Source organism: Triticum urartu, chromosome 3A (assembly GCF_056163025.1).
Source record: "Triticum urartu cultivar PI428250 chromosome 3A, HENAU_Tu73, whole genome shotgun sequence".
Taxonomy (NCBI): Eukaryota; Viridiplantae; Streptophyta; class Magnoliopsida; order Poales; family Poaceae; genus Triticum; species Triticum urartu.
The window spans coordinates 376,962,024-377,034,112 of record NC_141875.1 but is presented as its reverse complement, the minus strand read 5'-3'; the positions used below and the strand labels follow the sequence as shown (position 1 = coordinate 377,034,112).

Sequence of the window (72,089 nt, the reverse complement as noted above, 5' to 3'; positions counted from 1 at the left end):
TCCAACGCTCGATTTATGGGCTGGTGCAAGCATCTCGGAGTTGGAACATTCGCTTTGATGAGATGATCAAAGCGTTTGGGTTTATGCAGACTTATGGAGAAGCCTACGTTTACAAGAAAGTGAGTGGGAGCTCTGTAGCATTTCTCATATTATATGTGGATGACATACTTTTGATGGGAAATGATATAGAGCTTTTGGACAGCATTAAGGCCTACTTGAATAAGAGTTTTTCAATGAACTTGGAGAAGCTGCTTATATATTAGGCATCAAGATCTATAGAGACAGATCAAGACGCCTCATAGGTCTTTCACAAAGCACATACCTTGATAAGATATTGAAGAAGTTCAATATGGATCATCCTAAGAAGGGGTTCTTGCCTGTGTTGCAAGGTGTGAAATTGAGCTCAGCTCAATGTCCGACCACGGCAGAAGATATAGAAGAGATGAGTGTCATCCCCTATGCCTCAGCCATAGGTTCTATTATGTATGCCATGCTGTGTACCAGACCTGATGTAAACCTTGCCGTAAGTTTGGTAGGTAGGTACCAAAGTAATCCCGACAAGGAACACTGGACAGCGGTCAAGAATATCCTGAAGTACCTGAAAAGGACTAAGGAAATGTTTCTCGTTTATGCAAGTGACGAAGAGCTCGTCGTAAAGGGTTACGTCGAGGCTAGCTTCGACACAGATCCGGATGACTCTAAGTCACAAACCGGATACGTGTATATTTTGAATGGTGGAGCAGTAGGCTGGTGCAGTTGCAAGCAGAGCGTCGTGGCGGGATCTACATGTGAAGTGGAGTACATGGCAGCCTCGGAGGCAGCACATGAAGCAATTTGGGTGAAGGAGTTCATCACCGACCTAGGAGTCATACCCAATGCGTCGGGGCCGATCAAACTCTTCTGTGACAACACTGGAGCTATTGCACTTGCCAAGGAGCCCAGGTTTCACAAGAAGACCAGGCACATCAAGCGTCGCTTCAACTCCATCCGTGAAAATGTTCAAGATGGAGACATAGATATTTGTAAAGTACATACGGACCTGAATGTAGCAGATCCGTTGACTAAACCTCTCCCTAGAGCAAAACATGATCAACACCAGAATTCCATGGGTGTTCGATTCATCACAATGTAACTAGATTATTGACTCTAGTGCAAGTGCGAGACTGTTGGAAATATGCCCTAGAGGCAATAATAAAAGGATTATTATTATGTTTCCTTGTTCATGATAATTGTCTTTTATTCATGCTATAATTGTGCTATCCGGAAATCGTAATGCATGTGTGAATACATAGACACCAACATGTCCCTAGTAAGCCTCTAGTTGACTAGCTCGTTGATCAATAGATAGTCATGGTTTCCTGACTATGGACATTGAATGTCATTGATAACGAGATCACATCATTAGGAGAATGATGTGATGGACAAGACCCAATCCTAAACATAGCACAAGATCGTATAGTTCGTTTGCTAGAGTTTTTCCAATGTCAAGTATCTTTTCCTTAGACCATGAGATCGTGTAACTCCCGGATACCGTAGGAGTGCTTTGGGTGTACCAAACGTCACAACGTAACTGGGTGACTATAGAGGTATACTACGGGTATCTCCGAAAGTGTCTGTTGGGTTGACACGGATCAAGACTGGGATTTGTCACTCCGTATGACGGAGAGGTATCTCTGGGCCCACTCGGTAATGCATCATCACAATGAGCTCAAAGTGACCAAGTGTCTGGTCACGGGATCATGCATTACGGTACGAGTAAAGTGACTTGCCGGTAACGAGATTGAACGAGGTATTGGGATACCGACGATCGAATCTCGGGCAAGTAACGTACCGATTGACAAAGGGAATTGTATACGGGGTTGCTTGAATCCTCGACATCGTGGTTCATCCGATGAGATCATCGAGGAGCATGTGGGAGCCAACATGGGTATCCAGATCCCGTTGTTGGTTATTGACCGGAGAGCCATCTTGGTCATGTCTACATGTCTCCCGAACCCGTAGGGTCTACACACTTAAGGTTCGGTGACGCTAGGGTTGTAGAGATATGAATATGCAGTAACCCGAAAGTTGTTCGGAGTCCCGGATGAGATCCCGTACGTCACGAGGAATTCCAGAATGGTCCGGAGGTGAAGAATTATATATAGGAAGTGCAATTTCGGCCATCGGGAGAGTTTCGGGGGTCACCGGTATTGTACCGGGACCACCGGAAGGGTCCCGGGGGTCCACCGGGTGGGGCCACCCATCCTGGAGGGCCCCATGGGCTGAAGTGGGGAGGGGAACCAGCCCATAGTGGGCTGGTGCGCCCCCCTTGGCCCACCCCCTGCGCCTAGGGTTGGAAACCCTAGGGTGGGGGGGCGCCCCACTTGCCTTGGGGACTACTCCACCCTTGGCCGCCCCCCCTAGGAGATCCCATCTCCTAGGGCCGGCGCCCCCCTAGGGGAGCCTATATAAAGGGGGGAGGGAGGGGCAGCCTCACCCTTGAGTCTTGGCGCCTCCCTCTCCCCTGCTACACCTCTCCTTCTCGCAGTAGAACGGCGAAGCCCTGCTACGGTGACCCCTGCATCCACCACCACGCCGTCGTGCTGCTGGATCTTCATCAACCTCTCCTCCCCCCTTGCTGGATCAAGAAGGAGGAGACGTCACGCTGACCGTACGTGTGTTGAACGCGGAGGTGCCGTCCGTTCGGCGCTAGGATCTCCGGTGATTTGGATCACGTCGAGTATGACTTCCTCATCCCCGTTCTTTGAACGCTTCTGCGCGTGATCTACAAAGGTATGTAGATGCAATCCGATCACTCGTTGCTAGATGAACTCATAGATGGATCTTGGTGAAACCGTAGGAAAATTTTTGTTTTCTGCAACATTCCCCAACAAAAACAACTCCCCATCACTTGCTAGACTGCACCCTCGAGCCAGGCCAATGGTCCCCGCGAATGAGGAACATGCTCCCGCAGATGAGGAGGTGTCGCTAGTCCTCGTTGCCGAGCCCTAGGCTCCAACTTGGGCAAGGCACATAGTCCATTTCCTCCAAATTGGAGAACTTACCGATGAGCAAGATGAAGCTGGAAGAGTAGCTCGGAGGGCTAGTATGTATCAGTTTGTCGATGACACTCTATACAGAAGGAGGCCCAATGGTGTGAAATTGAAGTGCATCTTCCAGGAAGAAGGAAAGGAACTGCTAGCGGAGATACACAAAGGCATGTGCGGCTCCCACATTGGATCAAGGGCATTAGTTGGGAAACATTCCAGCAAGGATTCTATTGGCCCACAGCCCTCCAAGATGCGGTCGAGCTAGTCACCAAGTGTGAAGCCTGCCAGTTCCGTTCCAAGAACATCCACCTGCCTGCACAAGCTCTTCAGACAATCCCTTTGTCATGGCCATTTTTGGTCTGGGGGCTTGATATCCTCGGTCCTTTCCCCCGAGCTGCCAGGGGCTTTGAATTATTGTTAGTTGCTATCGACAAGTTTACAAAGTGGCCGGAAGTAGCTGCCGTGAGAAAGGTGACTGCTCAGTCGGCTATCAAGTTCTTGAAAGAATTGGTGTGTCACTTCGGAGTTCCTACAAGGATCATTACCGACAACGACACCCAGTTCACGAGCCGTGCCTTCATGCAATATGTTCATGCCCTCAGAAGCAAGATCTCATTTGCCTCTGTTGCACAACCCAGAAGCAATGGACAAGCTGAGAGGGCGAATGCTGAAGTGCTATGAGGACTCAAGACAAGAACATTTGATACGCTGCAGAAGCACGGCAGGCGGTGGATCGATGAGCTGTCGGTAGTCCTATGGTCCCTCAAAAGGACACCAAATTGACCTACCGGTCAGACTCCCTTCTCCCTAGTCTATGGGGCAGAAGCAGTTATCCCCATGGAACCCATTTACGAGTCGCCTTGAGTGCTTGCCTACGATGAAGTAGCGCAAGATCAGCACCTGCGTGACGACGCTGTGCTACTCAAGGAGAACCGTCTTCGGGCTGCTACGCGTGCTGCATGCTACCAGCAAGCCCTGTGTTGCTATCATAGTCGCAGGGTTCATGCCCGGTGTTTTGAGGAAGGCGACATTGTCCTTAGGCGCGTTCAGTCCGCCAAGGGTGCAAACAAGTTAACACCGAAGTGGGAAGGCCCTTACCGGGTAGTACGAGTCACCAGACCTGGCGCAGTTCGTCTAGAGACCGGAGATGGCATTCAATTGCAAAACTCATGGAATATTGATCATCTCCGCAAGTTCTACCCGTAAGGCGCGGCTGTCGGGCCCTGCCCGGCAGCCACCCTTTTGTACATGCCTTGCCTCAGTTGCATGTAACCCCTTGTACAAAGCCAGACGCAGAACCTGAGCAGCTGAGAAATAAACGAAGCGATGGGGCCCCCGACAAGTTGCATGCATAAGCATTTCATGAGCATTGCATGCATAAGCATTTCATAAGCATTACATATAGATAAGATCGCTTCTTGCATCATTTCCATCTGCGGTTCCTACCAAGATCTTGGCCTCTAAAGGGAGCTGGAAAGATGAACCAACACTGCGATCTCCGGCAAGCCAAACAGATAAGTTCTATCTCTTGTCCATACGTGTTCTGTAAGAAAAAGCTTGTGCATAAGAAAACCTTGTCGCTTTTTTGAAACTTAGGTGCTCCCATCCTTTCACTCGAGTGCTGCTTCATTCAGGATGTTCGTAGTGGCCTTTGATGAAAAAAGATTGGCGGGGGGCTAATCCCTCATTTATGCTTGGTAGGCTCGGTTCCCCGGCAACAAAATAGAGGGTACTGGCAGGATAGCCTGCAGGGGAAAACTCGCTTATCTAAAGATAAAGAGGCACTCCACCTCTGCATGGACAGATACATGCGCGAGTCCCCGGCAAGGTTTATCTTTTTCATTAATATGCTGATAAAACAAGTACATACCTTACAAAACACAGACATGGACTCGAGAGATTACATTATTTGAACTAAAATTTGGCAAGTTCCTACCGGTTTAAGACTGAAAAAAGATAAGTGCCTCGTAATCTCCTCTTTTAGTTTTCCCTCCACCAGGTATTGCGGTGGGAAGAGAAGAGGACTGGGAGCAGCACCTGAGCAGGAGCCCATCCCGTTCTCGTCATGGCTTGCCAGACGTGGCTTGACAAGGTCGGGAGTGGCGAGGCTGCGAAGGAGGGGCAAGGGGAGCAACTCGGCGGTCCCCTAGTCACCACCTCCAGGATCAGCAAGAAGCCCCGACTTGGGCACTGGTGGAGTCATCAACCAAAGCTCAGCCGAAAGACTGCTGGAGGAGAGGCAAAGGCACCAAGGGAACATCCCTCCCTGGCTACCACCCAAAGAGGCTAGTGATGGTGGTGTCGGGGAGGGAGGGGAAGAGCGGAAAGATGAAGCAACATGACGCCAATAGGAGGCGAAGGCATCAGCGCCATCGTACTCTGACCTGACGCCCTGCCACCCGCCTTCTCCGTCTTCCCTCGTGTTCTCTCCATCAGCACCACTCTAGAGAAGCAACGAGACCCAGCCCGGCGCTGTTCCCGAAGAAGCAGTCGAGGGCCAAGGCGGCCAGGGGGCGGGGCACGCCGCTCCCCACCTTGGCGGGCAGGAAGGTGCGCCCCCTTTGAACACCAACCCCAGGGCCTCCGGGTGGGCGTCGAGAGCTCCAAGAACCTGGTCACCGAGCTAACAAGCGGGGGCAGCTCAAAGCGAGATGCCACATTACCCAACGGTTGACTGACTGTGGCAGAGGAGACAAGCATTTCACCGCAATGGGAAAGCTTGATATCTCCCGTGCTACGGGCGACTCGTCCACCACGCCTCCTCCAGGCTTGGACCAGGCTCACTCCCCAAGCATCGGCACACGTGTTCAACACCGCCAGCCTCAAGCTACTGCCCGGGTCCTGGCCCCAGGCTCTCTTCTTCAACATGGCCAGCAGAAAACAAAGGATGGAGGAGAAAGGATGAATGACTTCGCTCTTCCCCTGCCCCTCTTTATATAGGCGGGTCGGAGGAGAGATCTGATAATTCAACAGGTGACTGCCGCCCTCCTCCACCAATTTGAGAAGACCGGGCCCATGCCTTGGTGCTCTCCCGCACCACGTGCCTCCATTACCTACCCCGCGCGAAGCATGCAACATACGTGGCTAAGGGATAAGGGCATGGTGGGAAGAGTGAATTGGCAGTTACCCCCCCCCCCCCCGTGCGTTAAAGTCATTCATGGGCCATTACAAGAGTGGCCCCACCATGATTGGCTTTACGCGGCGCGCGGGCAAACCGGAAACTAGTCCGGATCCTAGATTAATGAGGAGGAAAAGAAGATCTCAAGGGGCCAGCCACTTCCATGCCCGTGCCTGTGCACTTGTTAGGGCCTGCCCCGACGACGCCCGACAACACGTTCGGTACAAGCCCGGGGGCTTCTATCGGTGCAACAAACCCTGGGTCTGTTGCCCAGACTATGCACAGGAACGAGGGCAAGACCACAACTCCAAAGATCAGGTTGAAGCACAAGAGACCAGCCCTTTGGAGGATCCAGCATGTGGATCAAGAAGACCAAGAGGAGCCAGAGAAGCAAGACCCGGCAAGGGAAAAGACTCCCTTGCTGGGCAGGCAAGCCTGGCGAGAACAGGGTTTCCCCCGGAAGCAAGCTTTCGAGGTGTCCCGGCAGGCCTGCTGGGACTTACGGAGGTAGAACCGACCAACCGCACCACCTCATCATGACCCGAGTCATTGATCAATGCAGTGTCAAGCTCCAAGGTGACTAAGTGGCTGCTATCCACCACTTGGCAGCCACTTCCTACAGAAAACACCTACAAGTGGAACTCGTCCTGTGACGTGTCAAGCAAGCAGGTGCAAAGCTGGCAAAACAGCCCGGCGGCCCCTTGGCAGGCAAGTTGTGATGTGACGTTGAGCGACGCATTTAATGTGCTCTGTCAGCTTGCAGAGTTAGGTATGATAGCACTATTTGCTATCTAATCAGTACATAATGACTGATTTGCCACTGTGGCTACCCCTTCTATCTATAAAAAGAGGCCCAAGGCAACCATAGAAGGGGTTGGATGACTTAGACCTCCGCACACTCATACACGCGTAGCCGCTCTCACCCTAAGGCAACCCTGCCGGGCAAGCGAGTTGTGTCCACCGCCATTTTTTCCACCATCAATCCACCAAAGTAGGAGTAGGGTTTGACACCTCACAGCGGCCCAAACCTGGGTAAAATCACCCCTGTGATCTCTGCCGTGCCATTCCACACTTTTTCGCTCTACGTGCAACGTGCCATCCCCCTGCCGAACTAGAAAGGGGCTCTTGGTCCCATAGGTGGCCGTGGTTTCCCGCGACATCCTGTTTTGAGTTGCAAATATGAGCAACAGGACCAGTATGAAATACCCAGGCACTACTACGAGCATTAGTAAGGTACACATCAATAACATGTATATCAAATATACCTTTGTTCACTTTACCATTCGTCTTATCCGCCAAGTATTTGGAGCAGTTTCGTTTCCAGTGACCATTCCCTTTGCAGTAGAAGCACTCAGTTTCAGGCTTGGGTCTAGCTTTGGGATTCTTCACAGGAGCGGCACCTTGCTTGCCATTCTTCTTGAAGTTCCCTTTCTTTCCCTTGCCCTTTTTCTTGAAACTAGTGGTATTGTTAACCATCAACACTTAATGCTCCTTCTTGATTTCTACCTCCGCCGATTTCAGCATCGCGAAGAGATCGGGAATCATTTTCTTCAACCCTTGCATATTATAGTTCATCACGAAGCCTTTGTAGCTTGGTGGTAGGAACTTTGTCAATAACACTCTCAACTGGAAGATTAATTCCTAGCCGAGTCAAGTGGTTATGATACCCAGACATTTTGAGTATGTGTTCACTAACAAAACTATTCTCCTCCATCTTGCAGCTATAGAACTTGTTGGAGACTTCATATCTCTCAACCCGGGCATTAGCTTGAAATATCAACTTCAGCTCTTGGAACATCTCATATGCTCCGTGACATTCAAAACATCTTTGAAGTCCCGGTTCTAAGCCGTAAAGCGTGGCACACTGAACTATCGAGTAGTCATCAGATTGAGTCTGCCAGACATTCATAATATCTGCAGTAGCTCGTGTAGCAGGTTTGTCACCTAGCGGTGCATCAAGGACACAATTCTTCTGTGCAACAATCAGGATAATCCTCAAGTTACGGACCCAGTCCATGTAGTTGCTACCATCATCTTTCAACTTAGCTTTCTCTAGGAACACATTAAAATTCAAGGGAACGGTAGCACGTGCCATTGATCTACAACATAGATATGCAAAACTATTAAGACTAATTTCATGCTAAACTAAGTTCAATTAATCAAATTACTAATGAACTCCCACTTAAATAAACAACCCTCAAATTTTCTAAGTGATACATGATCCATATCAACTAACCCATGTCCGATCATCACGTGAGATGGGGTAGTCATCAATGGTGAACATCTCTATGTTGATCATATCTACTATATGACTCACATTCGACCTTTTGGTCTCTAGTGTTTCGAGACCATGTTTGTACATGCTAGGCTCATCAAGTTTAACCCAAGTATTCTACATGTGCAAAACTATCTTACACCCGTTGTATGTGAACGTATAGTCTATCACACACGATCATCACGAGGTGCTTCGAAACAGCGAACTTTGGCAACGGTGCATACTCGGGGAGAACACTTTTATCTTGAAATTTAGTGAATGGATCATCTTATAATGCTACCGCCGTTCTAAGCAAAATAAGATACATAAAGGATAAACATCACATGCAATCAAAATATGTGACATTATATGGCCATCATCATCTTGTGCTTTGGATCTCCATCTCCAAAGCATTGTCATGATCTCCATCGTCACCGGCTTGACACCTTGATCTCCATCATTGCGTCGGGGTCATCTCGCCAACTATTGCTTCTACAACTATTGCTAATGCATAGGAATAAAGTAAAGCAATTACATGGTGCTTGCACTTCATACAATAATTAAGAGACAACCCTAAGGCTCCTGCCGGTTGTTGATATTTAAAACATGACCATCTCATACAACAACGTATATCACATCACGTCTTGACCATATCACATCACAACATGCCCTGCAAAAACAAGTTAGACGTCCTCTACTTTGTTGTTGCAAGTTTTACGTGGTTGCTACGGGCTTCTAGCAAGAACCGTTCTGAACTACGCAAAAACCACAACGAGGATTATTATGTTTGTTATTTTAACCTTCTTTAAGGACCAGTCGTAGTCAAATCCGATTCAACTAAAGTAGGAGAAAGCGACACCCGCCAGCCACCTTTATGCAAAACAAGTTGCATGTCTGTCGGTGGAACCGGTCTCATGTACGTGGACATGTAAGGTTGGTCCGGGCCGCTTCATCCTACAATACCGCCGAATCAAAATAAGACATTGGTGGTAAGCAGTATGACCATCACCGCCCACAACTCCTTTGTGTTCTACTCGTGCATATCATCTACGCATAGACTTGGCTCGGATGCCACTGTAGGGGAACGTTGCATGGAAAATAAACAATTTCTATGCATATGCAAGATCTATCCATGGATATGCATAGCTACGGGAGGGGGGAGCATCTTCATACCCTTGAAGGTCGCTAAGAGGAAGTGTTCATCAACGTAGTTGATGTAGTCGTACACCTTCACGATCCGTCCCGATCAAGTACCGAACGTACATCACCTTGGCGTTCAGCACACTTCAGCTCGATGACGCCCTCGCCTTCTTGATCCAGCAAGAGGGGCGAAGTAGTAGATGAGCTCCAGCAGCACTACAGCATGGTGACGGTGTTGGTGAAGAACAATCTCCGCAGGGCTTCGCTAAGAACAACGAAAACTATGATGGAGGATAAACTAGAGGGACAGGGTTGCCGGCACACGTCTTGGTGTATCTTGATGTGTTCCGGCTGCTAGCCCCGCACCTCTATTTATATGTTGAGCCATGGGGTCGAAACTTGGAGAAAGAGCCTCCCCAAAGTCGGTTTTGCCTCCAAGGAAGAGTCCTCGGACTTCTAGGACCAGACGCCACAGTCCTCGGCATCTGGCCCAGGGCCAGACGCCAGGCTCTCTGGCGTTTGGACCCTGACCTCTGCAGAACATCCTTTTGCACTGACCTAAAACCCCGTGGGCCTTACCCCTTGGCCTAACCATATCATCCTATATAGCAACCTTTACCTCCACATCATTCCAGAGCTCCTCGTCATGTCCGTGATCTCATCCGCGACTCCGAACAACATTCGGTCACCAACATACATAACTCATATAATACTATATCGTCAACGAACGTTAAGCGTGCGGACCCTATGGGTTCGAGAATGATGTAGACATGACCGAGACTCCTCTCCGGTCAATAACCAATAGAGGAACCTGGATGCCCATATTGGTTCCTACATATTCTATGAAGATCTTTATCAGTCAAACCTTATGACAACATACAAAATTCTGTTTGTCTGTCGGTATGTTACTTTCCTGAGATTCGCTCGTCGGTATCTTCATACCTACTTCAATATCGTTATTGGAAAGTCTCTTCACTCATTCCGCAATACATCATCCCATAACTAAATCCTTAGTCACTTTGCTTGCAAGCTTCTTGTGATGCTATATTACCGAGAGGGCCCAGAAATACCTCTTCGTCATACGGAGTGACAATTCCCAATCTCAATTCACGCCAACTCAACAGACACCTTTGGAGATACCTGTAGAGCATCTTTATGATCACCTAGTTACGTTGTGACGTTTGATAGCACACAAGGTATTCTTCCGGTATCCGGGAGTTGCATGATCTCATAGTCGAAGGAATATGTATTTGACATTAAGAAAGCTATAGCAATAAGCCGAATGATCATATGCTATGCTAACGGATGGGTCTTGTTCATCATATCATTCTCCTAATGATGTGATCCCGTTATCAAATGACAACTCGTGTCTATGGTTAGGAAACCTTAACCATCTTTTGATCAACGAGCTAGTCTAGTAGAGGATCACTAGGGACACGGGATTTTGTTTATGTATCCACACATGTATTTAAGTTTCCGATCAATACAATTCTAGCATGAATAAGGAAACATAATAATAACAACTTTATTATTGCCTCTAGGGCATATTTCCATCACGGTCATGGGCGATAACTCAGGCACGTTCGTAGGACAAGCCGTGGGAGATCGTCTTGCCATCCCACACACTAATTAGGGAATAAACATTTGTGTTGGCTACCGCATCAGACACATTTTCCTGATAGGTTCGTCTGTGATAGGTGTAGTGATCACAGACGCTCTGCCTCAATTAAGCGTTTGCCTTATTTAAGTATATCACACACAATTCGGTGAAGAAAACTGTATGCCATTGGGCTATCCATCACACATGCTTTTACTACTAGAAACATTTGTAAAGTGCCATGACCCATTTAACAGGTTTATTAGATTACTATTAATACTCCTGGTATTAAGCAAATTCACATTTCATATCAAACAACTGTTTTCCACTTTCATATCAGGCACACAAATATATTTTAACATCACAGTACGATAGCTCGTCACAACAATACAATACACCATATAGCTAGTTCACCTTCATATAAGCACAAAGTATGTTGATCACAATATTAGAACAATATATTCATTAAATTTTCCTAATCGGCTGATGTATATTGGTAGATGCATGCATGATCATCCATATTCGTCTTCTCTAGCTTTGCTTTCAGTTCTTTAAGAGCCTGTTTTGCACTGCCCAACTGGGAAACTGCCTCCTCCTTCTCAAACACCATCTTAGCAAAGTCTAATTTAAAAAATATGAGATCATTCTCCATGTTCCTCTTTTCTTCCCTCTTTTTCCCCGTATCTTGAGATATTGTTCAGGGTTGACAACATTTTCTCTAAGCTTGTTTCTATTCTCTTCCTCATACATGCTCCAAAGCATTGCTAGGCACACCTTCAAAGACCGTGGCCACTCTTGATCAATCCACTCTAGGTAGGAACACTTCTGTTCACCCTATAGTATTTAAAACTAAATCCGTTACAATTGTAGGGAAAATGGGTTTCTAGCAACTTAGAAAATCACCCTATACATATTTTGAAAAACTGAAGAAACATGTTAATTATGACATATATTCAAAAAAGATCAATGTGCAAATGAATTAATTGCGACTGAGACAACAACCAAATTCAGGAACATCACAAGCTATAATTAAATGCAACAATGCAACACGTTTTTAGTCATGTATAATAACAAATTGACCATTATATGAGGAAGCTAAATATAACTCCAACAACACAGTGACAGTGTTTGAATGACGTCAAATTAATACTAACAGGTATGTACCTGCACAAATTTAATAACATAGAGATAATAGCAGTAAGGCCCTCCACTATGTAGGCCAAAACCGGTGCCAAATCAACTGTTGCTACATTTGGCACTAGTGCCCTGCACTGCTGAGCCGATGCCAGAGGAAAAAATCAGGGAACCGAAGCACCTAGTTGCTCTGATGCCAAGTTCCTTTGTGCCATAAAGTAATAGTATTTTACTGCTTGGTTGCTCAGATGTGTGGAGCAAAGTTGGCTGCACAAACTGCTGAAGCGGTGCCAAATAATTTTCTTAGGGAACCGTTGATGAAATGGTAACATTTTTAGATACTAGGTAGAACCGTGACAGTGTCTTCATCACATCCAGAACAACATAGCATGGTGACAGTGTCTGAATCACATCTAACAAATGATTTGTAACAACAAAAGTGGGGCTAACCTTCTCTGCACATGCGAGAAACTTCCTCCCATTGTCCAGAGATTCAAAAGCCACTAACTTCACACATGGAAATTGATGTTGACAACGAGTAGGCAGATCCTAAACTAAATCCAAAAAATGTATTATTGTGTCATTGTGATGTCAGCAAGTCAACTGGGGCAGTTCAGGTCAAACTGAGCAGTGGGACCTGCATGTCAATGTCATAACTAATTAACATCGTTAATTAGTGCTAAATAAAATGTAAACCTAATTAGTTAGGGCCTCAGGCCCACACATCAGTGACTCAAGGAAGTCAAACTTCTTGTCGGTTGGGTATAACTCGCCGGCGGCTCGACGTCGGTGATAGAAAATTTGTCAGTGGCCTTGGGAATCGCCCTCTGGCGACCAAATTGATGGCCGAGTCCATGTACGGGATGAGGGAGCTCGTTTGTATTGATTGGCGCTGTGGGTTTGGCCAGAGGCGGCCTAAATCGATGGCGGCGACCACTCCCGCGGTGGCCGGTATACAGGTGTGCATCAAGATGGCGCTACGAGGCACGCCAGGTCAAGTGGTTGTGTGTGTTAGGTTGCTGGGGTGCCCTGAGCTTGGTGAAGCGCTTGGTTTCGAGCTCGGGATGTTGTGGCCATAGCGGCGGCATGGCTGGCGGAGCCGAGCTCTTGGGTTCGATGGAGGAGATGACCAGAGGGGGAATCGAGGCAGGGAGAGAGGTTTCGATGTGGGGGCTCACGGTGAATGCAGAGGGCGTCGAAGTGGTCTTAGGGAAGAGTCAGAGCAGGCGGGGCGGCTAGGACGATCTTGGCGACCCGAGGTTCAAGAAGATGGTGGTGAGAGTGTTCAGGGGCATCTAGCGGTATGTGAATCGACAGAGAGGTGTAGGCGAAGGAGGTGAAGCTCGTGGACACGTTGGTGGGGCGAGGCAGTGGCTATGGCCATGGTAACGAGGAGCGGCGAGGGAGAGAGGGAGGGGGCGAGTGGCGAGTCAGGGTGATCTGGGCACAAGCGGCGAGGCCTATCGTCTTGTTACCCTGGCCGGAGGAGGCATGCATGCGAGGTGGTGGCGTGGCGCCTCGCACGCGCGTGCGCTGTCCTGCCTCTGCCTACTGGCAGGGGCCAGTTGGGCTAGGCCAGCACAAGTAAGGCCCAGGTGAGATACTCTCTCTCTCTTCTAATCCTTTTCTATTTTCTAATTTGTTTTTCTACTTTTGATTTAGCAAAAATACTAAACCATTTTATAAAATCCTGAAATAAATTGCGGGCACATTTTGAATTATTTCCAACGACCCTCAACTAGTTTCAAGATTATGTGAGCATTTAAAATAATTATAGCATATAAATGCCCAAATCAAATACAATATGATTGAATTTAGAAATCCAGGATGACCTAGAAAAATGTGCACCAGTTTTGGCAGGGTTTTTCAACCAATTCAAAAATGATGAACTTTTTTGAAGGGCATTTTGGGTTGATTGAAAATATTTTAGGTTGAATCTATTTGGGTGCTAGGGTTTATCATCCCCATTTCACATTCATTAGAATTAAAACATGATGGCATGATGATGATGCAATGACAAGCAAAGGCTAATGCTAGGGTTGTGACACTCACCCCCACTAAACAAGAATCTCGTCCCGAGATTCAAGACGTGAGGTAAGAGGAGGAGGGAACGCGGAGCTAGCACAGTCTTCATGATCCAACTTGCGCCTCTCAGAAATGCTGATTCATTGCATCATATCAATCTTGACGTCTTTGCCTTCGAGAACTTCATCCAATGCAATGACGACTGAGGGAGTCCTGGATAAGGGGTCCTCGGGCGTTCGGCTTGTTAGCATGGGCCGGACTGATGGGCTGTGAAGATACGAAGACCGAAGACTGCACCTGAGTCCGGAGGGGACTCTCCTTGGTGTGGAAGGCAAGCTTGACGACCGGATATGTTGATTCCCTTCTTTGTAACCAACCTTGTGTAACCCTAGATCCTCCTGGTGTCTATATAAACCGGAGGACTTAGTCCAGATAGGAGAATCATCATCATAGCCATACAAGCTAGACCTCTAGGGTTTAGTCATTATGATCTCAAGGTAGATCAACTCTTGTAACACTCATATTCATCAATATCAATCAAGGAGGATGTAGGGTATTACCTCCATAAGAGAGGGCCCGAACCTGGGTAAACATCGTGTCCCTTGTCTCCTATTACCATCGACCTTAGACACACAGTTCGGGACCCCCTACCCAAGATCCGCCGGTTTTGACACCGACATTGATGCTTTCATTGAGAATTACACTGTGCTATCGCCAAAAGGTTTGATGGCCCCTTCAATCGTCCATATTGAAGCCGTCCAAGGAGGAACTTTCCTCCCCGGACAGATCTTCGTGTTCGGCGGCTTCGCACTGCGGGCTAATTTACTTGGCCATCTGGAGCAGATCGAAAGCTACACCCCTGGCCACCAGGTCAGATTTGTGAGCTTGAACTACGTTGTGGACATCCACGGAGACTTGATCTTCGCCAGATTCGAGACCGCGGTAGCCGCTCGCAGCCACCCCGATGATCACGACCTAAATCTATCATCAGGCTGCGTCCAGGAGATTGCTCCTGTAACAACTCTGGCCCTAGATCCGGAGCAAGCTGTGCCACCCAAGGACGGGAGGATCAACCCCACCACGGAGGCGACAGATTCCACGGTGTTGGAGCCGCATACAGACTTAACTTCTCACGACGTCTCTGTCAGCGGAACTCCGGACTCGTATCCGGCCGTAAGTTCCGAACCATGTGAGCCCGCGGATGCCGAGCTTGATCGTTTATCGATCTTCGAATTCAGTGCCGTGAACATCTTCCAGCACTCGCCTTTGGGTGATGTGCTAAACTCATTAAAGAACCTTCCCTTGACAGAGGACTCATAGCCGAACTATGTCCGGCTCGAACTAGGGGATGACGGGTGAGAATTTTGTTTCCCACCCGCCACCCACTTCATAGCCACGGTCGAGGATTTGACCGACGAGCTTGACTATGACTCCGAGGACATTGATGGTATGGACGACGATGGCGGAGAAGAAGAGGTCCAGAAGCCATCGTTCACCGGACGCTGGACGACCACTTCCTCGTATGATGTATACATGGTGGATGCACCAAAGGAAAATAGCAGCGAGGACAAGGAAGATCCAGCTGAGGATAAACCTTCTGAAATGCAGTCCAAGCGCCGGCGTCAGCGGCGCCGCTCTAAGTCACGCCGCAGCAAAGACAGTAGTACCGGCACAGGAGAAGACAACACTCCAGAAGGTGCCGAAGACAACGAAGACCCCGTCGATACAGCTAATGAACAAGACGAATAGGAAGGCGGGCAGGTTAGCCTAGGTAAACAGGCCACACACAAAGATTCGGAGGACGATAATTACCTTCCGCTCTCCGAGGACGAGGTGAGCCTGGGCACCAAGGATTTCATCGTGCTTGAGGAACACCTTGAGCAGGAGCACTTCAAGCGCCAGCTAATTGCCACTGCACGGAGCCTGAAAAAGAAGCAGCAGTAGCTTCAAGCTGACCAAGATTTGCTAATGATAAATGGACCGATGTCCTAGCAACCGAAGAGTACGGCCTCAAGCGCCCAACCATAAGCTACCCAAAGTGCAAACTGCTACCTCAGTTTGACGAGGAGGCGCCGAACTACATACCTCCATCGTACAATGCGGCTGACCGACCACCACGTGGTCGAGACAAAATGGGAACTCACGCCGAACACCAGCCAGCCCCGCCCCAGCGCACAGACAGAGGTAAAACAGCCCAGGGGCATACATATGACCTCCGGCAAACCCTGAACAATAAACCAGGACACACTAGATCAATCTACGGATCGTGAGGGCGTGCCTCGACACACGACAATGGCCACCTATTCGGACGTGACAAACTTAGTCACCCACGGGCCAAAAACCATAGACGGATTCCATCCGAGCTACTTCGCGATATGACCCGATATAGAGGCGCCGCACACCCTCATTGCTTCACTGATGAGGTCCTGGATCATGAATTCCCAGAAGGGTTCAAACCTGTGAATATAGAATCATACGATAGAACCACAGACCCCGCGTTGTGGATCGAAGACTTCATTCTCCACATTCATATGGCCTGCGGCGACGACCTCCACGCCATCAAATACCTCCCTTTAAAACTCAAAGGGCCAGCTCGGCACTGGCTCAACAGCCTGCCTGCAAATTCTATTGGCAGCTGGGAGGACTTGGAAGAGGCTTTCCTCGATAACTTCCTGATACATCTCCAACGTATCTATAATTTTTCATTGCTCCATGCTACTTTATCTACTGTTTTGGACTATATTGAGCTTTATTTTCCACTTTTATATTATTTTTGGGACTAACCTATTAACCGGAGGCCCATCCCAGAATTGCTGTTTTTTTGCCTATTTCAGTATTTCGAGGAAACAGAATATCAAACGGAGTCCAAACGGAATGAAACCTTCGGGAACGTGATCTTCTCACCGAATGTGATCCAGGAGACTTGGACCCTACTCCAAGAAGTTTCCGGGGAGGTCACGAGGGTGGAGGGCGCCCCCCCTGGGCGCGCCCCCCTGCCTCGTGGGCCCCTCGGAGCTCCACCGACGTGCTCCTTCCTCCTATATATACCTACGTACCCCCATTAGACCAGAGAGGGAGCCAAAAACCTAATTCCACCGCCGCAACTTCCTGTATCCACGAGATCCCATCTTGGGGCATGTTCCGGAGCTCCGCCGGAGAGGGCATCCATCACGGAGGGCTTCTACATCAACACCATAGCCCTTCCGATGAAGTGTGAGTAGTTTACTTCAGACCTTTGGGTCCATAGCTAGTAGCTAGATGGCTTCTTCTCTCTTTTTGGATCTCAATACAATGTTCTCCCCCTCCCTCGTGGAGATCTATTCAATGTAATCTTCTTTTTGCGGTGTGTTTGTTGAGATCGATGAATTGTGGGTTTATGATCCAACTTATCTATGAATAATATTTGAATCTTCTCTGAATTCTTTTATGTATGATTGAGTTATCTTTTCAAGTCTCTTTGAATTATCCGTTTGGTTTGGCTAACTAGATTGGTAGTTCTTGCAATGGGAGAAGTGCTTAGCTTTGGGTTCAATCTTGCGGTGTCCTTACTCAGTGACAGAAAGAGTTGCAAGGCACGTATTGTATTGTTGCCATCGAGGATAACAAGATGGGGTATTTATCATATTGCATTAATTTATTCCTCTACATCATGTCATCTTGCTTAAGGCGTTACTCTGTTTTTAACTTAATACTCTAGATGCATGCTGGATAGCAGTCGATGGGTGGAGTAATAGTAGTAGATGCAGGCAGGAGTCGGTCTACTTGTCACGGACGTGATGCCTATATACATGATCATACCAAGATAACCTCATAACTATTCTAAATTCTATCAATTGCTCAACAGTAATTTGTTCACCCACCGTAGAATATCTATGCTCTTGAGAGAAGCCACTAGTGAAACCTATGGCCCTCGGGTCTATTCTCATCATATCAATCTCCATTACTTTATTTTACTTGTTTTGCTTTTACTTTTCACTTTGCATCTTTATACCAAAAATACCAAAAATATTATCTCTATCAAATCTCACTCTCGTAAGTGACCGTGAAGGGATTGACAACCCCTAAGCGTTGGTTGCGAGTTGCTACCGTTTTGTGCAGGTACGAGGGACTTGCGCGTGACCTCCTACTGGATTGATACCTTGGTTCTCAAAAACTAAGGGAAATACTTACGCTACTATGCTGCATCACCCCCTCCTCTTCGGGGAAAACCAACGCTAGCTCGAGACGTAGCACTTCCAAGGTACATATGTTCGACCTCCGGACGCTAATGACTTAAGCCATATAGTTCAACAGCCCGGAGAGTCCGCCAGGAAATTCTGGACTAGGTTCTTAACTAAAAAGAACCAAATCGTCGATTGTCCGGATGCCGAAGCCCTAGCAGCCTTCAAACACAACATCCATGACAAATGGCTCGCTCGCCACCTCGGCCAAGAAAAGCCAAAATCCATGGCAGCCCTCACGACACTCATGACCCGCTTTTATGCGGGCGAGGACAGTTGGTTGGCCCGTAGCAAAAACAATGCAAGCGACGTCGGCACCCCTGAAGCTAAAACTAGCAAAGACAAGTCTCGACGCAACAGATACAAGCGTTGAAACAACAGTGATAACACCGAGGACATGATAGTCAATGCCGAATTCAGGGGCCTTAAGTCCGGTCAGCGAAAGAAGCCATTCCAAAAGAACAATTCTGGCTCATCCATCTTGGACTGCATACTCGATTGTCCATGCCAGATTCATGGCACCCCAGACAAGCCACCCAATCATACAAATAGAGATTGTTGGGTTTTTAAACAGGCTGGCAAATTAAACACCGAGAATAGGGAAAAGGGATCGCAAAGCGAGGGCGATGACGAAGGGCCCTAGAAACCGAACACAGGGGGACAGAAGAAGTTTCCCCCTCAGGTCAAAACGGTGAACATGATATATGCTACCCACATCCCCAAGAGGGAGCGCAAGCGCGCACTCAGGGACGTCTACGCGATAGAGCCAGTCGCCCCAAAATTTAATCCATGGTCTTCATGCCCAATCACTTTTGATCGCAGGGATCATCCGACCAGTATCCGGCACGGTGGCTCAGCCGCACTGGTCTTAGACCCAATAATTGATGGGTACCACCTGACTCGCGTCCTTATGGACGGAGGTAGCAGCCTTAATCTGCTCTATCAGGATACAGCGCGAAAAATGGGCATTAACCCATCAAGGATCAAGATTACAAGGACTACCTTTAAAGGAGTCGTACCAGGCGTAGAGGCCCGCTATACGGGCTCAATCACACTCGAGGTTGTCTTCGGATCTCTGGAAAACTTCGGAAGCAAGGAGTTAATCTTCGATATCGTCCCATTTCGCAGTGGCTATCACGCACTTCTCGGACGAACTGCGTTCGCTCAATTCAACGCAGTACAGCACTATGCTTATCTCAAGCTCAAGATGCCCGGCCCACGCGGCGTCATAACAGTCAACGGAAATACGGAATGCTCCCTCTGTACAGAAGAGCACACAGCTACCTTAGCAGCAGAAGTACAGAGCAGCCTTCTCAAGCAGAACCTTAACTCCGCTGCCGAGCCCACGGACACCGTTAAGAGGGTCCGAACTACTCTGCAGCAGGAGAGCTCGGCTCGTTAGGAGCTCGACTAGCAATTCGGCCTCCGTTGCAGTTCCAATCAAGTGGTGGCATTCGTGCCGCGCGTACATAATTACGTGCTCAAAATTCCATGGGCATCAACGGAGGCATAGCTAGCTGGTGGTCCATAGTACGGCTCAACCGACGTCGGATACACATATACTTTCATTTTTACTTGTTTCTTTTTCAGGTCTCAATCCCACAGGCACCATCTAATGGCTTGGCCATCGGTCCTCTTGAAGGATAAACACACCAAGACAACGAGAAACGCAGACGTATGGGGGACTTTTTAGGTGATTCCATTAATGATAACTTTACCTGTTTTTCAGGACCCACACGCAGCTCTCCCTTGGTTTCGGCATGTCAAATAGCCTGTTGCTTATCGCACTACATGTATAAATGCGCCTTGACGTACTAATTAAATTACATTGAGAATAGTTTGCGGCTGGAGCTGTAGGACTCCAACTTTTTTGTACCTATTCTGTTTTCTTTCTTTTTTACCTTTTTCAGCTCCCCCGTGGATAATCCTATCAGGTAGCACCTGTACACTTCGGTACGATCGATGCTTGCCAGGGGCTTCATAGCACCCCACATTACGGCAGCAAAAGTCTGAACACTTTTTATAAGTATAGTTCGACACCCCGAATTTAGCATTATATGCATTGGCTCCGAATCATGTCTTTGGTCAATAGTTGGGTTTCCCGGCTCCTGTGCTTGCTACCTTACGTTCCGCTACATCGGCTACGGTAGTAAAGGGAGAACTACTGTGATTGTGCCTTGGTTTATCCAAAGGAGCGCCTCGGTAGTGAAAGCCAAAAATTGACTATCATGATGCGGCGAGAGCTGGTCAGCTGTTCGAAGGTTGCAAATCATTGAAGATTTCTTTCGCATCACGCGAAGGATTGGTACTTCACGATCAGACGCTTATAGCCCTCTAGTTCGGATACTAGGGGCTGTGTCCATGTTTTTATTGTCGCACTCCTATGGCTAAGTGAGGGCGTTACAACCACATAGTCTGGTTGCCTGGTTCTTTGCGCTAAACAACCCCTTCAAGGACCATCTAATTGGATCAAGATTGTTTAGATTCCATCCCGAGCACCCCCGTACTACCTACGTGGGGGCAGAAGCCGACGACTGATTAACCCTCAGATTTCATACAGCACGGCCGCACAGGAAGTAAAAATTTAAAAACATAACAAGCATTATATTGCATAAACATTTTCGTTTCATCATACAAGGCAGAGGGAGCTCGAATACATTCATTTAAAGATGGTGTCCTTCCCACAATGATCCGCAACAATGCAGGACCCCTCTAAGACATCACCAAAGTATCTCTCGGGTGTGCGGTACTCCTTGCCCTCCGGCGCCCCCCCCCCCCCCCCGGGTCGCTAGCTTGACAGCGTTCAGCTTCGCCCACCAGACCTTGCAATAAGAGAAGGCCAGACGTGCGCCCTCGATGCATACGGACCGCTTGATGACATCCAGCCGAGGACAGGCATCCACGAGCTTCTTCACGAGGCCGAAGTAGCTGCTGGGAATAGCTTCGGCCGGCCACAGCCGGACTATTATATCCTTCATGGCCAGTTCAGCCACCCTGTGCAGCTCGACCAACTGTTTTAGCTGATCGCTGAAGGGCACCAGATGTTCTAGAGCACAATATTGCGACCAGAACAGCTTCTCCATGGAGCTCCCTTCTTTGGCTCGGAAGAACTCCGCAGTGTCGGTCACACTGCGTGGCAGATCAGCAAAAGCCCCTGGAGAACTCCAAATCCGGGTTAGTAAAAGAAATTTCCTCTTCACACTCCTGCTTTGCATATTGAACGCCTTACCCGCCGCGATCTTCCTGGCCTCCTGGATCTCATGAAGGGCACCCTGGGCTTCAATCCGAGCCACCTCCGCACTCTTGCGAGCCTCGGCAAGTTCGGCCTCTTGAGCCGACGCATTGTGCTCCAAGGTCTCACACTTTTTCATCGCGTCCTGGAGCTCCTGTTGGACTTCGTTGACCCGAGCCTTGAGCCTCTTACGGGCGGCCTGCTCCTTGATAGCCCTCCCCACTGCTTCGACCAGGGCCGCTTTCAGGGCCTCGACCTCGGCCGTCGCCTCTGTTCACATCATGGTATTCGGATCATTGCATATCATTTTCCCCTTTTCCTTTTTCGAATCCATAATAGGTTATCACTTACCTTCTCTTTCCTGGAGCTGCCTCTTCACCTGGCCCAGCTCCTCCTCGGCCTCCGCAAGTTTCTGCTTTAGTCCAGAGACTTCGGCACTATGCGAGGCCGCGGCCAACAGCAACGCATGTGCATACATTTTAGACATATTTAGTTAGTTTCCTGCAATAAGAGATTGATCCTCTGTCTGATTTTTCTTTTCGAAAACCGGACAGTGCAGGGGCTACTGTCTATATGGGGATTTTCTCCTTGCGCTGCTTACCTCAAAACCTGTTAACAGGTTTGTAACGCCCCGAGACCGATGTGCCAGGTGTCCTCCAGTTATTCGTTGTTGTTGCCTTGTCATTCGCTTGCGTGTTCCATCTTGTCATGTCATCATGTGCATTGCATCATCATGTTTCCAAAACTTGCATCCGTCCCGGCCTCCTCGTTCTCTCCGTTGTCCGTTCTGAGCGCAGACACACTTGCACGCGCCCGCGGCATGTCCGAAATAGTATTTTATAAGTGGCCGGAAAATGTTCTCGGAATGGGATGAAAGTTGGCGTGCGGTGTTGTTTTGTTATTAGTAGACCGCCTGCCAAGTTTCATCGCGTTCGGAGTCCATTTGACGCCCCAACGGATAACTATAGCGGCATTATAGTCGGTCAAAACGTCGGACGTTTTCGGTCTCCGGAAACAGTTGCCGGGCTGCACTCCTCTCCTCTCATCTCAGCCCAACCTCTTTTCACAACCCACTTGCAGCCCACCTAAACCCCCCCCCTCCGTTTTGGACCGTCAGATCGCGATCGGAGGGTCCGAAACCCCCCCTAAATCCCCTAACCCTAGCTCTTTTGCTATATATGGATACCCCCTTGTCCATTTCAGGCAACCTAGCCTCCCCCTACCCTCAGCCGCCACCTCCCACCTCGTTTTCAGCACCGGCCGCCCCTTCTCCGCCACTTGGCACCGTCCCTGAGGGTAGAAGCCGCCAGCGCCGCCGCTCCTGGCCATCCATGATGCGCCACGTCACCCCTCCAGCGCCCCCATCCACCGCGGCCCGCTCAGGCCCGTGCAGGGCCCGCCCGAGCCCATCCAGGGCCTGAGCGCCTCCCGCTTCCTCGCTCCCGATCTAGTTTGAGGGGAGGAGCCCCTCGTTCCAGAGCCCCGCCGCCGTCTCGATTTGCCTCGCTTCGCCGGCCACCTGAGACGCCGCCGACGAGCACCAGCAGGCCGTTCACGCCGCCCTGCTCCTTCCCCATCTCCTTTCTCCCTTGCTCTTCCTCTACTCTAAGCCATGCGCTGCCGCCATTTTTGCAGGAGCCACCGCCGAGCTCGTCGCCGGCCTCCTCGGCCTCGCCCGTCACCGTTGACCGCGTCCGGTGCCGGATCCGAGCTCCCCACGCGCCGATCTGCTCGTTCCCGGCCTTCCCCGCCTTGCCCCGTCGACGTCCTCGCCGGACCACCGCCGCCGCCACGCCTGTTCCCGCCTCTGCTTCGAGTAGGAAGAGCTCGCCCGTCACCGTTGACCGCGTCCGCATGGGCTGCGTCTCCGCGGCCCAGACCCGCCGGCCCACCACCCTGCTCCCCCTTCGGCCTGTTGGCCCGATGTGAGCAGCCCCTCCAGCGCCTCCCCTATGCACTTCTAGGCCTGCTAGTTTCGGCCCATGGCATGTTTTTTCCCGTTCTACGATTTGTACATTTATCCAGAGTTAACCAGATTTACAGAAAAAAAACCTTGCACTTCATTCATTTAATAACTCACAAATGGTGCATCGGATTAAAATGTTTTATACATGAAAGTTGCTTAGAATTTTGTGTAGTTTCATATATGTCATTTACATCTATGTTTAAAATGTTTAAAATGATGTTTGATTAAATTTACTCCCATGCCATGTTAAAATGATTTAATTCATAACTATTCAACCGTAGCTCCAAATCTATCAAACTTTATAGGTAAATGGGGTAGAAAAATGCCTAGTTTAACATGGTGACCTTTATTTGCATGTTAATCAACTCTAAAATTGTGTTTAGGGCAGAACAGTACCAAATCTATAATATGCTCATGAGGAGTTTCCGGAATTGTTGTTCGTTGCTTCCGGCCTCATTTAACCTTGACTAGATAGGTGGTTTTCATTTGCTTCACCTCTTGCCATGCTAACAACATTTAATCTTGTTGGGTACATAAACGAGAGAGAACTAAATAAGTCATGTGGTTTTCGTCAATATGCAACTCGTTGCATATTGAGCTCCACTTAACTTGTAGTGTTGTTTGTGCACTTTGCCATGCCATGCATATTTAAACCGGACATCCATCATACTTGATTGTGCATCGTGCCATGATTATGTGATGGTTGTTTTACTATATTGTTTTCTTTCTTTCCGGTGTTGCTCCTTCGGGTTGGTTCCGATAACGTTGCGTTTGTGAGGATTCGTTCGTCTACGTCCGTTTATCTTCTTCATGCACTCGTTCTTCTTCCTTGCGGGATTTCAGGCAAGATGATCATACCCTCGAAATCACTACTATCTTTGCTTTGCTAGATGCTCGCTCTTTTGCTATGCCTATGCTACGATGCCTACCACTTGCTTATCATGCCTCCCATATTGTGAACCAAGCCTCTAACCCACCTTGTCCTAGCAAACCGTTGTTTGGCTATGTTACCGCTTTGCTCAGCCCCTCTTATAGCGTTGTTAGTTGCAGGTGAAGATTGAAGTTTGTTCCTTGTTGGAACATGTTTACTTGTTGGGATATCACAATATATCTTGTTTAATTAATGCATCTATATACTTGGTAAAGGGTGGAAGGCTTGGCCTTATGCCTGGTGTTTTGTTCCACTCTTGCCGCCCTAGTTTCCGTCATATCGGTGTTATGTTCTCGGATTTTGCGTTCCTTACGCGGTTGGGTAATAATGGGAACCCCTTGGCAGTTCGCCTTGAATAAAACTCCTCCAGCAATGCCCAACATTGGTTTTACCATTTGCACTAACAACCTACCACCTTCCCTTGGGTTCTGCAGACTCAAGGGTCATCTTTATTCTACCCCCCCTGGGCCAGTGCTCCTCTGAGTGTTGGTCCGAACTGAGCTGCCTGTGGGGCCACCTCGGGGAAACTTGAGGGTTGGTTTTACTCGTAGCTAGTCTCATCTGAGTGTGCCCTGAGAAAGAGATATGTGCAGCTCCTATCGGGATTTGTCGGCACATTCGGGCGGTGTTGCTGGATTTGTTTTACCCTGTCGAAATGTCTTGTTGTACCGGGATACCGAGTCTGATCGGAACGTCTCGGGAGGAGGTCTATTCCTTCGTTGACCGTGAGAGCTTGTCATGGGCTAAGTTGGGACTCCCCTGCAGGGATTTGAACTTTCGAAAGTCGTGCCCGCGGTTATGGGCAGATGGGAGTTTGTTAATGTCCGGTTTGTAGAAAACCTGAAGTTGACCTTAATTAAAATGCATCAACCGCATGTGTAACCATGATGGTCTCTTTCCGGCAGAGTCCGGGAAGTGAACACGGTGTTGGAGTTATGCTTGACGTAGGTTGCTTTAGGATCACTTCTTGATCATACTTTTATCGACCGTGCTTTGCCTTCTCTTCTCGCTCTCATTTGCGTATGTTAGCCACCATATATGCTAGTCGCTTGCTGCAGCTCCACCTCATACCTTTTACCTTACCCATAAGCTTAAATAGTCTTGATCGCGAGGGTGCGAGACTGCTGAGTCCCTGTGGCTCACAGATACTTCCAAACCAGCTTGCAGGTGCCGATGAGTCCGTGCAGATGACGCAACCAAGCTCAGGAGGAGCTCGATGAAGATCTTGTCCTTTGTGTTGTTTCGTTCTAGTCGATCAGTAGTGGAGCCCAGTTGGGGTCGATCGGGGACCTTGTCGCATTTGGGGTTATTCTTTTATTTTGGTTCCGTAGTCGGACCTTGATTGTATCTGGATGATGTAATGTTTTATTCATGTAATTGTGTGAAGTGGCGAGTGTAAGCCAACTATGTATCTTTTTCCCCTATTGTATTACATGGGTTGTGTGAAGATTACCTCACTTGCGACATTGCTTTCAATGCGGTTATGCCTCTAAGTCGTGCTTCGACACATGGGAGATATAGCCGCATCGAGGGCGTTATAAGTTGGTAATCAGAGCCTTCCCCGACCTTAGGAGCCCATTGCTTGATCGTTTTTAGCGGCCGAGTTGTGTCTAGAAAAATGTTTTGAGTCATTTAGGAATTATATATCGGAGAGTTTAGGAATTCTTTTTACTTCCCAGTCTCCTCATCGCTCTGGTAAGGCATCCTGACATAGAGTTTTGACTCTTCTCTTCTCAAATTTCACTAAAAAAAATTTAGGATCACGCGGGTATCTTGGAATCGTTTCGATGGTTTTATGATGAGAACATTGTCTTGGTGCCTCCTGTCAGGGGTTTTGTGGAAGTGTCCCGGGGAGTTGAGCTCTGAGGTGTTGTCGTCATAATTTTATCGTTGCAGTTTTGGAATACATGAGTTTAGTACGCCGACATCGAAAATCTCTTTTATGCAGTTCGTTGGTGAGATAACCTCGACGTCACCCAGTACTGGGGCGGGAGTTCGGGAGTATCGCCATAACTTGTATAACGGATGCTTTTCAAAGGTTGAGGTAGATGATTTCCGAAGGTTTCTTGGTTATGTGTTGAAGGATGGATACAGCTGGATGTAGGATTTGCTAGTTTTGGGTGAGATATTATGCTTCCCCTGTATCCCCAACACCTGATTGCATAACCGGAATATTTTGGGAGTTTATAAGTGGGAATTCAAGTAGCTCTTAGGATATCTTTCCATCAGATGTATGATATGAAATTGGGGTTCGATGTCTAGTGGTCCGCCTATCCACGGTCGATTTTACAGTGGTCTCGTTGTGTCTTAAAGAGTCCTTGGCTATGCCGACTCGGGGACGCTTCGTATGTCATGTGCACTGCCTTGTACATGATGGTGTTGTACGATCGAGCCCGTGTAGGCCCCACCACGAAAACTTCGGACGAAATCTCTATCATATGTTTGTTCCGGCTTATTCTGCAAGCCAATCCTCTGTTTTGTTTTGAGTTGTGGTATTCGAGTTGCTTCGAAGTCAAATGTTGATTCCATACCTGTTCCTAAGCGGTGTTCTCATACTCCTACGTGAATGCAATCCTTCTCGATCATCGAGATTGTCATGTCAATCTTGTTGTATCGGCGTGGTTCTCTTCAAGTGGATCCAATCTTTGTCAACATCCGCAAGATCAACTCAAGTCCTCTCAACGGTGTTCATTTCATTCATCCCAAATTGCCTTTGTTTTCCCTCCCTCCCACCCTTTTTCTTCAAGGAACCAGATTTCTTATTCAAGTATCCATTTTATTGATGGAAGTCTCTCCATTCTTTTTCCTTCATGTTTTTACCCGGTGTTTCTCATGAAGATGCTCTACTCGTTCTTCTTTCTCCATTCTTTTCTTCTCCGATGGATTCAATTCAAGTTTTGTTGTTGATCATAACCTTTTTTCTCCTTTCTAATACCTTCTCATGCCGGTGCACCTCATAATCATTCACTTCTCGCTATTCATTTGTTCGGGAGTGCTGAAGATATCTCAGAAGATTCGTGTTTTCCACTCTGCATTCATTCAAGATCTTTCGAGGTTGTTATCTCATTCAAGTCATTTAATTCAACCGGTGCAACCTCTCTTTCAAATCATTCAATGGTGTTTCTTTTGAGTGGGCCCTAACCCACAGGTCTTTTTCCAGGATCTTACCTGACTCTTCTTATTTTCCCGGAGCTATCCTAAATTCTTTTCCAAGTTTGACGTAAGAATGAGTTATCATCAGTCAAATGCTTTTCTCCAAGATCTGTCGAATTCTTTTCATCGTTGGCTCAACCTCTTTGTTTTGATTCTTCCGGAGTGTCTAAATAATTCTTGGTGGTGTTTCTCATCGTCATTCTCAACATTTAAGGACCAAGGAATAATTTTCTCTTCAATCATATCCGTTCTCGTGAAGATTCATGATTCTAGCTTGTTGCCTTCCTCTCATAATTGATTTCGATTGTGAGAATTCTTTTCACCTATCCGGAGTAATTCAAGATTCTTTTCAGTTTGTTTCTCCGGAGCCCATCATCTCAGAATTTATTCATTCTCAGCTTTCAGCTATGGTTCTCCAAATCTTACCGGTGCTTCGTTCAAGTGATCTCTAATCAGTTCGTGATCCCTTCGTTCTCATGTATCTAGATTCTCTCGAGAATCTTCATTCATTTGCTAATTCTTCCCGGTGATTCGTTATCTTTTATTCGTTCATTTTCAATTCTTACGGTGGTTCATTCAAGATTTCTTCTTCTTTCTTATCATATTAATTTATTCGTTGTTTCAACCCTTCCGGTGGTTCATTCAAGTGATCTTTAATCGGCTCGTGATCTCTTCGTTCCCATGTATCTAAATCCTCTCAAGCATCTTCGTTCATTTTATAATTCTTCCCGGTGTTTCTTTATCTTCTCTTCGTTCATTTTCAATTCTTACGGTGGTTTGATCAAGATTCTTCTTCCTTCGTTATCATATCAATTCTTTCGTTCTTTCGAATCCTACCGGTGGATCATTGAAGGCCTCTTCAAGTTTGCGCTATATCTCTCTTAATCTTTTTACGAGGATAAGTAGTATGCCAAATCCGTTGCTTGTCAGCAATTAAATTGTTGAAGGATACGCATAACATAATTCTTATTCTTGTTCCATCCAAGTGATTAATTCCTGTTTTCCGGAGTGGTTCATCATACTTATTCTTGGTTTCCAGTGCGCATCTTTCTTTCCCGAAGTTCCAAGTTCTCTCAATTATATCATCACGGAGATCCATCTAAATCATTACAAGGTTTTCACCTTGTGTTTCCAACTTCTCTTTCTTTTCGCTATCCTTTTGTACTGGAGTTCTTCATGGAGGTTCTACATGATGGTTCATCAAGGATTTAATTCATTCTCGAAGTTTTTCATCGAGATTCGTTTCTAATGAGCTCAAACATTCTTCATCTTGCAATCTAGAGTGCAATTCTTTCAACCATATCATTCGAGGTGGTATTATGTCATTCTTGATAATTTGAATTCATGTTTCATGATTCACATACTATTAAGAATGAGATATTGTAAATCCATCAATCTCGTCATTGGAATTATCTTGGGTTATATTTCACCTAAAGCCATCCCTAAGGACTGTTGCTATCTAGGGTGCTTATAAATGTCCCAAGTTCTTCATTTATCCTCCCGGTGAAATAAGTTTCTCGTCTCCTCGTTCATATCAATCCAATTCTTTTTCCCGCGAGTGGCAGGTTGTCACCTCATAATTTGAGATGTATTCCATAAGACCATATCAAGCTTATTATTTTCGTTGTTGGTTTTCCAACAACTTCGTTCTAGCTTTTGTTGTAAGCATGCCCCCTCAAGACCTTGTTTCCCTTCATTCACTTCATTCCATTCTTACTTTTGTTCCGGAGGCATTGTGATGTTGCTCTCTTCAACCCATCTTGTTTTGTCAGGATCATGTTCTTTTCATGCCTATCCATTTAATCGGAGTGTTGTGTCCTCTTTTCAAGTATCCTCTCATCTTGTCAAGTTCTATTCCTTCCATTTACAGGCGGAGTGCTGTCCAAATTATATCATTCTTATTCCTTCCCTATCTTGTTTCAACCGGAGTTTTGTGCCCCTTTGTTCAAGTTATTTTCGCATTATCAAGTCTTTCATCTCTTTTCAACCGAAGTGCTGTCCGAATTTGTTCTTCCTTCTTACTCTTCCCTACCGGAGTGCTTTCAACTTGGTTCTTCTTCGTTGCATTCTTTCTTTATATGGTTTAATCATTCCAAGGTTCTTTGGTCTCACTCGTTTGTCAAAGAAGCAACTTAGTTTTACCTCTTCTTTTTCTCTTCCGTTTTCCCTCCGGTGCCATTCTAGATCTCGGGACGAGATCCTCTCGTAGTGGTGGAGTGTTATAACGCCCCGAGACCGATGTGCCAGGTGTCCTCCAGTTATTCGTTGTTGTTGCCTTGTCATTCGCTTGCGTGTTCCATCTTGTCATGTCATCATGTGCATTGCATCATCATGTTTCCAAAACTTGCATCCGTCCCGGCCTCCTCGTTCTCTCCGTTGTCCGTTCTGAGCGCAGACACACTTGCACGCGCCCGCGGCATGTCCGAAATAGTATTTTATAAGTGGCCGGAAAATGTTCTCGGAATGGGATGAAAGTTAGCGTGCGGTGTTGTTTTGTTATTAGTAGACCGCCTGCCAAGTTTCATTGCGTTCGGAGTCCGTTTGACGCCCCAACGGATAACTATAGCGGCATTATAGTCGGTCAAAACGTCGGACGTTTTCGGTCTCCGGAAACAGTTGCTGGGCTGCACTCCTCTCCTCTCATCTCAGCCCAACCTCTTTTCACAACCCACTTGCAGCCCACCTAAACCCCCCCTCCGTTTCGGACCGTCAGATCGCGATCGGAGGGTCCGAAACCCCCCCTAAATCCCCTAACCCTAGCTCTTTTGCTATATATGGATACCCCCTTGTCCATTTCAGGCAACCTAGCCTCCCCCTACCCTCAGCCGCCTCCTCCCACCTCGTTTTCAGCACCGGCCGCCCCTTCTCCGCCACTTGGCGCCGTCCCTGAGGGTAGAAGCCGCCAGCGCCGCCGCTCCTGGCCATCCATGATGCGCCACGTCACCCCTCCAGCGCCCCCATCCACCGCGGCCCGCTCAGGCCCGTGCAGGGCCCGCCCGAGCCCATCCAGAGCCTGAGCGCCTCCCGCTTCCTCGCTCCCGATCTGGTTCGAGGGGAGGAGCCCCTCGATCCAGAGCCCCGCCGCCGTCTCGATTTGCCTCGCTTCGCCGGCCACCTGAGACGCCGCCGACGAGCACCAGCAGGCCGTTCACGCCGCCCTGCTCCTTCCCCATCTCCTTTCTCCCTTGCTCTTCCTCTACTCTAAGCCATGCGCTGCCGCCATTTTTGCAGGAGCCACCGCCGAGCTCGTCGCCGGCCTCCTCGGCCTCGCCCGTCACCGTTGACCGCGTCCGGTGCCGGATCCGAGCTCCCCACGCGCCGATCTGCTCGTTCCCGGCCTTCCCCGCCTTGCCCCGTCGACGTCCTCGCCGGACCACCGCCGCCGCCACGCCTGTTCCCGCCTCTGCTTCGAGTAGGAGGAGCTCGCCCGTCATCGTTGACCGCGTCCGCATGGGCTGCGTCTCTGCGGCCCAGACCCGCCGGCCCACCACCCTGCTCCCCCTTCGGCCTGTTGGCCCAATGTGAGCAGCCCCTCAGCGCCTCCCCTATGCACTTCTGGGCCTGCTAGTTTCGGCCCATGGCATGTTTTTTTTCCCGTTCTACGATTTGTCCATTTATCCAGAGTTAACCAGATTTACAGAAAAAAACCCTTGCACTTCATTCATTTAATAACTCACAAATGGTGCATCGGATTAAAATGTTTTATACATGAAAGTTGCTTAGAATTTTGTGTAGTTTCATAATATGTCATTTCCATCTATGTTTAAAATGATGTTTGATTAAATTTACTCCTATGCCATGTTAAAATGATTTAATTCATAACTATTCAACCGTAGCTCCAAATCTATCAAACTTTATAGGTAAATGGGGTAGAAAAATGCCTAGTTTAACATGGTGACCTTTATTTGCATGTTAATCAACTCTAAAATTGTGTTTAGTACAGAACAGTACCAAATCTATAATATGCTCATGAGGAGTTTCCGGAATTGTTGTTCGTTGCTTCCGGCCTCATTTAACCTTGACTAGATAGGTGGTTTTCATTTGCTTCACCTCTTGCCATGCTAACAACATTTAATCTTGTTGGGTACATAAACGAGAGAGAACTAAATAAGTCATGTGGTTTTCGTCAATATGCAACTCGTTGCATATTGAGCTCCATTTAACTTGTAGTGTTGTTTGTGCACTTTGCCATGCCATGCATATTTAAACCGGACATGCATCATACTTGATTGTGCATCGTGCCATGATTATGTGATGGTTGTTTTACTATATTGTTTGCTTTCTTTCCGGTGTTGCTTCTTCGGGTTGGTTCCGATAACGTTGCGTTTGTGAGGATCCGTTCGTCTACGTCCGTTTATCTTCTTCATGCACTCGTTCTTCTTCCTTGCGGGATTTCAGGCAAGATGATCATACCCTCGAAATCACTACTATCTTTGCTTTGCTAGATGCTCGCTCTTTTGCTATGCCTATGCTACGATGCCTACCACTTGCTTATCATGCCTCCCATATTGTGAACCAAGCCTCTAACCCACCTTGTCCTAGCAAACCGTTGTTTGGCTATGTTACCGCTTTGCTCAGCCCCTCTTATAGCGTTGTTAGTTGCAGGTGAAGATTGAAGTTTGTTCCTTGTTGGAACATGGAGATGTTGTTCCTTGTTGGAACATGTTTACTTGTTGGGATATCACAATATATCTTGTTTAATTAATGCATCTATATACTTGGTAAAGGGTGGAAGGCTTGGCCTTATGCCTGGTGTTTTGTTCCACTCTTGCCGCCCTAGTTTCCGTCATATCAGTGTTATGTTCTCGGATTTTGCGTTCCTTACGCGGTTGGGTAATAATGGGAACCCCTTGGCAGTTCGCCTTGAATAAAACTCCTCCAGCAATGCCCAACATTGGTTTTACCATTTGCACTAACAACCTACCACCTTCCCTTGGGTTCTGCAGACTCAAGGGTCATCTTTATTCTACCCCCCCTGGGCCAGTGCTCCTCTGAGTGTTGGTCCGAACTGAGCTGCCTGTGGGGCCACCTCGGGGAAACTTGAGGGTTGGTTTTACTCGTAGCTAGTCTCATCTGAGTGTGCCCTGAGAAAGAGATATGTGCAGCTCCTATCGGGATTTGTCGGCACATTCGGGCGGTGTTGCTGGATTTGTTTTACCCTGTCGAAATGTCTTGTTGTACCGGGATACCGAGTCTGATCGGAACGTCTCGGGAGGAGGTCTATTCCTTCGTTGACCGTGAGAGCTTGTCATGGGCTAAGTTGGGACTCCCCTGCAGGGATTTGAACTTTCGAAAGTCGTGCCCGCGGTTATGGGCAGATGGGAGTTTGTTAATGTCCGGTTTGTAGAAAACCTGAAGTTGACCTTAATTAAAATGCATCAACCGCATGTGTAACCATGATGGTCTCTTTCCGGCAGAGTCCGGGAAGTGAACACGGTGTTGGAGTTATGCTTGACGTAGGTTGCTTTAGGATCACTTCTTGATCATACTTTTATCGACCGTGCTTTGCCTTCTCTTCTCGCTCTCATTTGCGTATGTTAGCCACCATATATGCTAGTCGCTTGCTGCAGCTCCACCTCATACCTTTTACCTTACCCATAAGCTTAAATAGTCTTGATCGCGAGGGTGCGAGACTGCTGAGTCCCTGTGGCTCACAGATACTTCCAAACCAGCTTGCAGGTGCCGATGAGTCCGTGCAGATGACGCAACCAAGCTCAGGAGGAGCTCGATGAAGATCTTGTCCTTTGTGTTGTTTCGTTCTAGTCGATCAGTAGTGGAGCCCAGTTGGGGTCGATCGGGGACCTTGTCGCATTTGGGGTTATTCTTTTATTTTGGTTCCGTAGTCGGACCTTGATTGTATCTGGATGATGTAATGTTTTATTCATGTAATTGTGTGAAGTGGCGAGTGTAAGCCAACTATGTATCTTTTTCCCCTATTGTATTACATGGGTTGTGTGAAGATTACCTCACTTGCGACATTGCTTTCAATGCGGTTATGCCTCTAAGTCGTGCTTCGACACATGGGAGATATAGCCGCATCGAGGGCGTTATAAGTTGGTAATCAGAGCCTTCCCCGACCTTAGGAGCCCATTGCTTGATCGTTTTTAGCGGCCGAGTTGTGTCTAGAAAAATGTTTTGAGTCATTTAGGAATTATATATCGGAGAGTTTAGGAATTCTTTTTACTTCCCAGTCTCCTCATCGCTCTGGTAAGGCATCCTGACATAGAGTTTTGACTCTTCTCTTCTCAAATTTCACTAAAAAAAATTTAGGATCACGCGGGTATCTTGGAATCGTTTCGATGGTTTTATGATGAGAACATTGTCTTGGTGCCTCCTGTCAGGGGTTTTGTGGAAGTGTCCCGGGGAGTTGAGCTCTGAGGTGTTGTCGTCATAATTTTATCGTTGCAGTTTTGGAATACATGAGTTTAGTACGCCGACATCGAAAATCTCTTTTATGCAGTTCGTTGGTGAGATAACCTCGACGTCACCCAGTACTGGGGCGGGAGTTCGGGAGTATCGCCATAACTTGTATAACGGATGCTTTTCAAAGGTTGAGGTAGATGATTTCCGAAGGTTTCTTGGTTATGTGTTGAAGGATGGATACAGCTGGATGTAGGATTTGCTAGTTTTGGGTGAGATATTATGCTTCCCCTGTATCCCCAACACCTGATTGCATAACCGGAATATTTTGGGAGTTTATAAGTGGGAATTCAAGTAGCTCTTAGGATATCTTTCCATCAGATGTATGATATGAAATTGGGGTTCGATGTCTAGTGGTCCGCCTATCCACGGTCGATTTTACAGTGGTCTCGTTGTGTCTTAAAGAGTCCTTGGCTATGCCGACTCGGGGACGCTTCGTATGTCATGTGCACTGCCTTGTACATGATGGTGTTGTACGATCGAGCCCGTGTAGGCCCCACCACGAAAACTTCGGACGAAATCTCTATCATATGTTTGTTCCGGCTTATTCTGCAAGCCAATCCTCTGTTTTGTTTTGAGTTGTGGTATTCGAGTTGCTTCGAAGTCAAATGTTGATTCCATACCTGTTCCTAAGCGGTGTTCTCATACTCCTACGTGAATGCAATCCTTCTCGATCATCGAGATTGTCATGTCAATCTTGTTGTATCGGCGTGGTTCTCTTCAAGTGGATCCAATCTTTGTCAACATCCGCAAGATCAACTCAAGTCCTCTCAACGGTGTTCATTTCATTCATCCCAAATTGCCTTTGTTTTCCCTCCCTCCCACCCTTTTTCTTCAAGGAACCAGATTTCTTATTCAAGTATCCATTTTATTGATGGAAGTCTCTCCATTCTTTTTCCTTCATGTTTTTACCCGGTGTTTCTCATGAAGATGCTCTACTCGTTCTTCTTTCTCCATTCTTTTCTTCTCCGATGGATTCAATTCAAGTTTTGTTGTTGATCATAACCTTTTTTCTCCTTTCTAATACCTTCTCATGCCGGTGCACCTCATAATCATTCACTTCTCGCTATTCATTTGTTCGGGAGTGCTGAAGATATCTCAGAAGATTCGTGTTTTCCACTCTGCATTCATTCAAGATCTTTCGAGGTTGTTATCTCATTCAAGTCATTTAATTCAACCGGTGCAACCTCTCTTTCAAATCATTCAATGGTGTTTCTTTTGAGTGGGCCCTAACCCACAGGTCTTTTTCCAGGATCTTACCTGACTCTTCTTATTTTCCCGGAGCTATCCTAAATTCTTTTCCAAGTTTGACGTAAGAATGAGTTATCATCAGTCAAATGCTTTTCTCCAAGATCTGTCGAATTCTTTTCATCGTTGGCTCAACCTCTTTGTTTTGATTCTTCCGGAGTGTCTAAATAATTCTTGGTGGTGTTTCTCATCGTCATTCTCAACATTTAAGGACCAAGGAATAATTTTCTCTTCAATCATATCCGTTCTCGTGAAGATTCATGATTCTAGCTTGTTGCCTTCCTCTCATAATTGATTTCGATTGTGAGAATTCTTTTCACCTATCCGGAGTAATTCAAGATTCTTTTCAGTTTGTTTCTCCGGAGCCCATCATCTCAGAATTTATTCATTCTCAGCTTTCAGCTATGGTTCTCCAAATCTTACCGGTGCTTCGTTCAAGTGATCTCTAATCAGTTCGTGATCCCTTCGTTCTCATGTATCTAGATTCTCTCGAGAATCTTCATTCATTTGCTAATTCTTCCCGGTGATTCGTTATCTTTTATTCGTTCATTTTCAATTCTTACGGTGGTTCATTCAAGATTTCTTCTTCTTTTTTATCATATTAATTTATTCGTTGTTTCAACCCTTCCGGTGGTTCATTCAAGTGATCTTTAATCGGCTCGTGATCTCTTCGTTCCCATGTATCTAAATCCTCTCAAGCATCTTCGTTCATTTTATAATTCTTCCCGGTGTTTCTTTATCTTCTCTTCGTTCATTTTCAATTCTTACGGTGGTTTGATCAAGATTCTTCTTCAAACCAGATACTTCCAAACCAGCTTGCAGGTGCCGATGAGTCTGTGCAGATGACGCAACCAAGCTCAGGAGGAGCTCGATGAAGATCTTGTCCTTTGTGTTGTTTCGTTCTAGTTGATCAGTAGTGGAGCTCAGTTGGGGTCGATCGGGGACCTTGTCGCATTTGGGGTTATTCTTTTATTTTGGTTCCGTAGTCGGACCTTGATTGTATCTGGATGATGTAATGTTTTATTCATGTAACTGTGTGAAGTGGCGAGTGTAAGCCAACTATGTATTTTTTTCCCCTATTGTATTACATGGGTTGTGTGAAGATTACCTCACTTGCGACATTGCTTTCAATGCGGTTATGCCTCTAAGTCATGCTTCGACACGTGGGAGATATAGCCGCATCGAGGGCTTTACAAGGTTGCTGCAGGCTTCGGTTAGTCCACTCTTGGCAGACTGAACCCTTTCAATTACCATGCCCACAATGGAAGCGCCTCGCAGCGCTTCCAGTAGATTATCTGGTGCCCCTGGTTGGACAGGGGTCACCGGGGGAATGGGCATCCTCCCTTCTTCAGAAGGAGGTCGCGTGCCGGATTCCGGAGCAGCCTCGGTCTCCGGAATTGAGTCCGGTTGAGGGTTGAACTGAGTTCGGCCCTCCCCACCAGTCTCCATGGGGACTAATTCCCCTTGGTGTCCGACGACGGGATTTTCGCCTTCTGGCGCCCCCCGAGCCTCTCCCTCGCCTAGAACAGTCCTTCGGGACATCACCTCCGCATCATCCTTGGCCTGGGGGGAGTGAGCAGCTGGCGGCGAATCGCTGGCCATTGCCTTGGAATCCAGCGACCCTCCCGACGAGGATCGCGGGGAGCTGTTGTGGGCCGGACTACAATAAAACGTAACCAATCATTTAATTGCGGCAAAGAGGAGAAACTTTATGGGTGGATACAAGTCTTAATACTTACGATGCAGCCCGAGGCTTAGCGCGGGGGCGTTTTTCCGGACTGTCGTCGACGTCCAATGCGGAGTTATCCGCGAGGGAGCGCTTCCCCTTCTTGGGTGCCTCCGCCTCCAGAGTTGTGGAGGCCGCCCTCTTCTTCCTCCCCTCATCAGGAGGAGAGTCGTTTTGTCCTCCTCCTCATCCTCGTCGTCTTCGGCGGCAGGGGAATGGGTCTTGTCTTCGGACGTCATGTCCGAAGTGCCCTTACGGCGGGGGCCACTCCTGACCCCCTTGGCCTTTCGTGTGGCCTTTTTCTCTGGTGCCTTATAAGGTGCCGGGTCCAGCATCTTCGCTAAGCGCGGGATGATTGGTTCTTCAGGCAGTGGAGCCGGACATCGGATTTGTTTCGCCTTCTTCAACCAGCACTAAAAAGCAATTTAAAACAAAACAGAAACTGGGGAACTCGCTCCTAGAATGCTCCTTCGATCGGCTCGTTCCCTGTCCGTTCGATGAGGGTTGACCAGGTCTTTTTTTGCTTTTTGGCCGTCGAATGGTCGCTAGAATTCAGACCAGTCGTTTTTACCGAGCGGTGGGTCGTCGCGAGGGATGACGTGTGGGCTCATGCGATGTGCTGGTTGGCTGGGTCAACCGTTTCGTGGTGCGTGCGCACCCTGTCCCTGCACGCCGCGTGCACGTCGCGCCATTTGCGGGAGATCGTGCGAGAGCCACACCCATTGGTCACCGCCCCGCACAAACCCTACCCTTTCCAGCTCTCCCAGATCGATGCAGCCGCCTCCCTTCTCCCTCTCTTCCTCCCCCCAACGCGCCGGCCGCCGCCACCTGCCATACCGCGTCCCCGCTGCCGCCATGGCCTCTTCAAGAGGCACGCCCCTCCATGGTGCGAAGCAGGAGACCAGGATCCAGATGAGGAAGAGGAGATCCGGGCGCCCCAACGGTGGATCGATCGATGCGAGGTGACGACGAGCTCCTCCGGACGTGGGGGAGCAGCGAGGCTGGAGATCCAGTCGGCGCATGCCCCACGGGGTTGGGGAGACGCCGGCAACAGGGGCAAGGGGCATCAGGGTCGAAGCTGCAGCGCTCCGGTCCCCAAGCCGCCTCCAGGCTCGCTTCCTCCTCCATCCTCCCGCATCTCACCCATCTCGACGGATACGAGGCGTGCGGGCACGGAGGCGAGGTTCTCCGGCGGCAGCGGGAACCTCCAGGCAGAGAGCGACCCCATGGATCCGTCCCTGCAGGAGAGAAGGAAGGAGAGGAGACAGGCCATGGAGATGGGATGAGAACGTCCATGGCCAGCCAATCGAGCCCCACCTCCGGTGCGCGACCCCAGGAAGGATTTTGCGCTGCCATCTTCTTTCGCCGGTCCGTGCCCTGGAAGAGCGACACCAGCCAGGTAGGCCTCTCCCTCCTCTCCATACTCCACATGAGGTGTGCAGGTCACCACCGTGACATATCGTCTCTGCTCTCGCGGTTCTGCCTTACTTGCAGCGTGTGTGATGTGTGCGTGCTTACTGATGTGTGGCAATTTCTTAATTATAAGTCCCTGTTTATGCACTTTCTAGAAGGATGATGGTGAGGAGGGGCTACCTGAATCTTGGAATAGCTTGTAGATATATATGATTTCATACACTCCTGGCATTTTTAATCATCCGAGGTTGCTGAAATTTGTCTGTATGCGCACACAGTTTTTCCTATCCAGATTTGGTAGTTGGTATAAAATGTTGCATTGAATACAATCTTCTCATTAGAAGTGTGTATAATTATTACTTTCTTTCCTTTGAATGTAATATCAAGAAAAGATGATTGTTGTTGTACTACATGATAGCTCAGAAGGATAGTGGTTTTAGGAGCAATCTAAACTCATTCAAATACATAGGAAGTAATGGAGACGACATGTCACCCGTTTCAAGCCGTCGGTCGCCCCGCACCACCAATCCAACACGCTCGACGACGTGCTGCCGCTCGAGGCGGTCTCCAACATCTCGCTGCTGGCTTCATCGGAGAAGCCCAACGTCCTTCAGCGAGGCTTCACAACTGGTTACATTGAGCAAGTCCTTCCAGGGGTGAGTTAACTAGATCCCTATCCAATTATGTTCAATTACTGCCACTTCATGGCTATGAATGGAAACTTGTGTCCTATTATAACATTCGAAATCAAACCATTGGAGCTGAAGACAATGCACAATTTTGACCGAATTCATCAGCTATCACTTTAGAATAGCATAATTCAGAATCAGACGTTAGTATCTCAAAAGTTGGACAACATTTGTGTGTGTGTTTTATGTTGACTTTTTTGTTTTTGCTTTTGCTTTTGAAGGCTATTGGCAGTTCCCACTTCTCCTCTGTGGGAAGGATATCGAACCAGTCTGGGGCCGCAAGGAGTTCTTGAAGTTAATTATCTTGATCAAGTCCATATATGGTATCCTTACATTCTGCATTGCTGTCACGCAACACATCGTGTTTTTGGATCGACTTCTCTTCCTGAGATATTATGAATTAAGATAACAAGTTTGCTTTGTAGTTACCTACCTTATGTAATTATACTGCTTGTTTTCTTGCAGACATCGTTCCTTTTGACAGTCTTTTAGTGGATGGATGCCATCCATAATAAGGATCGGTGGAAACCATACAGATAAACAAGCTAACATTTGAAGGTGTGAATTTATGCGACCATTGCTAGGTAAAGTTATCCAGATCTGGTGCTATGGTTGGTACTCTCCTTGCTTCAAATTCAATTCTGCAATGTCTGAAAATAAACATGATAACATGTAGTGGTATAAATTGCTTGCTTCTTTTCTTTCCCTTTCTTTCCATAGCAAAATTAGTAAAAGGGTAAATTCCTGAGTTGTCTTAGTTATGTAGCGCACAAATTATTCGAGTGTGAGTTAGGAATTGATATGTGAGTTGGCTTAGTTATAAAATCAACAAGTACATATGTACATGTAGGTAATTGAGAAGTGTATGGGTGATGGGGATAGGTTTCATAAAACTGATAATTATGAACTGGTTCATTGTATCGTATATAAACATTACACCACCAGAATTCAGTAGTTTGTTAACATTCACAAGGCAATTTAAATAACTATGCTTATTTTCTGTATTTACTGATTCCAGGTTCCTACCGTTAATCAAGACAACAGAACACCTGGCACTGAACCAACAAAAACAATGGTGATATTCTTATCATGTGACTTGTTGAAGCCACAAGAATAAACCGAAGGTAATCATCCCTTTCAACATATTCTCAACGGTAGAAGAACAAAGAGCCGACTGCTCCTGTTTTTAGCTCATTTTGTAGGTATACTTTGGGCAAAATTTGGTCTGCAAAGATACTGTTTCGGCAAAGGGCAAAGGGAAAATCGTCAAGGTCGATGACCCAGTTTTTGTTCCATGGGATCCCTTTTTTCTAATGAAGCTCCTACCTGAAGAAGGGCATGGTAGTAGATAGTGTATCTGTTTTATGTGTGTTAGAAGAGACGACCGGCTGGTTGATTTTGTGTGCACATTCTGTAGATTGTACTTACCAATAAAGCTTCGACAGGTGTGTTCATTGTGCTCTTCACTTCAAACAATATATCATCTCTGGTTCTTTAATCTGATTATTTAGTGTATTGTAGACTTGTTTGTCCGTGATCTAAAACTCATACCCATAAGAAAGGGATTCCAGTGTACTGCCTATGTTTTTAGTGTTCTTAGCTTAATTCCAGTGTACTTCCTATGTTTTTATAGTAGTCTCATTTGTGTTTTCGGAAAGTAGGATTCATATGGCTGACATTGATCATTCACATGTTTTATCTCTTGGCTTTTCAATTTTAATGTGTCATTCCTTGCATCCAGTTATAATTGTAAAAGTATACTTACTCCTGGTTGACGTGGATTATAACTTTAGGCCTTCATTTACAAACAATTACTGGTCTGAATTAGGATTTTGCGCCATGTATGTTTTTCTGCTTCACTTAGTCCACCACTCACACATCACACAAACAGCGATAGTGAGAGGGAAGGAGAGGGAGTGGGAGGGAGGGAGGGAGAGGGAGAGAGAAACTCGAAAGACAGCCCTGGCTACAACAGAAACGGAGTGAAAGCAAAGAAACTCGAGAAGCACACAACCTTCATCTGTCATGTTCATTCTGTGGGGATTTTTTCGGTAATTTTGTTGCTTCAGTATGTAGGTGCTACTGTCAATTTGGGATATATACCAGGTCAGGTTTGCTAGCTTGATTTTTTCATTTAGGGCTCTCCTCTTCAACTGCATCTTTTGTGCAGCTCCAAAAGTTGCAGCTCCAAAATTCTACGTTTCAAAACACTTATTTCCATATTCTGTTTATTATTTTTCAGTTACGTAAACTCTATTCAGTGTGCTTGATAACCCCACTTTCAAATTTTGTGGTTTTTAGCAATACCAAACTTTGTTATCTTCACAAAGAGCGCAGTTCGTAAGGCATGAAACGCGATATTTTCTTATGGTAGGTGTACATTTTGACTATGACAGTGACCTCTTTTATTTGTCTATGCACCAAACTACGGCTACCAAAGGAAGGTTTTGCAATCACATCCTTGGATGTTCCCTTTTAATAAAGAAATAATATCATCAGTTTGGTATGATAGAAGATTTGCCGCATTCAGTCTTCAATGTCTGTTAATTTAGCCTTGACACACCTGGTACTTCACTTTTACTAATATCTAGCTAGAATACTACTGTCTTTCCTTCTTGCTTCCAATAACTTGGTAGTTATGCTTCCTGCACCATGTAGGTGTTGCAGTGAAAAACTGAAGAAGTTGTGACGGCGACTAAAGGACTAAAAGATTTGCTTGAAGCAAAGATGTTTGGCTGGGATATATATGGTAAGAATCTTGAGAGAGTGACTTCTTTTCAGCTGCTATTGATATTTGTATGTGCTCATAGGTCGCAAATCATGAAGTTACTTACTTTTAGGCCTCCTTTGGTTTGGAGGAATTTTGTAGGATTTTCATAGGATAGGATTTCTATAGGAAAAATTCCTTCAGAGCGCTTTGGTTTGTAGGAATGAAATCCTATTCCTATGGAGGAATTCTTCCTATCCTCCACATTTCATAGGAAAATAAACATTAGCCTAGACTCAATGGAAAAAATCCTATGGTGTGAATCAAAGGGCATCTCCTTTTCTATTCCTATGCATAGGATTTGAGATGCATGTCATCTCATTTCCTACGACTTTCCTATTCCTATGATTTTTCAATTCTATGAACCAAAGGAGGCCTAGTTTTGATTTTTAGATATATAGTTGAGCACCTCCTATGAGAAGTGGTTGTCGACGTCGTTTGCCTTCTTAATGGCCTCTAGTCTACATAGGGAAAAATGAATAATCACAATTTCGTCATAGGTTCCAATTCAGTTCAGAGCTTACTTCACAAGTTAAATACATACATGGAGCATCTCTCAGCCTCTTCCTAAGCCTTATGCCTCTGCAATCACTGCAGAGCCAAACGTGCCCTTCCCAATCTGCTCCAGCACCTCATGTTGATCCATCTTTTCCCTAATCTGATTTAGCCCAAACAGAGAAACATTCAAGCAACAAAGAGATTGGAGAAGATTTCAACGGACCACACCAAAGAGAATTCAAATTTCGTTTGGACAAAAGGCATGGTAATAAATGTTTAGGTAAAGATTTGGATGTGGCACACCAGAACAAACGGGCAGGTGTTGACAACGAACACATACACATACACATAATCATAAATTATAGCATCAAAATGCAAAAATGTTTAGGTAAAGCTTTTGATTTTCTGTCAGTTCTATTTTTTATTTGCAATGTTGCACCCTCTTTTCATTTCTTGTGAATTTTTTTTTGTTTGATCAGTACTGCACCTGGTTATCTACAGAGGAAGGCAAGGATAACTAGATTAAACATTTCACAAGACCCTCCCAATTACAGGCACAAACTCCTTTCAAGATATTACAAGTGTGGTTGATTACGGGAGATTGTCAGATGAAAAGATGAAAAGAAGGTATATCCTTTATATTTATCTAGATGTTTAATTAGCTGCACAACCATACGTGGTTCTATAAGGAAACTATTTATCCTGATGATCTTGATATCCAGTCATGTATTACAGTATTAGTATAGGCTGTAATTTTTGGCTAGGAATCTATATATACAGTTATGTATGAATGGGCTATGATTCTTTTTTCCTTCTGAATAGATTCTTTTTTTTGTTCACTCCTTGTGAAATAATTTCAGAGCTACTGTGTTGTAGTAATTATTTGGCACATCCATAACTCAACCAGTTTATGTGTGATGATTTAGTGCGTATTTGGTTCCAAAGTGAACAAACTATTGGCCTTCGCTAGGCAAGGATAGGTGTTTGGTACAAAAGAAAAATTAACTTTGTCAAGCTAACTAGCACACATGGTCTGAAGCAGCTACTTTTTATATCCCTGGACTATAGATATTACATGCATTAGTACTTGATGCATCTTTGATATGCTTTTGCTATAAACGGATCATCCGTCGTCCAAACAAATCAGGTGTTATCCATCTAAGTTCGATTTATTAGCGCATGTTTTTTTTGTCAAAGAACAAGTTTATCTTTGCCTTGGTCTGCAATATTGTTTATGCAGGGCAATTATTTATGACAAAAAGTGATATTATACCCCGAAGATGGAGGCACGCCAACATCTTTTGGCACAGGTGGTCGTCGTTACTCAACGGACTCCCGTGCCGGCTTACAATGTCGTGGCCGTCTCTCGCGGCCGCACCGGTTTGCAACGCCGCGGTCGACTCTCCCGTCCACACTGGTTTAAAACGCCGTGGCTGACAGATCTGTCAGCACCTGCGGCTGACTCGGCCGTGATTGATTCCGGTTTCACCATGGTGATCATCAACTCTGCGGTCATAACTGCAGACCTGATGCATCAGGTGAAATCCATCCAGTATATTTTTATATTATATATTGCTTTTTTCTTAAAAAGAGCAATTGCGTTGGCTTGCAAGTTCTTCAATGCAGGACAAGTTATATCACTGAGCTGTTGAATGACTGTAGCGACCCGTTTCGAATGGATCAAGTCTCTGTGCTTAAGTGTCATTCCTTGATCGGTATGCTGACATACACAGTATTCGAGGATTTATAACAGAGGTAAATCACATGTAAAAGTAATGCAAATATTATTACCTCAATCCAAATAGCGGAAGTAACAAGGTTGTGGATTCTCATCAACACCAATGGCAAAGTTGAGTGTAGAAATCGTAACCCTAATATATCACTTACTCGTCGTAAGATAATCCTGCAATATGAGATGTTGCAGCCACAAAGGGTTAGTATATTGAATGTGGCAAATTCACACCATAGAGAAAAATGATGAACAATGGCTATCACTACATGCATATTAGGCTGGTGGAAAAGCTCTATGGTTATATGGATTTTGCGAAAATCCAATTTTTCCCTACTGCAAAGGAATAATTTTTATTTAACTAGATGTCCATAACCAGGGACACGGCTAACCATGATTAGTTTATACACTCTGTAGAGGTTTGCGCACTTTTCTCCACAAGACTCGATCGCCTTCGTTTGGTTTCTCACACTACATGGTGTTTGAGAAACGGATGACCGAGAGATAGTCTTTCAGAAGTGCTAGCACCTTACGATCGGGTAGACCGTTACACCTATTTTCCCCTACATCTGCTAGTCTACCACTGTAAGAGTTCACACAACTTAATCAACTATGGTAGAGCCCATAATAGCTTGTGGTTGCACACGAAAGTTTCTAGCATGAATAATCTCATGATTCCTTTGAGCCTGGGTGGCGGTTCATAAAAAACAGGCAATCCTAGAATACCCAGGTGTCTCAATCCACCCAGATGTGTGTTAAAGTTGCCACCTTAAGTAAACCATTAATTAACAATCTCACATCTGTCATGAAATATTCTTAAACCCAATCCACGTCTACGAGCATAGCATGGCAATATAAGCATAATGTAATAGTAACTCCCAAGGTTTGAATGCAGGGCAATAGGTTCCTACCTCATTAACTACTTTCCAATACCCACATGTTATCAATCCTACTCATGCAATGTTTGAGGGTTGAAACTAATGCATAAAAATTAGGTATGAAAAGGGATATGATCAAAGTGTGAACTTGCCTGCAATGTTGATAAAGATGATTCGCACTCAAAACTATTGATAGTTCTACTCGTCACACTCTGGTCAATCTATCGTGGGCAAGCAGTAGTAACCACACATAAGCAATCACTCAAAAGATCAGAAAGATCGAAGAAGACGATTCAGAAAACATCAAAACCAAGCAAATAACTCTTGCATCATAAAACAATTTTTGACAGTATCAAAATTATGTGAATTTGGCCTTATCAGAAAGTTTAGGTCAAGAGTTTTAATTTGCAAAAAGAATCAACTCAAACGGAGTTACGAAACTCAAGTTATGAACAAACAAAGTTTGAATTTAAATCTGGCCTAATTCAAATTTTAAAATTTCAAAAACATGTTTAAGTTGTTTTATTGGATAGAGGAGATCATAACGAAGAAGTGGGCGTTGGTTTCGTCCAATTCCGACTAGCGAGCAAAAAGTAGTGATTGTTTTGAGATCAGGGACTAAACTGTAAATAAAACATCTACGAAGAAGTCCCTGTCTAAAACTAACAGAAAAAGGAAAAGACTAAAAGGCGAACGCTCGTTTTCTAAACCTAACCAGCGAACGTTCTCTAAATAGATCTATCTAAAAGAAAACCGTTCGGTTTTAAATGAAAACTGGACCGAAAAAAAACCAGGATGAACCGGCGGGTCGGCGGTTACCGGCGGTTTTATTCGCGGTTCTCGGATGTTCGTCGGCGGTGACGGCAGATCAGGCGACAACGACATTCTCCGGTGGCAGCGAGCGGTGGCGCGACAGCAGGCAGCAGCGGGCGGCGGCGGTGCGGGCAAGGCGGTGGCGCTGGTGGAGAGCTTTGGGCGGAGGCGAGGCGCGGCTGTGGCTTGCAGCAGCGGGCGACTGCGGCGCAGACCCCGGCGGCGGCGGCGCGGTGGTTTGCGACACGGGCGATGGCTTGGCGGCGGGAAGAGAGAGGCGGGGCCCGGGGCCGCGCTATTTAAGGGGAGGAGAGGAGGTGGCGTGGAGGAGGGGCAAGGGGAGGCGTGCCCAACCAGGAATCGGCGGCGGCGGCGGAGTCAGCCACGCTCGGGAGCCCGAGCTCGGAGACGGAGGCGGTTGGCGAGCTGGGCTGGGCCTGGCTGAGGAGCTGGGCCGGCCCAGTTGGCGGGGATTCTATTTTTTTAATTTTTTTAATAAAGATTTTCCAGACAACAAACATAAATAAAACAAAATAACTAATAATTTTATATAGGCATATAATATATCAAAAATTTCAGAAAAACATTTTCTACAAGTTGAACATTTTTCTAGAGTCAAATAAAATTCACACAAATTCAGATAATTCAAAGAGTGCTACTGGTCTAATAAAATCTAGTAAAAATCATTTTAAAAATCCCAAAATGAATGCAAATGTATTTCTCTCCAATTTATTGTTGTAGGGAACCATGTTACCCTAATTTCCATATATTTTATTTTTGGAGAAAAATAATTTGAATAAAACTCAAATAACCTAAATTGAAAAAATAATTTCAACTGGATTTTAAATTTGAGTTTCTTTGAAACTCCCAAATCATATTTCATATGATTTGAAGAAGTCATTTTATCTTCTCTCGTGAAATTCATTGAGTTGCATAAAGTTTCAGAATTGGAAATGTTTTCAAATGAAATTCAAATATTTTCAACACCCCTTATCAAATATTTTCAACTCCCAAACCACCCTTAGAAGCATTGATACGGTTCCATCAAAACTCATATACTTCATCCTTATTCTTGACAGTATCGGTCTTCTCAGATTCTCGGGAAAGTTCCTTCTCTGGGCTCTTCCGGTAGTGGCATAACCTTTACCACAATTCTTCTGTATCCTTTCTTCTTGGTAAGGTTATTCCGAGACTGGGTCTTCTGAGCTGACGGGTCTGGCGCCAATGCTAAACAACTTTCAATATCTCATGGTGGTCAACAATTTATGGTTTCTCCTACAGGAAATGGGTCTGGGTTGATCCTCACCGTATAACCTACGATTGGCAACAGCTGCCTTGTACAAGGGAAAATGATTATACCATTCTAAGGTTTAAACAAGGCTTAATATCGTCGTCTCTCTACTATAGGTAAGTCACTCAGATTTACCATCCCATATAGCAAGGCGGATAATAAGAGTAAGTCGGTATGGTGATCAATCCATCCCGCACCCAAATCATTACCCTCTATACGGTTTAGTGAATCTCGCATTTTAACACTCGGTCATCCTCACAAGCATTGCAGAATTTCTCTTGTCAACGAACCAAGTTCGGATAAATCCATTTATTCTAAAAGCCAAACAAGTATCTATCGTTTCTTCACAACTCTCAGGTTTGCGTAAACTCCTATAAGATCGTCTATTGATAAAAGCATATCTTCTTCCAGGGTTTTTTCCTTCAGCAAGAATGTGATTGCTTCTTGGCAGGTCCTGGGGCTAAGGATGGCAATGGGTCGGGTTTGGATCGGGTTGAACAATATCAAATCCATATCCATATCCATGAAGGCAGTCCCAGCCCATCCATGAAATATCCATGGGCGAAAAATTGTGACCATGTCCAAATCCGATGGATATCCATACCCATTGGATATCCATCGGGTCCTCTCAAGACCTATACATAAGACATAACTCATTGCACAATGTGCACTCTGCATTGGCGTGCTCACTCCCTGCCATGCAGTCATAGCCCTTGCATTGTCCCACTGTTGCGGCCATGCATCAGTGCGTGTGTGGAAAAGCGAAGACGGAGGGGTCAAGGAGATATGGAGTTGGGTTGTCGCAGGCCAGTAGTGGCTGCTGCAGTGATCCACCTTACGTGGGGGTAGCGGCTGGCAGCGGTGGCCACCTCTAGGGCTATGAGAGGAGTAACTCAAGTAGATGGCACCGATTCTCAACAACAAGTAATTTAATGAGTGTAGATAATAGGATGAGAAGGTGTGTTGGAGTATGTTACGGTGGGGATTGTGTAATTTCTTTTGGATGTTTTAGATAAAGGATAAAATTATAGTGGGACATGTGAATATGGGGTAGGGGTTGCAGAATATTGCTCGTTATGTCAGACGATCGGGTCGGGTTTGGATATATCCATGTCCTATCCACGAGTAATCGGGTCGGGTTTGGGTGCTGCCCATGGGCACAAAAGCATATCCAAACCCTATCCATTCGGGTTGGATATCCATGGGTATCCATGTCCATGGATAAAATTGCCATCCTTAATGGTGACAACCTTTTGTCAATCCCATAATTTAATTCGAGACTAGCAAATACAGTTAAGTTTAAACTGTTTCCTTTGATGAAATTCTAATGTTTTTCCAAACAAAGTATGATGAACTTAAAATCCATAATATGAAGCTGTGTCTGCTGCATCAGTACATTTGATGCTTAGGGACTAATTCTTTATATTTCCTGATGTATTAGTTGAGATCGAGGAGAGAGCAAGCCGTTGCAGAGGAGAGGGGATACGAGGGTGGGCGGAGGTCAGGCATTGCTAACAGATTTGCGGCGGAATGGGAGAGGTGACGCCGGCCGGCCGGCGCCTCACACCGGCTCCTGTTTGGCAGTGGCAAAGAGAAGGGTGCCGAGGATGTGTTGCTCTATGCATGGCTGTCGAAGTACATCATCGTTATGATGTGTATGGTTTCTCTATTTTCAGCCCTACTGCTCCAGAGCCCAAATCCCATGACCATGCCGCCACCTCTCCTTCGTTGAATGAAGGGATTCTGGTTGCTAAAAAGTGAGTTTTCTTAATCAGTATGTATGGCCCCTCTGCACATGCCGTTTCTTCATATTTAAGAGGCCCTCAAGCTTTGTCAGTTTTCTGATAGATATGGAATTTTAATTTGATAGTCACAACAACGGTGGGTACTGATGGAGCTATCTATTATTTATTGTCAATCTGTAATACTTTTGTTAGCTTCTAGCATGTCGTTGCTCTACCAGAGTGCAATTTTCTCTGCGCGGCATACACCAGTTACCATTAATTGATATGTTTGTTGAAGTTCTATTGCAAGTTAAATAAATGTGTAGTGTGGCATACTGATTATTATAGTTTGATAATGTCAGGCGCCGATGGCTTTATAGATATGTAAATAAAATACCTTTAAGTAAAACTAAGCATTTAATTATTGTTCTGTTATGTTATTGATTTCACCGGCTTTATGTCGGCTGATTAGTTCTGAAGGATTCCACATCGGCTAATTTAGATCATGTTACTAGAGTATTAGAAGAAGTTCCTGATATATGTATTTAGAGCATTTGCTGAGATTTGATGCAAACTATTGATGACCAGGCATTATACTGCGCATAAGCACAATTTTTAAGTTTTTCTTTTTATTGTTGCAGCAGATTTTCTATAGCAATAGCCAAATAGTGTGACATAACACTATCCATTTTCACAGGCCATAACACATCTTTACATGTAAGTTTGTTCTCTAGATAGTTCTCTTTCCAAGATTTTCATATCATATTTGTCGTCGGATCTGACTGCTTTACCATATTTTCCTGGTGTGGACGATGTTATAGTGAGCTACCATCACTTCTCATTACTGACTGTAATCAATATATATGTGTTTATGCCATAAAAGATGGATATTTGTCGAAGCCATTGTCGTGTCATGTAATTACTTGCAGATCAACTATATAGTTTTGTTTGGATTGTAAAGTGGAAACGATAAAACCCTACAACTCATGTGTGATTGTCATTTGATTATTTACTTCCTCAAGTAGTATGGATATGGTGCTGCCAGGATATTAAGTATATTCATGAAGTTGTATAAACCACGTTCTGTTATGCATATTTACTTTCCAGTTTTAGGACTGAAATCCATCCATTGTAATTAATTTGGTTGTATGGGCATATTTACTTTCCAGTTTTAGGACTGAAATCCATCCATTGTAATGAATTTGGTTGTATGGGCATTACCTATTTGACTTAGGCTTGCTTCATCACATATAGACTGCTTTTCTTTTCCCTATTGCTTGTATGGCCTAAAACTATCATGTATATGAGGCAAGTTATTAGCGATGTTTCACATTTTCTTACTTGCAATACTGTGCTTGCCTATTCAGGTGTTCCAAGACCCAAATCATCGGAAAAACAACACATATAACACCTTTTCCTTTTGAACTTTGGTTACCCTTATACAAGCCCCCGTTCATTTTGTTTATATAGTGGTTAGAATAGTAACCATATGTGCTTGCTCAACATTGATAAATGGAATATTTTCAAAGCACGTATGGTGTGTTTGCAATTTGGCGCAACGGGAGATTACTGAAAAATACTCATTTTTTCAACATGACATGGTCTTGAAATGGGACTACTACCAAATTAAAATGTTTGTAGATGACAAGTCTCTATTTTTATTAAAGGGGGTTAAATTTGTTATCATATATGCTTGCTCGCTACTAAAACAACTAAAACATGGAATTTCTTTTTGTTCGAAGTAAAATCTGAGAGCGATCGAAAGAGAAGCAAATGAATCGAACTGTGTTCTTTATTCCATTGATAATCAACTATTTATACAAGGTGAAACGTTGCCTCTACAAACTGACATAGGAGGCAGCGTTTCGGGAGCAACCGTCGGGGACGGTTATACAATCGTGGGAGCATTGTGACGGTTGCCAAATCAACCGCACACAATATTACATAGGGAGGATTACATAATTAATTAAGGAAACTAATTAAATCCTAACACTCCCCCTAATCCTTCCTTGTACTTGCGATTGAACATCCTAGGAATAGTCTCCTCCAAAAACCCTGTGGGAAAATATATGAGTAGTGTAGGATATGTTGGTAAAACTCCTTCAAACCCTGTGGGAAAATAAGGAGAAAATGATCCAACATATAATGATTATTGCCTCTGTTAACTCGATATTAAGTATACTTCCTTAAAAACCCCAGTGGGAAAAACAGAAAGTATGACATATGATCTTATGTTGATATTACCTCATTAAAAACCTTTATGAGAACCTGTAAAGTAAACTCATGAAGGAAAAAAGAGTATAATATGATGCATTGAACAGAACAATTCAGGAAGATACTCCCCCTGATTCTTGCAAAATTTGAAGTCGTCACCTACCAATTCCATGAACAAATTTCTGGAACATAGAAGTTGGTAGAGACCCGATGAACAAATCAATCGCATGATTTGACTTGCAAGATATGCAATATAGTAATATTGCTTATTATGTAACCTTTTTGCATCCGGGCAACACAAGAAACATTATCATTGAGATAATGGTTGGTGGATGTAGCCATGACGTATGTTTCGAAGACTCTTCATGAGAGGGCTACCACACCTAGTAGGAACACTAAGCTTGTCTACGATCTGACATTGTAGGGATCTGATCGATGTATCCAATGATATCGGTGTTCACATTTCTGTGAAACTGAAAAACCAGGACAAGATGTTTCATGCCTTGGAGATATCGAAAGATATTCTTGAGTACCAACCAATTGTGTTTGGTGGATCCAATGGCATTATGGAACATTGAGTCCGAATATCTCATTTCCATCTTCTCTTGGTCTAAATAAATCTTTCTCTACGTCTAGAGAATGAACTACCATGAGAGTTATGATGGATAAGATTTGTCCACAATGAATTTCTCCAATATATTATGGATATAGACAACATAGTATACCATAATGTATGAATGAAGGTGCTCAGTTTGTAGTAACGAGCGGTATTTTGGTTTACCAAATCCTTCATTTTAAACTCCGTCATTTAGATGATTACATGTATCATCATTGCAGACTCATAAATATGGATAATCATCATTGTAGGAGTAATCCTTGTGTATAAGGATCTCACTACGTAAGTTGTACTGACAACAATAAGTCGTATGGTGACTTATTGTTTTTACACAATGTATGTTGCATTTTGTATTTCGATTCAGATTTGAGATTCCATCGGGAATCAATCCTATATGTCTGAATCTAATGATCCACATGGATATGTAATCACTACATCTATCAACTGCAGAGATAGATGATTTTGTACTGCCAATGATATAAGTTATCAGAAAGAGATTCCACCTCTGGAGAATAGTTGGGTATCTGCGTGAAACCTTATGCTACAATACTTGCTCTTTGTTTCACCACCTCGTTGTTCTCAATTCTGTTTCCATAAGAAAACTGGTGTAGGTATTGCTTATGAATACCTCCCATTATTGAGCAAGATCATTTCTACCTAGATTATACCCTTTGCTTGAGTTCAGTTCGAGTGTTGTTCACACTTTGCCATGGCCATGGTCTTTGGATCTGAATCATTTGAAAGGTTTTGCAATCTAGTTGAGAAATGTATGTCGACTATTGTAGACTTTTGGTTATATGTTTCTCCAAAATCTATATGTCAATATAGAGTTGATGGAAATATCGTTACCCATGGTGACTGCTCGCGATTTCCCAATGCGGCTGAGTCGGGTATTCCGATGACCCGGTCATTGTGTGCACTATGACCTAGGTTGGTGGAGGTTTCCCATCCACTGGGTGTATACTACCCATTAGGTGTCTGCCAACGTGAAGTTGACTTGCATTTACTGATTCACAGGCCTTGATATCCTTACTTGCGAGAAGCTGAATCCTGATGTACTTCTGTCATACATCTCCTCCTGTTGCTTTGAACGGGGAGTGGAGTGGATTTTGTTGGTACCTCCACTCTTTCAGGCGTACTTTTGCAGGATTGTAGGATTGTGTGAGACCTTTATAGTCAGTAAATGAATCTGGCAGGTTATTTGCAATGTATTGCAAATCTTCTGAACGCATGGTTCAGATCTTTGAGTACATGGATCTGAGGCAGAAATGTGTTGAACATTCCACTAATTTCCCGGCATTCTTTATGGTACTTGAATTCTCCCCCTAATGCCTGGAAATGTTCCTCATTGAATCAGCATAATGGCCTTGAATAACTCCCCATGTGAGGGGCTTGAGGTATTGACGGTAATACAGTTATTCCTCACATAGATCCCAACTATATGTTGAGGGGCCAATGATGTATGCTGGGTGGTGATATCGGTATGCAACCGAATTACTGCAGATAGGAAATACTTGATAGATTTCCACGTATCAAAGACAGAGGGGAATAATATTATGCAGTTTGGTCATGAGCGTGTAAAACTACATGACTCCAACGTAAAGTTGGTAAGTTGCAATTTCAAAGTAAAGATCATGTAATGAGCTCAATTCTTTGGATGGGATTCTACCAAACCATTTTGAGTCTAGACATTAGGACAAATTGCTAAACTTCAATCTAGGGCCATAGAGAAGGCACTCAAGGAGAATTCTGCAATGTTATCCATTCGATTTGCTTGATATCGATGTCAGGATAATGAGCCGATGGTTTTGTGTGAATAAAGCACACACTTAAGACCATCATATAGATATGTCTTTGAGAACCATGGAATACCTGAATAGTCTACTCAATGGTTTGGGAAGAGTCACTTACCTCGACTTGATGCATTCAAGGAGTCTGAGTGGTTCAGCGTAGACTTTAAGGTGTGCGAGCCTTAAAATTAGCTTCCCTGTGTCACTTGTAGTGCACATAAAATCCAAATGGTGTTAGAATTTAGCATCATAGTAATCATAAACTATTGGAATTGCTGATAGTTTCGGTTTCAACCCAATGTCTCGATGACCAAGGTGAGTATGCCAAGTTTTTCATGTACAAGACATTTTGGAAAACTATCTTGGGTGCAACATGTGCTACGGGTTTTGTAGTATGTGTAGTACAATCCAGATGATACATAGAGAATGCGCTTGCCATATCTGTTGCATATGTAAAGAGAATGCATTTCTCTTTCTTGTCAGCATAAGTTTCGCTATGGAAACCATTTTGACGAATATCTCTATAGCTTAGGGTACGAGTTAAACTTGGGAAGCAATGAAGCATCCCAACGTTACTCGAGTACCCACCAGGATAGTAAATATGACTCGAGTTAAGCCAACAAATACCTCATCGCATCTAGCGATTTTAAAATATCTCCTTTCTCTCAATGAGAGTGGAAACACTGGACTTCCCTGAGTATAGAGTTTGTGGTGCATATGTCCACAAGGCACATATCATTTTTCATCAGATTGACTCCCGTAGAAATCTATATATAGACATGAAGATTCTCAATATGAAAATCACTGTAAAATATATAGAATATATACAAATGTATTTGTATCAAAGTGCTGATACAATATATTGTGATATACAATATATGATGAGAACAATACTTATGTTGTTGTCACAACATCGTAAATGGACATTAATTATATTGACTACTCAGGAGATTGAAAGACTATTCATAGTCTCCAAACATGTCGGTTGAGGCATATCAACCATCACATTCTCCGTGCCCATAGGGTCTCGTCATAGCTGGTGATGTCGGATTGAAGGTTGAAGTAAGATTCAAACCTTTTCCCTTGAGGTTCATTGTATCCCAGGAATTGCTGATACAGAATAACCAGATGCTGAGATCTGAATCTAATGCCTTATGATATATAAGACACAATTTTTCTGTTAGTGCTGTTATCCTGACCAGAGGTGAATCCAGGATTGCACACATTATACCACGAGACACAAGAGTAATCAAGATGTCCATGGCCCAGATAGGGCGGTGGTTGCCATTGAGGGCGAATGCCTCAAACTCTACAGCCATATGTTACCTCTATGGGTAAACCAGAGATAATTAATTTACAGTCAGTAAATTAAAGACCATCATGGTTAGTGTTGTAATGAACTTAGCAAAATCAAAGGAAATTTCAAGAAGTTGGCTTGAAACCTTAGTGTGAATCTCAAATTGTTAAGTATGGCATGTTGTAGATAATCTCCAAAAGAAATTTTAGAGTAGATCTAGCCGTATTAGCGGAGTATAAGATACTCACACTTCGAATGCCTTATGTCATAACTTAATTAAAATGCATGGGAGAGCACATTGGCAATCATAATGTCAAAATGACAAAATGTAGGCGTAAACAGTAGGTGTAGATAAATCTACACTCTACCTCATGATCCCAAAACATCAATTTGAGGAAATCACTTTGAATTTTGCATTGTAAATTTGCAAGAGATTTAAAATCTCAATTGCAAACGGTGAATGTAATAAATCTCAACATGTGCACACACGGAAATATATTACATCACACATTTTTAGTGATACACATAGTACTTGAACTGAAAAATAGTACTGAAAGACTTGTACTGTAATCAACAGTGTCTACAATAGGAAGTAAATTACTGCTAGAACTACTGTTAACAGACTAATTTGCTAATAAGCTGAACTAGTACTGACGAAGCAATAAAGTAAGTTGCTAGTTAAATAGACATGAAAGTCTGCTGGTGTGCCGCATGCACATGGCACGTATGCAGTCTGTCCGGTGAGTCAATGAGATAAGGAGAGAGAGGAAACAAGTAGTCTCTCGATCCCCAAATCCTCCACCAAAACAGTGGAGACCACCATGCGACTTCCTCCAGTACCACTACAGCAGAGCTCACCAACGGCGAGCAGTGTTCCGGCCGCCCTCTTCCTCGTCGGGGATCCACCAAGGAGCAGGGTCTCCTGGGCGACGCCGTTGGAGGCGCCGTTCGCGAGCCCGACGACCAGGCTCCAGGTGCCAGCGCGGTGGCCGCGGCTGCTCATTGGCGATTCTGCCGGCGCGCTGGTTAGCGGGAGGCCGATGGACAAAAGGCGGCGGCGAGCGCCTGCGTGCGGTGAAGGAGGTGGCGTGTCCGGAGTTGGGGACGGCAGGCGGAGCACATCGGCATCGGCGCGCGGGGAAGACGGAGGTGCGGCCAGGGCGCTCGTCATGCTCCTCACGCCGGAGCCGAAGGTGAACATGGAGGCCCCGGTCGGCGTGGATACGTGGGCGAGGGTGTAACGCCCTCGATGCGGCTATAGCTCCCATGTGTCGAGGCACGACTTAGAGACATAACCGCATTGAAAGCAATGTCGCAAGTCAGGCAATCATTACAACATCCCATGTAATATATAATAAAAGGGGGAGATACACAGTTGGCTTACACTCGCCACGTCACATCAAAGTACATAAATAACATCCATCATACAAACACTCATGGCCCGACTACGGCCCCAAAATAGAAGAAAACCCAACATGCGACAAGGCCCTGAATCGAACCCCAACTAGGCACCACTACAGATCATCAGGAAAAGACACGTAGTAACGCTGAGAGTCCTCGTCGAACTCCCACTTGAGCTCGTAATCGTCACCTGGAGCGGAATCACCTGGACCTGCATCTGGAGTTATAGTAACTGCGAGCCACAGGGACTCAGCAATCTCACACCCTCGCGATCAAGACTATTTAAGCTTAAAGGTATGGCAAGGTAAAATATGAGTGGAGCTGCAGCAAGCGACTAGCAAGTATGGTGGCTAACTTATTCGCAAAAGAGAGCGAGAAGAGGAGGCAAGGCACGAGCGAGAAGCTAGAGGAACAACCTGCGCAAACATTACTCCAACACCGTGTCCACTTCCCGGACTCCGCCGAGAAGAGGCCATCACGGTAACACACACAGTTGATTCATTTTAATTAAGTTTAGTTCAAGTTATCTACAATCGGACATTAACAAATTCCCATCTGCCCATAACCGCGGGCACGGCTTTCGAAAGTTCAATCCCTGCAGGGGAGTCCCAACTTAGCCCATGATAAGCTCTCACGGTCAACGAAGGAATAGACCTTCTCCCAAGACGTTCCGGTCAGACTCGGTATGTCGGTAATTCAAGACAACTCTGACAATGGTAAAACAAGTCCAGCAACACCACCCGCTGTGCCGACAAATCCCGATAGGAGCTGCACATATCTCGTTCTCAGGGCACACCTGATAATCTAAGCGTACGGGAGCCAACGTAACCCAAGTTGCCGAGGGACGGCCCCGCACGGTGCTCTAGGTTGGACCAACACTCAGAGGAGCACTGGCTCGGGGGGGTAAAATAAGATGACCCTTGAGTCCGCGAAACCCAAGGGAAAGGCTAGGTGGCAAAAGGTAAAACCAAGGTTGGGCACTGCTGGAGGAGTTTTATTCAAGGCGGACAGTCAAGGGGTTCCCATTATAACCCAACCGTGTAAGGAACGCAAAATCCGGGAACATAACACCGATATGACGGAAACTAGGGCGGCAAGAGTGGAACAAAACACTAGGCGAGAGGCCGAGCCTTCCACCCTTTACCAAGTATATAGATGCATTAAGATAACATAGCAATATAATGATATCCCAACAAGTAAATAAATAATGTTCCAACAAGGAGCGACCTCCAATCTTCACCTGCAACTAGCAACGCTATAAGAGGGGGCTGAGCAAAGCGGTAGCATAGCCAATCAACGGTTTGCTAGGACATGGTGGGTTAGAGGTTTGACATGGCAATTGGGAGGCTGACAAGCAAATGGTAGGCATCGTAGCATTGGCATAGCAAAGAGCGAGCATACTAGCATAGCAAAGATAGTAGTAATTTCGAGAGTATGATCATCTTGCCTGCACAGTTGTCAGAGTTGATTGGATCCTCATAAGAAAACTCAACGGGCTCCTCGGTAGCGAACTCGTCTCCCGGATCTACCCAAACAAGACAAACAAGCCACAAGGATACAATCAACCACGTGCAAGACCAAGCAATATGATGAAATGATGATATGCTATGCGGGATGCGATGCGGGATGCAAAATGCAAGATATGACAGGAAATGCATGAACCTGGCTTCAACTTGGAATTCCAAGGGTTCCACTGGAAAGATGAGATGAAATCGCTTGAAAACGATATAAAGAACGCCGGAATCGGAGTTACGGTTTGGAAATGGCAAGCGTTTTAAGAATGACACCGGTCTGCGATTTACAACAAGTAGGCATCTAAATGCAACGACATGAACATGCTACAGCCACCAAACATGACAACAAAATACATGGCAGGGATGCACACAAGATGCTTAATAAAACACTAGCACTGAGCCTCGGCCAATTCATCCATTACGAGGTTCAAACAAGCATGGCAAAAACGCAAATGCAAAACAGATTCCAGACTTAGTGAAATTAACACTTGTCCGGAATTTCAGATCACGAAGCCCTCTTCGGAGCAGCAAAACAACATGATACATGACCTGATTAAGACAAGTAAGAACATGGCATAGAGCTACTCAACAAGCTTAACAAAAGACCGAAAGTGACCTGAGGCCAAAAGGGTTCAGAAAATATACTAACGGGCACACGAACATAGCAAAAACATAATCAGTTTTCAGACTTAGTGAAAACTGAGACATGCTGAAATATAACTCACGAAGGCATGTAAACGAGCTCGATGCACTCACCACGGTGCAAGTCATGGCAAGGCAAGCATATATCCATTAAGAAGGCACAACATTCTAGCTAGACATGGCAAGAACAATGGCATAGCATGCACGGATCAACTACAATAACATCGGCAAAATCGCAAACGAGTTGACGATCTGCCCTGATTCACCATGAAGCAAAAGTAGAGCTCGATTGACTCAAGCTAGGGTGCTCCATATTTGCAAACAAAGACATTGACGGATAGAGCATAAAATGATTAACAAAACTCCTTTATTGATCATCCTCAAAAGAGGCACGGATCACTAGGAAACAAGCTGAACATATGGCATCATGAACTAAATAATCCCAGACTTGGTGAAAACAACTAAGTCAGAAAACAGATTTCCTGGGTGCCTCACTTTGCAAGCTTGCACAAGTCACCACACACATCCCAAAAATGCATGGGTTGCACCTCTGGAAAGAAGACAAAATCCTTAACAAAACATATGAAGGACTCACAGGCATAGCATGCACACAATAATCATGGCAAAAATGACAAAAGTCTAAGATGAACTAGCAGATCTGACAATTAACTAATGAAGCCTCCTTCTAACAGCATTTTGGGCATTAAGATGAGCTCAAATGCAAATGATGCAATGGAGTGAAATGATGTACCCGTCAAGACGAACATTTTGATATGCTAAATGTCCAAAACGGAGCTACGTATGCAAAGTTACGGGGCCTCGAACAGGAGCATATGAGGCAAAAATTCTGGGACTTAGAAGAAAAAACGAGGGTTAGGGTTTACTGTAGCTCCGGTCCAGATCTGGATCGCGCGGAGCCCGAGGATCACCGGATCCTCACCGGAGCTCGCCGGCGACCCGGTCGGCGACGATGGACGGAGAGGAGGCACGGGCTCGCCGGAGCACGAAGAGGCGGCGGGCGGCGGTGGTGCGGCGGGCGCGGACGTGGCGGCGGCGGCGACGTCGGCGGGCGGAGGCGGCGGGGTCGGCGAGGAGCTTCGGCGCCGGCCGACAAGGGCGCGCGCGGCGGCGCGGCGGATGGCGGCGGCGGCGCGCGGCGCGGGAGGAGGGAGGAGGCGGCGCGGGGCGGCTGGGCCCGGAGGGCTGGGCGCGGGCTCCCGTGCCTCGACGGCGGCTGGCGGCGGAAGCGCCACGTGGCGGGGGGCGGTTCGCTGGGGCGGCGGCGGCGGACGTTTCCGGCTAGGCTCCGGACATGTCCGTCGGCGGCGAGATCTCTGTTTTTTTTAGACTAGGGTTTCGGGGAGAGAGAGATCCGAAAACGAAGGGGGGGTGTATTTATAGGCATAAGTGGAGCTAGGAGAGTCCAAATGAGGTGCGGTTTTCGGCCACGCGATCGTGATCGAACGCTCTAGGACATGGAGCAGAGTTTGGTGGGTTTTGGGCCAAATTAGAGGGGTGTTGGGCTGCAACACACACACGAGGCCTTTTCGGTCCCTCGGTTAACCGTTGAAGTATCAAACGAAGTCCAAATGATACGAAACTTGACAGGCGGTCTACCGGTAGTAACCCAAGGCCGCTTGGCAAGTCTCGGTCCAATCCGGAAATGTTTAATCCCCACACACGAAAGAAAGCTAGAAATGACCACCAGAGGAGAACGAAGCGCCGAAATGCAAAACGGACAACGGGGAAAATGCTCGAATGCATGAGATGAACACGTATGCAAATGCAATGCACATGATGACATGATATGAGATGCATGAAAACGAAAACAACACACAGAGACAAAGACCCGAACCCAAGAAATAAATATAACTTAACGCTGGAAACGGCAAGAGTTGGAGTACAAATAGGGAAAGTTACATCCGGGGTGTTACAACACTCCACCACTACGAAAAGATCTCGTCCCGAGATCTAGGACTGAAAGAGCGCTGGGTACTCAGAACGGAGGTGATCCTCGCGTTCCCAGGTAGCTTCACGGTCGGAATGGTGTGACCACTTGACTTTGAGAAATTTGATTGACTTGTTGCGAGTCTTGCGTTCAGTTTCTTCAAGAATAGCAACTGGATGCTCACGATAGGAGAGATCTTCTTGGAGCTCAATGTCCTCGAAGTTGACGGTGCGGTCAGGAGTCTTGAAGCACTTTCGAAGCTGAGAGACATGGAACACGTCATGAACATTTGCAAAGTTTGAAGGAAGCTCGAGTTGATAGGCGAGGCCGCCTCTCTTGCTGACAATCTTGAAAAGTCCCACGTATCTAGGGGCAAGCTTCCCTTTGATACCGAAGAGACGAGTACCTTTCATAGGAGAGACACGGAGGTAAACATGATCTCCGATCTCGAAAGCCAAATCACGGTGCTTACTATCATAGTAGCTCTTCTGACGGGATTGGGCTGCTTTGAGGTTATCACGAATGACTTTGCACATTTCTTCTGCTTCTGTGATTAAGTCATTACCCAAAAGCTGACGTTCACCGGTTTCAGACCAGTTGAGAGGGGTACGGCACTTCCTGCCATACAGAATTTCAAAGGGGCCCTTGCCCGAACTTGCTTGAAAACTATTGTTGTAGGAGAATTCAGCATAAGGAAGACAATCCTCCCACTTCATGCCGAAGGAGATCACACAAGCCCTGAGCATATCTTCAAGAATCTGGTTGACACGCTCGACTTGACCACTAGTTTGAGGATGGAAAGCTGTGCTGAAGCGGATGTTGGTGCCCATGGCCTTCTGAAAAGAATCCCAAAACTTTGAGGTAAAGATGCTGCCACGGTCTGAAGATATCACTTGAGGAATACCGTGCAGAGAGACAATACGAGAGGTATAGAGTTCTGCCAATTGAGTTGCAGTGATCGACTCTTTGATAGGCAGAAAGTGAGCCACTTTGGTGAGTTTGTCGATGACAACAAATATAGCATCATTGCCACGCTTGGACTTTGGAAACCCAGTCACGAAGTCCATTTCAATGTGGTCAAACTTCCATTCTGGAATGGCAAGAGGTTGGAGGAGACCTGCTGGCCTTTGGTGTTCTGCCTTCACTCTTCTGCAGACATCACATTCATTCACAAATTGAGCGATCTCGCGCTTCATTCGAGTCCACCAATAAGCTTGCTTAAGGTCCTGATACATCTTCGTACTCCCAGGGTGGATGGAGAGGAGAGAATTGTGAGCCTCGTTCATGATCACTTTACGAAGTTCACCTTTGGGTACAACAATATGATCCTTGAAGAAGAGAGTGTCCTTGTCATCAAGGCGGTAGCACTTGTACTTGGACTGACTCTTGGCAATCCCAATCTTCACCTTTTTCACCATAGCATCAAGAAGCTGGGCTTGGCGAATCTGGTCTTCTAAGGTAGGAGAGACTTGAAGGTTGGCGAGGAAACCTTGAGGAACAACTTGCAGATTAAGTTTGCGGAAAGCTTCACAAAGCTCGGGTTGATAAGGCTTGAGAATCAGACTGTTGCAGTACGCTTTCCTACTCAAAGCGTCAGCAATCACATTAGCCTTGCCTGGAGTGTACTCGATACTCGGATTATACTCTTGAATCATTTCGACCCATCGAGTTTGCCTTAGGTTGAGATTAGGCTGAGTGAAGATGTACTTGAGACTCTTGTGATCAGTGAAGATGTCCACTTTTCTTCTCAATAGAAGATGTCTCCAAGTCAAAAGAGCATGCACAACTGCCGCCAACTCGAGATCATGAGTGGGGTAGTTCTTCTCATTAGGCTTCAACTGGCGAGATGTATAAGCAACAACTTTCTTCTCTTGCATCAAAACTGCGCCAAGACCTTGGAGAGAGGCATCACAAAAGACCTCATATGGCTTGGATTCATCAGGCGGAGTCAGAACTGGAGCAGTGATCAAGTTCTCTTTCAAAGTGTTGAAAGCAATATCACACTCCGGAGACCAAACGTACTTGACGTGCTTCTGAAGAAGATTAGAGAGAGGCTTCGCGATCTTAGAAAAGTTTTCAACGAATCTTCGGCAATAGCTTGCGAGACCGAGAAAACTGCGGAGTTGCTTCACATTCTGAGGAGGTTCCCAATTCACAATTGCAGACACCTTCTTGGGATTCACGGAAATGCCCTTGGCAGAGATGATATGACCAAGATAAAGAACCTCATCGAGCCAAAATTCACACTTGGAGAACTTGGCGTAGAACTGATGTTCTCTGAGCTTATCAAGAACCAAACGCAAGTGCTTGGCATGATCTTCCTTGTTCTTGGAGAAAACCAGAATGTCGTCGAGATAGACCAAAACGAAGTCATTGGTGTAGGCGTTGAAGATGAAGTTCATCATGCGAGAGAACGTCGGAGGAGCGTTGGCGAGGCCAAAAGACATGACAGTGTATTCATATGAACCAAAGCTTGTTCTGAATGCTGTCTTGGGAATATCTTCTTCACGAATGCGAATCTGGTGATAACCCATACGGAGATCAAGCTTGGAGAATACTTGAGCACCTTTGAGTTGTTCGAACAGCTCATTGATGTTGGGAAGTGGGTATTTGTTCTTGATGGTCTTCTTGTTCACCGGACGGTAATCAACACAAAGTCGGTCTGTTCCATCCTTCTTCTTCACAAAAAGAACACCACAACCCCACGGAGAAGAACTAGGCCGGATAAGACCCATTCTTTCTTGCTCATCGAGTTGCTTCTTTAGCTCTTTCAACTCTTCAGGTCCGAGCTTGTAAGGACGTTTGCACACAGGTTCCGTGCCAGGCTCAAGTTCAATAACGAATTCAACTGGCCGGTGCGGAGGCATTCCTGGGAGCTCTTCTGGAAAGACGTCTTGATATTCGCAAATGACTGGAATTTGCGAGATGGCGTCCAATTCACCCTTCTCATTGAGAGAAAACAGACGGATAGTATCATCACGAGCGGCAAAGACAATTACATCCTCAGACGAATGAGTCAATTGAATCTGCCTGGCTGCACAATCAAGCTGAGCCTTGTGCTTAGAAAGCCAATCCATCCCGAGAATAAGATCAATATCCGAGTTACCAAGAACCATTGGAGAAGCCAGAAACTTGAAATCACCCATCATGATAGAAACATCCGGAACTATTGAAGTCGCCCTCATAGACTTAGCCGGAGAAACCACTCCCATAGGTTTACCCAACATTTGTGAAACGAAGTCATGCTTGAAAACAAATGATCTTGACATGAAACAATGCGATGCACCAGTGTCAAAAAGAACTTTTGCTGGAAAAGAGTTAACTGGAAAGTTACCCATGATCACATCTGACGAGTCCTCTGCCTGAGCTGCATTCATCAAATTCACCTTGGCATGCTTGGGGTTATGCTTGACCACAACTGTACTTGCCGATCTCACAGGAGGAGGAGGAAGACGCCTCTGGTTGAAACACTTGTTGGCATAGTGACCCTTCTGTTGGCACTTGTTGCACGTGACCTCTGAAAGCGGACGGTGATACGGAACACTCGATCTTGGAGCTTGAGACAAAGTCTTGTTCTGAAAGCCAGGGTTGGGTGGGTGGGAAGAACCACTGCCACCTTTGCTCTTCTGCTGATACGGCTGACGGAACAGAGGAGGAGGAAGCCAAAACTTCTGCTGCTTGGACACTTGAGTAGAGGAAGAAGGAGTAGCATCTCTGACTCGCTTCCTGGAAGCATCACACCTCAACTGAGCAGCCTCTTGCTTCAGTGCCATGTTGTAGAACTCACCGTACCTCAAGGGCTCAAAGAGAACAAGAGCGAGCTGAATATCTTCTCTGAGACCACCCCTGAACTGATATATCATGCTCTTCTCATCAGGCACGTCCTGCTTGGCAAAGCGGGCAAGCTTCTGAAACAATTTGTTGTAGTCATAGACAGACAAAGAGCCTTGCTTCAGATTGCGGAATTCCTCATGCTTGCTTTCAACCACACTCTGCGGAATATGATGAGCTCGGAAATCTCGACGGAAATCATCCCAAGTGATAACACGTCCACCTCTGGAATCCTTGTACTGCTGGAACCATTCTGCAGCTTGATCTTTGAGTTGGAAGGAAGCGAACTTCACAAAGTCCTCAGGCCTGACGTTACTGCACTCGAAATGCTTACACAGATCCACAAGCCAATCGTGAGCATCGGTTACCTCAACACAATTGCTGAAAGTCTTTGGCCCGTTAGCAAGGAACTGGTTGAGTGTAGCAAAGTGAAACTGATTGCTGCCTTGATTCCCTTGACTGCCTTGATTGCGCTCTTGGAGAATTTGCATGATCAGCTGTGTGTTTGCATTGGTTGCGGCCATCACAGCTTGCCATGCCTTTGGAGGAGGTGGAGGCGGTGGCGGATCAGGATTCGGAGTCGTGCGCGTTGGAGGAGCCATCCTGAAGAGGTTGACCACCATTAGCACATTGACAGATAAATATTGAAGCTGAATCCAATGGAATGAAAATTGCAACATATAGTTTTCACATCCGAACAAAATGAACGAATGCATTCCTCTTCAAATGGTCACATATCCATAAATTGAGAAGCCACGTAGAATTAAGGTAGAGAAATAAATCAACAAGGTACGGATCAAGAATGATTAATCGGTAAGAAATCCCAATCTCAAACCAATATCCGTGGAAGAAGCACTAGAGCTACAAGAATTCCCACCTATGAAACTCCCGAACCTTTCCGGTTATGCAATCAGGTGTTGGGGATACAGGGGAAGCATAATATATCACCCAAACTAGCAAATCCTACATCCAGCTGTATCCATCCTTCAACACATAACCAAGAAAACTTCGGAAACCATCTACCTCAACCTTCGAAAAGCATCCGTTATACAAGTTATGGCGATACTCCCGAACTCCCGCCCCAGTACTGGGTGGCGTCGAGGTTATCTCACCAACGAACTGCATAAAAGAGATTTTTGATGTCGGCGAAAATATCTCAAGTATTCCAGAATTGCAACGATAAAATTATGATGACAACACCTCAGAGCTCAACTCCCCGGGACACTTCCACTAAACCCCTGACAGGAGGCACCAAGTCAATGTTCTCATCATAAGCCATCGGAACGATTCCAAGATACTCGTGTGATCCTAAAATTTTTTTTAGTGAAATTTGAGAAGAGAAGAGTCAAAACTCTACGTCAGGATGCCTTACCAGAGCGATGAGGAGACTGGGAAGTAAAAAGAATTCCTAAACTCTCCAATATATAATTCCTAAATGACTCAAAACATTTTTCTAGACACAACTCGGCTGCTAAAAACGATCAAGCAATGGGGCTCCTAAGGTCGGGGAAGGCTCTGATTACCAACTTGTAACGCCCTCAATGCGGCTATAGCTCCCACGTGTCGAGGCACGACTTAGAGACATAACCGCATTGAAAGCAATGTCGCAAGTCAGGCAATCATTACAACATCCCATGTAATATATAATAAAAGGGGGAGATACACAGTTGGCTTACACTCGCCACGTCACGTCAAAGTACATAAATAACATCCATCATACAAACACTCATGGCCCGACTACGGTGCCAAAATAGAAGAAAACCCAACATGCGACAAGGCCCTGAATCGAACCCCAACTAGGCACCACTACTGATCATCAGGAAAAGACACGTAGTAACACTGAGAGTCCTCGTCGAACTCCCACTTGAGCTCGTAATCGTCACCTGGAGCAGAATCACCTGGACCTGCATCTGGAGTTATAGTAACTGTGAGCCACAGGGACTCAGCAATCTCGCACCCTCGCGATCAAGACTATTTAAGCTTAAAGGTATGGCAAGGTAAAATATGAGTGGAGCTGCAGCAAGTGACTAGCAAGTATGGTGGCTAACTTATTCGCAAAAGAGAGCGAGAAGAGGAGGCAAGGCACGAGCGAGAAGCTAGAGGAACAACCTGCGCAAACATTACTCCAACACCGTGTCCACTTTCCGGACTCCGCCGAGAAGAGGCCATCACGGTAACACACATAGTTGATTCATTTTAATTAAGTTTATTCAAGTTATCTACAACCGGACATTAACAAATTCCCATCTGCTCATAACCGCGGGCACGGCTTTCGAAAGTTCAATCCCTGCAGGGGAGTCCCAACTTAGCCCATGACAAGCTCTCACGGTCAACGAAGGAATAGACCTCCTCCCAAGACGTTCCGATCAGACTCGGTATCTCGGTAATTCAAGACAACTCCGACAATGGTAAAACAAGTCCAGCAACACCACCCGCTGTGCCGACAAATCCCGATAGGAGCTGCACATATCTCGTTCTCAGGGCACACCGGATAAGCTAAGCGTACGAGAGCCAACGTAACCCAAGTTGCCGAGGGACGGCCCCGCACGGTGCTCTAGGTTGGACCAACACTCAGAGGAGCACTGGCCCGGGGGGGTAAAATAAGATGACCCTTGAGTCCATGAAACCCAAGGGAAAAGCTAGGTGGAAAAAGGTAAAACCAAGGTTGGGCACTGCTGGAGGAGTTTTATTCAAGGCGGACAGTCAAGGGGTTCCCATTATAACCCAACCGTGTAAGGAACGCAAAATCCGGGAACATAACACCGATATGACGGAAACTAGGGCGGCAAGAGTGGAACAAAACACTAGGCGAGAGGCCGAGCCTTCCACCCTTTACCAAGTATATAGATGCATTAAGATAACATAGCAATATAATGATATCCCAACAAGTAAATAAATGATGTTCCAACAAGGAACGGCCTCCAATCTTCACCTACAACTAGTAACGCTATAAGAGGGGGCTGAGCAAAGCGGTAACATAGCCAATCAACGGTTTGCTAGGACATGGTGGGTTAGAGGTTTGACATGGCAATTGGGAGGCTGACAAGCAAATGGTAGGCATCGTAGCATTGGCATAGCAAAGCGCGAGCAAACTAGTATAGCAAAGATAGTAGTGATTTCGAGGGTATGATCATCTTGCCTGCACAGTTGTCAGAGTTGACTGGATCCTCACAAGAAAACTCAACGGGCTCCTCGGTAGCAAACTCGTCTCCCGGATCTACCCAAACAAGACAAACAAGCCACAAGGATACAATCAACCACGTGCAAGACCAAGCAATATGATGAAATGATGATATGCTATGCGGGATGCGATGCGGGATGCAAAATGCAAGATATGACAGGAAATGCATGAACCTGGCCTCAACTTAGAATTCCAAGGGCGCCACTGGAAAGATGAGATGAAATCGCTTGAAAACGATATAAAGAACGCCGGAATCGGAGTTATGGTTTGGAAATGGCAAGCGTTTTAAGAATGACACCGGTCTGCGATTTACAGCAAGTAGGCATCTAAATGGAATGAAATGAACATGCTACAGCCACCAAACATGACAAAAAAATACATGGCAGGGATGCACACAAGATGCTTAATAAAAGACTAGCACTGAGCCTCGGCCAATTCATCCATTACGAGGTTCAAACAAGTATGGCAAAAACGCAAATGCAAAACAGATTCCAGACTTAGTGAAATTAACACTTGTCTGGAATTTCAGATCATGAAGCCCTCTTCGGAGCAGCAAAACAACATGAAACATGACCTGATTAAGACAAGTAATAACATGGCATGGAGCTACTCAACAAGCTTAACAAAAGACCGAAAGTGACCTGAGGCCAAAAGGGTTCAGAAAATATACTAACGGGCACACGAACATAGCAAAAACATAATCAGTTTTCAGACTTCGTGAAAACTGAGACATGCTGAAATATAACTCACAAAGGCATGTAAACGAGCTCGATGCACTCACCATGGTGCAAGTCATGGCAAGGCAAGTATACATCCATTAAGAAGGCACAACATGCTAGCTAGACATGGCAAGAACAATGGCATAGCATGCATGGATCAACTACAATAACATCGGCAAAATCGCAAACGAGTTGACGACCTGCCCAGATTCACCATGGAGCGAAAGTAGAGCTCGATTGACTCAAGCTAGGGTGCTCCATATTTGCAAACAAAGACATTGACGGATAGAGCATAAAATGATTAACAAAACTCCTTTATTGATCATCCTCAAAAGAGGCACGGATCACTAGGAAACAAGCTGAACATATGGCATCATGAACTAAATAATCCCAGACTTGGTGAAAACAACTAAGTCAGAAAACAGATTTCCTGGGTGCCTCACTTTGCAAGCTTGCACAAGTCACCACACACATCCCAAAAATGCATGGGTTGCACCTCTGGAAAGAAGACAAAATCCTTAACAAAACATATGAAGGACTCACAGGCATAGCATGCACACAATAATCATGGCAAAAATGACAAAAGTCTAAGATGAACTAGCAGATCTGACAATTAACTAATGAAGCCTCCTTCTAACAGCATTTTGGGCATTAAGATGAGCTCAAATGCAAATGATGCAATGGAGTGAAATGATGTACCCGTCAAGACGAACATTTTGATATGCTAAATGTCCAAAACGGAGCTACGTATGCAAAGTTACGGGGCCTCGAACAGGAGCATATGAGGCAAAAATTCTGGGACTTAGAAGAAAAAACGAGGGTTAGGGTTTACTGTAGCTCCGGTCCAGATCTGGATCGCGCGGAGCCCGAGGATCACCGGATCCTCACCGGAGCTCGCCGGCGACCCGGCCGGCGACGATGGACGGAGAGGAGGCGCGGGCTCGCCGGAGCACGAAGAGGCGGCGGGCGGCGGTGGTCCGGCGGGCGCGGACGCGGCGGCGGCGGCGACGTCGGCGGGCGGAGGCGGCGGGGTCGGCGAGGAGCTTCGGCCCCGGCCGGCAAGGGCGCGCGCGGCGGCGCGGCGGATGGCGGCGGCGGCGCGCGGCGCGGGAGGAGGGAGGAGGCGGCGCGGGGCGGCTGGGCCCGGAGGGCTGGGCGCGGGCTCCCGGGCCTCGGCGGCGGCTGGCGGCGGAAGCGCCACGTGGCGGGCGGTGATTCGCTGGGGCAGAGGAGGCGGACGTGTCCGGCTAGGTTCCGGACATGTCCGTCAGCGGCGGGATCTCTGTTTTTTTTAGACTAGGGTTTCGGGGAGAGAGAGATCCGAAAACGAAGGGGGGTGTATTTATAGGCATAAGTGGAGCTAGGAGAGTCCAAATGAGGTGCAGTTTTCGGCCACGCGATCGTGATCGAACGCTCTAGGACATGGAGCAGAATTTGGTGGGTTTTGGGCCAAATTATAGGGGTGTTGGGCTGCAACACACACGAGGCCTTTTCGGTCCCCCGGTTAACCGTTGGAGTATCAAACGAAGTCCAAATGATACGAAACTTGACAGGCGGTCTACCGGTAGTAACCCAAGGCCGCTTGGCAAGTCTCGGTCCAATCCGGAAATGTTTAATCCCCACACACGAAAGAAAGCTAGAAATGACCACCAGAGGAGAACGAAGCGCCAGAATGCAAAACGGACAACGGGGAAAATGCTCGAATGCATGAGATGAACACGTATGCAAATGCAATGCACATGATGACATGATATGAGATGCATGAAAACGAAAACAACACACAGAGACAAAGACCCAAACCCGAGAAATAAATATAACTTAACGCCGGAAACGGCAAGAGTTGGAGTACAAATAGGGAAAGTTACATCCGGGGTGTTACAGAGGGCGTCTGTAACATCCCAAATTTTCAATTTGGAATGTTATACATTAGATCATCATGCATATCATATTTTCTTGCATTTTGGTCGATCCTAGAAATTTCACGCAACTCAAGGACCTTCGGAGAGAGTTGGAGATTTCGTTATTTTCATATTTGAGTTCTCTCAAATTTTGAAAAAGAGGATCATTTGATTTATTTTATTTTATCTTCAATTATTTTTCCAATATCAAAATATGAGAGAGGGAATAATATGACTCTCCCAAAATTTAGGAAAAATGAAGATTTAATAAATAGATCAATTTTGTTTGCCGGAGTTTTATTTGCATTTTATTTGGATAGGGAAAAATGCGCGTTTTCGAAAATTGCATTTTAGGCCCGGAGAAAAGTTCATTTTGTTCCGCTCATTTTTAGGAGTCGGGGAAAATTTACTTTAGATTTTTCAGAGTTCGTTTAGATCTCTTTTTGTTTTTTTTCTGCGCGCTGAACCGTTTATAAAAAAAAAGACTTACCGCAGGCCAGCCACCGCCGCACCCAGCCGCCCCTGCGCCCAGGCGCGCCAGCGCAAGGCCAGGAGGCCGCCGCCGCCTCTTGTTTCCCTGGCCGAATCCTAATAGGATTCTTAGGCCGGCTCTTTTCCTAGTTTTGTTTTCTTTCTTTTTCTGCTAGACTCCTTTTCCTATTCCTAGTCTAATTCCTTGCCCTCTACCCCAAGTAAACCCCTCCCCTCCCCAATATAAATACCCAAGCACCCCCCCTCTAAATCATCAAACCCAAAGCCTAGAGCTCCACCACACCCCGCGCCGCGCCACCTCTCACCCGCGCGCCGCCCTAAGCCGCCGCCCGCGCCTTGCCTACACCGCCGCCGCCCCTCACCCACGCCACCGCCGCCGCCGCCCAACGCCGCCGTCGCCGGAGCCCCGTTCGCCGGAGACCTCGCCAAGGTTGCCCCGCGTCTTTTTTCCTCGGATCATTTTCTTCTAATCGTTCCGATTCTTTTCTTCTCTAAACCGTTCCAGTTTTCTAGATCGGTTTTTCTTTCGGTTTTCTTCTCTGAAACGCTAGATCGGATTCGTTTTCTTTTCCGATTTAGTTGCCTTTGGAACGTTCGCCGGACCATTCGTCCTAACGAACGTGATCACCGGATTCTTCTAGGTTAACGAACGTCCGTTCGTTTAACCGTTCTTCGTTTTTCTTTTCCGCCGGATTTATTCCGCGCCTTTTCCGCGATCGCGATCTCAGATCCGATCTTCGTTCTAGTCTTTTTTCTCGCTCATTTATCGGAATCAGGTGATTCAAGCGCCTGAGTTTCGTCTCGAAACCGCCGTTCCGTCCAATCAACTTAAACAAGTTTTTGCCCTGGTAAAATTTGACCTAGTTTCAACTTGCTAGAACCGAGTTGTTTTCTTCCGCCGTTTGTTTTCGGTTTCTTTGTTCGGTTCTTTCTTTCTTTGCAACCGGAGTTCTTAAGTTGAACTACCTGGTTCGTTCTCTCGTTCGAGTTTTACCTATGCATTAGATGAGTACTTATTGTATGCTTGTTGTTTGTCTGCGATAGATTACCCGGATTGCGCCGCTTGTTACTTCGAAACCCTAGGACTCGCGGATCATCAGCAAGGCAAGTAACACTTTGATCATACCTTTTTCTACAACCCATGTTTTATTGCATTAGATCAATCCTCACACATTGCATGATTAGGATCTAATTAAATTGTGGGATGGGAAGTAGATGAGGTAGTACCTATCACCTGTATTATTATGAAACCTTGGGAGTTACTTCTACGTTTGCTTATTATGCCATGCTATGCTAGTAGACGTGGATTGGGTGAGTGATATCCATGACAGATGTGAGATTGATAATTTTAATGGTTTATCTAAGGTGGCAACTTAAACACACATCTGGGTGGATTGAGGCACCTGATGTCTATCAGGACTTGCCTGTTTTTTTTCGGACCGCCACCCAGGCTCAAAGGGATCATAAGATCTTTCATGCTAGAAACTTCCGTGTGCAGCCACATGCTACTATGGGCTCTAGCATAGTTGACTAAGTTGTGCGAACTCTTAC

General features: G+C 46.0%; 1 long non-coding RNA gene across 27 annotated transcripts; it reads left to right on the top strand.

Moving 5' to 3' along the window:
• The first annotated feature begins 37,860 nt into the window (after positions 1–37,860).
• LOC125543873 (uncharacterized) lies at positions 37,861–50,526 on the top strand. 27 transcript variants are annotated; one of them, XR_015618979.1, is made up of 11 exons: positions 37,861–38,592; positions 39,076–39,262; positions 39,517–39,618; positions 39,761–39,879; positions 40,314–40,419; positions 40,486–42,044; positions 43,040–44,315; positions 47,060–47,155; positions 47,262–47,628; positions 48,713–49,028; positions 49,637–50,212. It is a non-coding gene; the product is annotated as an uncharacterized LOC125543873 (long non-coding RNA). The 27 variants fall into 27 exon arrangements; XR_015618982.1 differs by having other exon boundaries at positions 47,060–47,387; positions 47,542–47,628; XR_015618985.1 differs by lacking the exon at positions 47,060–47,155 and having other exon boundaries at positions 37,862–38,592; positions 47,262–47,387; positions 47,542–47,628.
• The last annotated feature ends 21,563 nt before the right edge of the window (positions 50,527–72,089 follow it).